This window comes from Salvelinus namaycush, chromosome 10 (assembly GCF_016432855.1).
Source record: "Salvelinus namaycush isolate Seneca chromosome 10, SaNama_1.0, whole genome shotgun sequence".
In the NCBI taxonomy this organism is placed as follows: Eukaryota; Metazoa; Chordata; class Actinopteri; order Salmoniformes; family Salmonidae; genus Salvelinus; species Salvelinus namaycush.
Window position 1 is genome coordinate 26,673,533 of NC_052316.1, and position 71,697 is coordinate 26,745,229.

General features: G+C 43.4%; 3 protein-coding genes and 1 long non-coding RNA gene across 4 annotated transcripts; 2 read left to right on the top strand and 2 right to left on the bottom strand.

Annotated features, from left to right (window-relative positions):
* Window positions 1-524: 524 nt before the first annotated feature.
* On the bottom strand, window positions 525-1,981 carry LOC120054272 (proteasome subunit beta type-11-like). Its single transcript, XM_039001693.1, has 3 exons — window positions 1,651-1,981; window positions 1,176-1,446; window positions 525-639 (listed from the first exon to the last, which is right to left on the bottom strand). The coding sequence occupies exons 1-3, from the start codon at window positions 1,979-1,981 to the stop codon at window positions 525-527; spliced, it is 717 nt and encodes a 238-aa protein (XP_038857621.1).
* Window positions 1,982-11,098: 9,117 nt separating this feature from the next.
* LOC120054273 (protein sel-1 homolog 3-like) lies at window positions 11,099-19,756 on the top strand. The gene is made up of 18 exons (XM_039001694.1): window positions 11,099-11,393; window positions 11,613-11,739; window positions 12,379-12,500; window positions 12,722-12,837; window positions 13,862-13,869; window positions 14,130-14,253; window positions 14,409-14,541; window positions 14,990-15,213; window positions 15,324-15,503; window positions 15,592-15,714; window positions 15,850-15,990; window positions 16,100-16,162; window positions 16,250-16,426; window positions 16,537-16,664; window positions 18,691-18,774; window positions 19,029-19,110; window positions 19,311-19,386; window positions 19,608-19,756. The coding sequence occupies exons 1-18, from the start codon at window positions 11,114-11,116 to the stop codon at window positions 19,754-19,756; spliced, it is 2,337 nt and encodes a 778-aa protein (XP_038857622.1). The 5' UTR covers window positions 11,099-11,113.
* A 358-nt stretch (window positions 19,757-20,114) lies between these two features.
* On the top strand, window positions 20,115-22,255 carry LOC120054511. The gene is made up of 3 exons (XR_005477613.1): window positions 20,115-20,220; window positions 20,628-20,691; window positions 21,227-22,255. It is a non-coding gene; the product is annotated as an uncharacterized LOC120054511 (long non-coding RNA).
* Window positions 22,256-25,544: 3,289 nt separating this feature from the next.
* LOC120054274 (sodium-dependent phosphate transport protein 2B-like) lies at window positions 25,545-37,085 on the bottom strand. Its single transcript, XM_039001695.1, has 11 exons — window positions 37,004-37,085; window positions 35,047-35,175; window positions 34,568-34,711; window positions 34,094-34,205; window positions 33,736-33,931; window positions 30,997-31,092; window positions 28,443-28,563; window positions 27,590-27,757; window positions 26,860-26,976; window positions 26,564-26,688; window positions 25,545-26,445 (listed from the first exon to the last, which is right to left on the bottom strand). Exons 1-11 carry the CDS (start codon window positions 37,083-37,085, stop codon window positions 25,894-25,896), a joined length of 1,842 nt encoding a protein of 613 aa, XP_038857623.1. The 3' UTR covers window positions 25,545-25,893.
* Window positions 37,086-71,697: the final 34,612 nt, after the last annotated feature.

Genomic DNA, 71,697 nt, shown 5'->3' on the forward strand with positions numbered 1-71,697 from the left:
ATTCTCCCCTCCTCCCGTCAACATACCTAAACAATGAATGACATCACAGTTCTTATAATGTCATAAAAGCTGTATTGTGTTCTGTTTCCATGGCAATTTTTTTAGGTATTTTTCTTAAAACTGCATTGTTGCTTAAGGTCTTGTAAGTAAGCATTTCACTGAACATGTTGTATTCGGCGCATGTGACAAAAACAATTTGATTTGATTTTGATTTAGATTTGAATTATGCTTCTAAATTCTTTTTTTCTTTTATAAAGACAAGAAACTTTCCAAGAGCTTAATTTTGAAAATTGAAAATTGAAAATGAAGAGGAAAGGCATGAGTACATGTTTCTTATGGATAGTTTCAGAGATTACCTGTCTGCTGGTGACTGTTAAGTCTTGGAAGTCTCAACCATACTACCCCAAGGAACCATGCATATCCTTTGATAAGATGCAGGCGCACCCAACAGTGACCTCTTGGCCTTACTTCTTTCTACTGGCAGATCGTGCCCCTTTTATCTCCCGAGAGGCACAGAGCCTCCATCATGTGGACAGGGCCCGCACATCCTCATCCAGCCCTGCAGCCTGGGCCGACCCCAGAGGAGAGGAGCCTCCTTCACAACCTCTATGAGCCTTACCGTAGACTCCCCGTGGTTGTCTCATTCACAGGAAACAAGGTAGATGCAGGTTGAGGACCAGGTTGTGGCCCACCTTCCTTCTGCAGTCCAGGGACATCTTGCATTAATGCCTCCAGAGACGTCTTGGCAATTCTCCGAAATTATTTTTCTGATGAATTCTCCGAAATAAATATGTTTTTAATTCAACGTCATTGTGGTTCAAGACTAAATTCTAAATCAAGCACTACATTTCTATCAAGAATAAATGTGAATAATGTAAATAATCTAGTCCATAATCTGGTTTTGAACATAAATTAACACATGACCTCTGATGTTTACAAAAAGGATCAATATTCATTGGTCTACAAACAATCTCAGTAAAACCCTGTAGGGTACAGTTTTTGGTCGCTTACAAGTTTCTTGTTTTCTTTCTTATTCTAAGCCTTTATTTCCAACTCTCTTTATCCTTCTTTAGTTTCACTTCTTTCTACCACTGCTCTGCCCATCTTCCACTCCTTCCTGTTTCTCCCTCCTTTCCTTCACCTTCACTCTTTCTCTCTCCTTCTCTCTGTAATACTCCTCTCTCAGTTCCTCTCTGTCCCTGCGAGTCCACCCATGTGAGGTGATATGGTACACATCGACACAGTTCCCAGAGTATGCATCCCTGTGTGTGGCCCTGTACACAGCCTCTCTGGCCAGTGAGATGGCCTCCTCCACCGTCAGCCCCCACCGTACCCCTCCGTCCAGCACAGAGTAGGCATAGGGCGAGCCAGAGCCCACAGAGAACAGCGCTCCCTGCAGGCGAGTCCCGTCACTGCAGACGTAGTACAAGCTGGGGCCAGAGAGCACTAGCTGTTTACCTCCAGCAGAACAGTGCTGCCGACTCATGGCTGGTGAGAGGCACGGATTCCTTCCCCGTGCCTCTGCTTGAGAGATTGAGTCACTTTCTGATGTCTTTGCCAGATCGTCTGTTTCATTCCCCATCTTTGATCTGTTCTCTTGCTGATCCGCCCCTTTGCTGCCATGCTCAAGAGGACATGTTTCCACCTCACCTCCGTCCCAACCACACAAGGTGGCTGCCACACACAGCTCAGTGCCCTTAAACGGGTGCAGCATGTGGGCTAGTAGCTTGGCAGCGCCAGCTGTGGACAGCCTTCTGCCATGGCGGAGCTGGTAAAGCCGGAGCTCCCGAGCCAGGATCCTCTTCCATAGGGCACAGTCGGCGGATGTGCCCGAGGTGGTGCCCACCAAGTGGGAGTGGACAGGCAGGATCTTCTGGGAGGCTGGGCAGGCCACAAGCCCATTGCAGCTGGACCGTGTGTCTGCTGCAGCTATCACTCCCCCCTGGAACATGAAGGCCAGGGTTGTGGTACCATGAGACATGGGGAAAGGCAGAGGGACAGAGGGAGAGGAGGAGGGAGGAAAGCCAGGAGGAAAAGAGAGGAAAGGTAGGGTTGAATCCTGGTGAAGGGGGGTGATATGGTTTGTTGCAGTGTTGGGGTTGATTTGGCCAAACTGTATTGGGCTTTCACTGAGGTATTCCGCAGCTGGTATATAAAGATGCAGTGGGCTCTCACTGTTGCTCCACGACAATCCCCTGCTTGATATATCTCTGGTTCTCTTCCCAAAAAGCATGCAGGTGTCTTCCTGGGCCATGCGATGTGAAGCTGGAAAATTCCATCTAGAGTTGAGAAAAGAGTCCTTGAAACCGCACAGATCCTGTAATGCCATTGAGAAATGTGTCCCTCAATATGTAAAGTAACCTATTTATCCATATTTAATTCCCCTCCACTGTTAATCATTGATTCTTATGTTTTTTCTTTGAGAGTCCAGGTCGGGGTCTGTTTGTCTCTGTGATTGGGGATGCACTGACCTAAATGTAGTAAATTGCATCCTTTTTATATAGTAAATGATCCCTCAGTTGTATTGTCCAAACAAGTAGCATGACATCAATAGCATTACATTACCTCATTACTGGGACGCATAAAAAGTGTGGAGTAAGCCACGCCAGTCATCAAAAACTGTGCTTTTGAACACGATACCTGTCTCATAAATCATATTGATATGCTGATTGTACTGGCGTTGATTTAGATTGATGAAATGAGATTATGTGTCTGTAGTTCAGTCTATCCCCTATTGGTGAGTATCACGCCCTGACCTGTCCGGAGTCGCCCTCCTGTCCGGAGCTGCCAGAGTCGCCCTCCTGTCAGGAGCTGCCAGAGTCACCCTCCTGTCCGGGGCCCGCTGCGAGGGTTCCACGTCCGGTGTCGGCGGCGAGGGTCCCCGCTCCAGAGGCGCCACCTAAGTGGGCCACGCCTAAGGTGGAGCGGGGTCCACGTCCCGCACCAGAGCCGCCACCGCGGATAGATGCCCACCCAGACCCTCCCCTATATGTTTAGGTTTTGCGGTTGGAGTCCGAACCTTTGGGGGTGGTACTGTCACGCCCTGACCTTAGTTCCTTTTTTATGTCTCTATTTTGGTTTGGTCAGGGCGTGAGTTGGGGTGGGCATTCTATGTTTTGTGTTCTATGTTTTCTATTTCTGTGTGTTTGGCCGGGTGTGGTTCTCAATCAGAGGCAGCTGTCTATCGTTGTCTCTGATTGAGAACCATACTTAGGTAGCCTTTTCCCACCTGTGTTTTGTGGGTAGTTGTTTTCTGTCTTTGTGTCTGTACCAGACAGGACTGTTTCGTTTCATTCTCTTTGTTATTTTGTTTAGTGTTCTGTTTTAATAAATTAACATGAACACTTACCACGCTGCGCTTTGGTCCGACTACTCTTCATCCGACGACGAAAAACGTTACAGAACTACCCACCACCAACGGACCAAGTAGCGTGGTAACGAGGAGCAGAGGGTTCAGGACTCCTGGACTTGGGAGGAGATATTGGACGGTAAGGGACCCTGGAGACAGGCTGGGGAATATCGCCGCCCGAAAAAAGAGCTGGAGGCAGCTATAGCTGAGAGGCAGCGATATGAGGCAAGGCAGCGCAGCAGGCACGAGAGGCAGCCCCAAAACATTTTTTGGGGGGGGCACACGGGGAGATTGGCGGAGTCAGGCGATAGACCTGAGCCAACTCCCCGTGCTTACCGGAAGCAGCGTGGTAGTGGTCAGGCACTGTGTTATGCGGTGAAGCGCACGGTGTCGCCAGTGCGCGCTCATAGCCCGGAGCGCTATAGGCCAGCCCCCCGCAAGTGCCATGCGAGAGTGGGCATCCAGCCAGGGTGGATTGTACCAGCGCAGCGTGTTTGGTCTCCGGTGCGCCGTTTCGGCCCAGGGTATCCTGCGCCGGCTCTGCGTACTGTGTCTCCGGGGCGCTGGGAGGGTGCTGTTCATCCTATGCCTGCGCTCCGCCCGTGCCGGGATAAAGTGGGCATTGAGCCTAATGGAGAGGTGCGAGCGGTAAGCACCAGATCTCCAGTGCTCCCCCACAGCACGGTTCGACCTGTGCCTGCACTCTGGAGGGGCCGGGCTAAAGTGGGCATTCAGCCTGGAGGAGTGGTGCCAAGGCTGCGCACCAGAGCTCCAGTGCTCCCCCACAGCCCGGTTTATCCGGTGCCTCCTCTACGCACCAGGCCTCCTGTTGGTCTCCCCAGCCTAGTGGGCCCTGTGGCAGCACCACGCACCAGGCTGTCTCTGCGTCTCCTCCCTCCAGAGTCGCCCTCCAGCCCGGAGCTGCCAGAGTCGCCCTCCAGCCCGGAGCTGCCAGAGTCGCCCTCCAGCCCGGAGCTGCCAGAGTCGCCCTCCAGCCCGGAGCTGCCAGAGTCGCCCTCCAGCCCGGAGCTGCCAGAGTCGCCCTCCTGTCCGGAGCTGCCAGAGTCGCCCTCCAGCCCGGAGCTGCCAGAGTCGCCCTCCTGTCCGGAGCTGCCAGAGTCGCCCTCCTGTCCGGAGCTGCCAGAGTCGCCCTCCTGTCAGGAGCTGCCAGAGTCGCCCTCCTGTCAGGAGCTGCCAGAGTCGCCCTCCTGTCCGGGGCCCGCTGCGAGGGTTCCCCGTCCGGTGTCGGCGGCGAGGGTCCCCGCTCCAAAGGCGCCACCTAAGTGGGCCACGCCTAAGGTGGAGCGGGGTCCACGTCCCGCACCAGAGCCGCCACCGCGGATAGATGCCCACCCAGACCCTCCCCTATATGTTTAGGTTTTGCGGTCGGAGTCCGAACCTTTGGGGGTGGTACTGTCACGCCCTGACCTTAGTTCCTTTTTTATGTCTCTATTTTGGTTTGGTCAGGGTGTGAGTTGGGGTGGGCATTCTATGTTTTGTGTTCTATGTTTTCTATTTCTGTGTGTTTGGCCGGGTGTGGTTCTCAATCAGAGGCAGCTGTCTATCGTTGTCTCTGATTGAGAACCATACTTAGGTACCCTTTTCCCACCTGTGTTTTGTGGGTAGTTTTCTGTTTTTGTGTCTGTACCAGACAGGACTGTTTCGTTTCATTCTCTTTGTTATTTTGTTTAGTGTTCTGTTTTAATAAATTAACATGAACACTTACCACGCTGCGCTTTGGTCCGCTGATTCCTCATCTTCAGACGACGAACGTTACAGTGAGCCAAAAACTTGCACACCTGTGTTAAAAAATGGTAGGCTACACTGGTCAGGAATCGTGAATTTGCCCAAGGTGTGGAAACTCTGTATACAAGGATAAGGCGAACAAATTCTATAAAGGTTTATTAGACAAACAATAGACAGACATATCCGTATGGGGAGACAAACACGTTCGTCCTCCAAGTGTTCAGGGCCCCTGGTCAAAACATTAAATCAGAGCTGAGACCATTCTGGTCAAAGTAGGCTACACAGGCTCAAAGTAGGCTATACATTTGAACATTTTAATTGCTTGAGAATAACCCTGACTGGATTACAGCTAAGGGCCCGTATACCAAGCAGGTTCTGCTTTATGGTGACCTCTGACCCTAGAGAGGTTACGCAGAGGCTAAATTCCAATTGGGAATAAGCATACATTTTTTTTATTCTTAACGTTACACACTTTTTCTTTGGAGGAAAGTGACTCTCTTTTCCTCCTCTCTATCAGGACATTTCAAACAGTGGGAGAATGAAAGCAGCTTCCATGAACCCAAAAATCCTTCCAGAAAATGAAGAATGATATAAGGAAGGTAAATAGACTTCATGGAACTAACCTACTCTATTGAATAATTGTACTGGATAGGAAGAAAAGCCATTGACCCTGAAGCGATGTTGTGCAGAGGGGCAAAAATCAACATCACATCAATTATACTTTATTAAACATCTCATGCATCATGGTACTCATGGTCTATCAGTTGAAGTCAAGTGAAATGAGTGTTAACTGTATGCTTCATAGTAATATGTTATTAGTAGCTTTCGGCAAACACTTTAATAATGCAATATCTTAGTAAGATCAAGTGTTGACAGCATTCCATTGTTTGATTTTATTACGCTCCTAATCGAACAGAGGGATCGAGGTTGCCATTCCTCTCCCTCCCCAGCACATCTGGTGTTTGGGTGAAAGATAAGATGTGCTCCTGGCGTTGTGAACTCAAACAGGCTGTAAGAGACGGTGGAAAATGTTTAACATACGTAGGGTATATAAATAATTGAATAGGATGCGTTTTTGTTACAGTTTCTGTTTTATTTTGAGTGTGTTTCCTTAGGTTACTGCTGGATGGCCTTGTTTCTAGTTTCCAGTTTACCCTAATGGTTTCTTATTGGTTTCACCTGTGTGTGATTGCCCTCTCTGGTTGCCTGGCTATTTCGGTTCCTCTGTTGGCCTGGATCCTTGCTTAGGTCTTATGTTTTGTTTAGTGCACTCTTGTGCTATTGCCTATTACTATTTGCTATTGTGCTATTACTACAGCTCAGCATTTAACACCATAGTACCCTCCAAACTCGTCATCAAGCTCGAGACCCTGGGTCTCGACCCCGCCCTGTGCAACTGGGTCCTGGACTTCCTGACGGGCCGCCCCCAGGTGGTGAGGGTAGGTAACAACATCTCCACCCCGCTGATCCTCAACACTGGGGCCCCACAAGGGTGCGTTCTGAGCCCTCTCCTGTACGCCTCCAACTCAATCATCAAGTTTGCGGATGACACCAGTGGTAGGCTTGATTACCAACAACGACGAGACGGCCTACAGGGAGGAGGTGAGGGCCCTCGGAGTGTGGTGTCAGGAAAATAACCTCACACTCAACGTCAACAAAACAAAGGAGATGATTGTGGACTTCAGGAAACAGCAGAGGGAGCACCCCCCTATCCACATCGACGGGTCAGTAGTGGAGAAGGTGGAAAGTTTTAAGTTCCTCGGTGTACACATCACGGACAAACTGAATTGGTCCACCCACACAGACAGCGTTGTGAAGAAGGCGCAGCAGCGCCTCTTCAACCTCAGGAGGCTGAAGAAATTCGGCTTGTCACCAAAAGCACTCACAAACTTCTACAGATGCACAATCGAGAGCATCCTGTCGGGCTGTATCACCGCCTGGTACGGCAACTGCTCCGCCCACAACCGTAAGGCTCTCCAGAGGGTAGTGAGGTCTGCACAACGCATCACCGAGGGCAAACTACCTGCCCTCCAGGACACCTACACCACCCGATGTCACAGGAAGGCCATAAAGATCATCAAGGACAACAACCACCCAAGCCACTTCCTGTTCACCCCGCTATCATCCAGAAGGCGAGGTCAGTACAGGTGCATCAAAGCAGGGACCGAGAGACTGAAAAACAGCTTCTATCTCAAGGCCATCAGACTGTTAAACAGCCACCACTAACATTTAGCGGCCGCTGCCAACATACTGACTCAACTCCAGCCACTTTAATAATGGGAATTGATGGAAATTATGTAAAAATGTACCACTAGCCACTTTAAACAATGCCACTTAATATAATGTTTACATACCCTACATCATACTCATCTCATATGTATATGTATATACTGTACTCTATATCATCTACTGCATCTTGCCATCTTTATGTAATACATGTATCACTAGCCACTTTAAACTATGCCACTTTATGTTTACATACCCTACATTACTCATCTCATATGTATATACTGTACTCTATACCATCTACTGCATCTTGCCTATGCCGTTCTGTACCATCACTCATTCATATATCTTTATGTACATATTCTTTATCCCTTTACACTTGTGTGTATAAGGTAGTAGTTGTGGAATTGTTAGGTTAGATTACTTGTTGGTTATTACTGCATTGTCGGAACTAGAAGCACAAGCATTTCGCTACACTCGCATTAACATCTGCTAACCATGTGTATGTGACAAATAAAATGTGATTATTATTATTATTATTTTTTTGTTTTTTGTTTCTGTCAAGACTTTAAGTAAAGATCTGGATTTACCCTTACCTCTGCTTGCTGTGTTTCTCTGCGACTGGGATCGAGTTCGTACAAGCATCACTGTAACAGTTTTTGTTAATCTGACATGATTTCAAATGATTATTTCTCAATTCGATAGAGTTTGAATAACTCCAGTGAATTAAGTGAGACGGTAATTTCAAATAAAACATTTATTTTCCATTGCGTGGAACACTATCCAAAATGTCTTTATGTTTTCTTTTTCTTTTTTGGTTTTGTATGTATTGCTTTTAATGATGTATTACTGCCACTTTGGAGCTAGAAACATAAGCATTTCGTCCCACTTGCGATAACATCTGCAAAATATGCGTACATGACCAATAAGATTTGATTTGAAAATGTAATTAAATAGATCCAAAGAAATGTTTTTAGTACAAGGGTTGTGAAACAAAAAGAGCTGATAAGCTGGCACCAACTTTTTCAGGCCTTAGCAGAATTGTTAAACAACATATTTTGACTATTTGATCTCCCAGGGACAGAAAGTACAGAACTCAAGCCATACGTCAATGCAACAGGTCTAGACGATAAGATTACAAGTGGAAAGAGGTCTGGGATTGTTTTACTTTAGTAGGTTCCTATTTGCTTAATGGGACCATGTGTTGTCTGATGTGTCTCCAGTATGAGTATATGTATGGTTTTATCTAGGTTTCCTGACAAAATGCAGTAAGATTGATTAGAAAAGAGAGGGAGGTACAGTAATAGGCCTAGTAATAGTGAATATTGACTTTTTTTGGACTGATTTAAGATTTAGCATACTGAAAACAAATTAAAATATATATATATTCCAGGAGAGGATGTGGGGTCCCCTACCCAGTATTCTGATGAGTTTAACAATTATTCTGTATCACTCCCTTTGAAATGCTTCCTGAGGCCTGCTGCCTTGAGAGAGCAGTTAGTGAAATTCTGCAGCTCTATAAAGGTACCCAAAACTGGCCATTAAGGGAGCTCCCAATTAATTAAGGCCTGGCCATTTGTTTGTTTTTGCCCCTACATTTTCTGAAGTATCGATTGTCTGAATTTTGGTTTCACGCATGCAAGTTCTCCTGATGAAAAATATACTGGAAAACAATGTGTGACCTTGGAAAGTGTTCTATATTTGTTATTTGACTTAGAAAATGTGGAGTAAATTGTGTAGTCCAGTAGGGGAAAAAATCTAATTTATTCTCTTTGAGGTTTAATTTTAAGGCAGCAAAATATTTAGACTATGCAAGGGGTGTGTAGACTTTCACTAGGGACTGTATTTCTACCTTTCTGTAAGTGTATGTTCTGCTAGTGTCTGTTTTGTGCTAAATTGGGTCTTAAATTCGAATGGTAGACTCATAGTTCATATCTGCTGATAATTTTGACGCCAGGCTATTGAAGGTAAGGACAGTTTCTAAACCCAGAGGCGCAACATCGCGAGACTTCCGGGAACGATTGCGAAACAGACCAGGCATGTGTTTGAGAAGTAAATGAGAGAGGTGAACAATTCTTCCTTAGTTGTACATTTTTTCAAAATCTAAAGGCACAACCTAGATTCCAGCAAATGTTTTACATAGTTGAGCATGTTATTACTCCAACCTCGTGAAAGTGACAAACTGACACATTTTCATTTGCGTCAAAAACAACTTTATATCGAACGAGTGCCTAGGATTGTAAGACTTGCACATGCGCAGTTGATGTGATTCTGCACAGCCAACACATCGCCTACAAGTGTGATCGGGGATTTCTGTTGGAGAAGCACTTTCTGCTTATCTTCACACTGTACTGTCTTTGGCTTTATCGTGTGACAAACTGATTTCCTCGTGTTTATAGAACATTGGTGCTGTGAGATTATGATGTATGAGGAGAAACGTGTTGCTGAAATACTGCCTAGAAATATATCCGATGATGTTTATGAGATGTTTAATAAATAATATGTTTTGCCACTCTGCACAACCTCGCCAAAGGATCACTGGCTCTGTCGGGGGCGAACGACAGAGTAGCGGAAGGATTTAATGTGTCGTCAGGCTAATTTTGCACGGCGTAATAGGCTCCACCTGCAGAACAGGTGCTACCACATAGCTCCACCTGTATCACGGAAGTGAGGAATAACGAGGCAACGCAACAGAAAACTGTATTTGGATTAATAACATTGAATTGATCACATTAATACAATTATAACCACGATTTGAACATTAAATAACATTCGATATAGTCCTAAAAAAATCGGGAAGACAGAATTCAAGGATTGTATGAAATGCACACTTGAAAATGAAAGTTTTTGAAAGTTTTAACCTTTGTGGACATGCTGTCACCGTTGTAATTGTTTTGTCGCTGGTAAGAAATATACATAATTGAGTATCTAATACAAGGATAATGAATATGGCTATGTAAACGGTAGTCTATTTGAATAAATTGCAAACTTGTGTAAATATTTGTGTGTAGTTTACAGACTACCACCACACATCACAACTCACAACTAATATCCACAAATGTCACATTTAGTGCCTGGTCATTAGCTGACCTCGTTTCAAATGTGATGTTTAATATGTACATACCAGGCTAGGCCCACGATGCTTTTGGCCATTTTCAGCAATTTAAATCTGTATGAATATGCATTTTACCAGTCTTAAATTCCAACAAAAGTGATTATATTTCAGCCATAACACACTGATAGTCACCAGTGCTGCCTGGAGGCATCTCCGAATGAATCTTACAAACAAGTTAGAGTGAGGAAAATTCCCACAGGCTTTACTCATTATTTCAGTTTTCTTGGTTTTATAAAGGGATAATACACTAGATACATTACCCATTTATTATAGTAAACCATTCAAGGAGAGGTCTTCTGAACACCAAGCAAGCATGCTATGCAATGGACATAACGTTACTGTTGAATCCAGCTAATTTCCACCTATATTTAATTAATCTCGACCAGGCACTATGTGAGTCTTCATCCCACATCATGGCTACCTCCTCATCCCCAGCTGGAGAGAGCTCAGTGCTGCATGGCGATTCCATACAGTTTGACTTGGTCCCAGACATAGTGATGCATGGCTCAGTGGTCCAAGTTAGTTACCAGTGCTCCAGGGCCTGTGAGGTGGGAGTGGAGGTGGTGGTCTCCACACAGACCAAGACAGGAGTGGCTGTCTTCAGGAGGAGATGGACCAACCACAGACGCCTCCATGTCCCCAGGACTCATCCAGTGAAGCTTTGGTTCCCTCCAGGCATGGCCTACAGAAAGGACCTCTTCATGAGGCGCACATTGGACGTCCATAATGTGATGGTTCGAGCCTGGTTGGACCACCTTGAGCAAGGCATAGGAGACAAAGGCCATGTGAATAGGACCAGCACATACAATGGGTCCCTGGTGAGAACGTTCAAAGTGCTTCAGGCAGTACTTCCCTCTGACCGTCCAGCTAGACATTATCCTGGGTGCCCCTCCTGGATGGCTGATCTTATGTGGCAGCTGACCAGAGACAGAATCCGCCAGTGCCCACATGAGTCAGGTCTGGTCTCAATCAACCAATCATGTTTTGTACTATATGTGTGTGTTACAATTAGACTCACATTGCTGTCAAGTACACTTTATGATAAACAGTTTGGTGCCAGTGAATTGAGACATAGAAAGAAAAATACTGACATATTATTTATTTTGTTAAAGAAGGTATTCTCAGTCCTTATTATAGTTGTAGTGTATACTAATATTTTCTTGAATTGATTTGTAGACACTGTGGATATGTTGACATTTCCAATGGTTAGCACTGGAAAGAGTTTTGGAGTGATTCGCAAGATCCACCCTTTCATCAACAGAGATCTTGAGAGAGATCGTGTCCTCACTGTGGAGCAGCCCAGGTTTGGATTTAACTTCCCTCTAAATAGTATTTATTTGCATTCATGACACATTTCCCTACGTTATCATGAGAGCTGATCCTTTGGGTAGTCTTGTGGAAAACAACTCTGCAAGTGCACTGACAATGTCACCTGGAATGACTCACATAAACATGAATAGTTATAACCAGTATAATGCCAAATTAATTATACAATATATTGTGACCTCTCTTACAAAGTTAGTTATTTTAAAGTTCAACTAAAAGGGTCCATGATTTAGCATTTTGAAAATGATAGTTTCAGTCATCTGATGTTTCTGACTCCATGCACCTCCTTAGGTCAGTTACAGAAAGATCTCTGTCTTTTCAATGCTGACAGCTCATTTCACTTCCATTTTTAATTCACTTAGCATATACATTTCCATATGCTACAGTTCTTTATTGTTTACATGCTTTAAACAATGCATTGAACGATCAGCGAACGAACCTATGTAGAAGATGATACCAGTGGGCATGCTTTATGGATGCATAATATTTTTTATTATTAAGATATAATCACAGATTACAACTACACAAATTCATTAAATCTCCTCCCTGTGGCAGCTATGGAACAGTGACACAGAAAATTGAATGAGAAAGATCTCATTAATCTCCCTTTCCCCAGTATCACAGTGTCTATATGGGTCTTTCTGGTGCAGTGGTGTGACAAGAAACTGTGTGGAATCATCCATCATGTTGATCAGAACAGCAAATACGACACTCCTCTGATACAGCTCACTGACACAGGTGAGGCATAGCATGGAAGCTTGTTGTGGATTCACCTGATAGGATGTTAGTGTGTATTTGTTCCGTTTCGGTCTCACTTGATACTTATGATGTAATGTTGGGCTGTGAATGTGATCAAGCTGCTGTGTCTTTGAGCGGTAGGTAGTGTTATGATTAGATATCAGCATGCATTATGGTAGATGTCTGTCTTATGATTTAATAAAGTACTGTCTAATGTTTAGGAGATATCATAATTCAGGTTCGTGTGGTGTCTGGGGGAGATCAGGCATTCAGAGCCCACACAGCTCTGCCTCTCTGGACCTGGATCAGACTAGACTGCTTCATACAAGGCTCTAAGGTACCATACAATTGAATTTAATAAACTATTATTCCAATGATGGGAAATTGGATTTGTCACCAGCAAGATATACTGAAAAGAAATCTAAATGCAACATGCATCAATTGAAAATATTTTACAATGTTGCATTTCATATAAAGAAATCAGGCAATTTAAATGAATTCATTAGGCCTTAATCTATGGATTTCACATGACTGGGCAGTGGTACTAGGGAGCCAGGCCCAGCCATTCAGAATTTGTTTTTCCCCACAAACGGCCTTTATTACAGACATAAATAATCCTCATCACCCACCGCCCCTCAAACGATCCCACAGGTGAAGAAGCCGGATGTGGAGGTCCTGGGCTGGCGTGGTTACATGTGGTCTGCGGCCGGTTAGACGTACTGTCAAATTCTCTAAAACGACATTGGAGGCAGCTTATAGTAGAGAAATGAACATGAAATTATCTGGCAACAGCTCTGGTGGACATTCCTGCAGACAGAATGCCAATTGCATGCTCCCTCAAAACTTGTGACATCTGTGGCATTGTGTTGTGTGACAAAACTACACATTTTAAAGTGGCCTTTTATTGTCCCCAGCACAAGGTGCACCTGTGTAATGGTCATGCTGTTTAATCAGCTTCTTGATATGCCACACTTGTCAGGTGGATGGATAAACTTGGTAAAGGATACATGCTTACTAACAGGGATGTAAACACATTTGCACACAACCTTTGAGATAAATAAGCTTTTTGTGTGTATAGAAAATGTCTGTGATTTTTAATTCAGATCATGAAACATGGGACCAATACTTTACATGTTTTGTTTACATTTTTGTTCAGTGTACATACAGCAACAACATATGCATACAGTACATCAGAGACACACTTGGTAGCTTAGGGTGCTACAGTTAGGAATGGGGTATATCATTAAAGTCCCATTTCAGAATCTACATACCATCTTTTCACATCATGATATTTATACATACTTTATATATTGGAGTTTGTAGTTGTGAATTTATGAATTTATGTCTTGTGTGTCTTTCAGGTGACACTGCAAGTTAAACCTGAAATGACATCGGGAGGAATGGTGGGGCACACGCACATATTTGAGTAAGCCATCAAAGCTTTTTGGATAATTACAAACTTTTTTTAGCCATAAATATTTTGATATGTAAACACAGAAAAGGGATTGGAGTGAACTTAGGTGTTTTTAAGACTAGCACACTTCAAACTGCACCAAAAGCCTTGAGCAGGACTTTGCATAACTTAGTGTCAATATTTCTTTCAAATGTTGAGTGTTGAATATTTTGCAGCTTTCAGAGTGACATCCATTACAATGACACTGGTGGATACTTTGTGATTGGAGGGGGCAGGTTCATGCCAGGTTTCCATGGCTATTTTGGACCAATCAAATACTATCGTTTGGGCACAGAAAAGGTGTGTCCAAATGCCTTGAAACTTAAAAAAAAACAATTGTTCAATATGAGAAATGAAAATGTACAGAAATGTATTATACAGGTCTTACTGTACTACTGTATTAAGAGGTATATGTTCATGTTGTTACAGTATCATGACAGTTAAATATATTACAGGTGATCAACTTCCTTTCCCCTGCCAAGACATTAGAGGGCCTGGAAAAGACTCACAGAGAGTGTGATGTTATCAGAGAAGTCACTGCAGCCTTTCTTCAGGCTGTGACACACAACCAGGAAGTCTTTATGACAGGTGAGCTCTATACTGTGTAGATTCATGTTTAGTCATCTGTGTGAGTGGTGTGCCAACACCAAATGGATCTGTGTCTTGAAGGCAAACCCTAGCACTGTGAATATGGAGTCTGGGGGAGTTTTATGCCACATTATTATGGATAAACCAGATCTGACTGAGTTAGATTTTTCAGGTTTGTGTCACTCTCACTACATCAGTTTATGGAGAAGGTTTGGACAGAATACATGTAGGCAGACATGGACCTGGGAAGCACAGAAGAAGCACCGTGCACTTTTCACCTTCTTAGAGACCCAGCAAAAGGACTTCCCCACAGGTATATTACCTATAGGCTACCCATCTCATACAGGTGCCTTATGTACTTAAACCTACATCACCTGCAGGTAGTGTTTGACTGCACCTCACATATTCTTGGTTACTTTTACAGTATCTACTCCATTGATACCTGTAGGAACTAAGAACAGGAGAACACCCCTTCACCTTGGAAGCAGATTGTTTGAGCATGTAGTGAATAGACTGTCCAATAGAGGAAGCAACCAGATGGACTCCACCACCACCTCCTCCTCCCTGATAGCCCTGCTGCAGATGTCCTCCTGCTATGGCTACCACCACGCCTCCTTGCTGCTCTCCACCATCCATCTGGCTGGCCTGGGGGCCCCTGTGGACCAACAGCAGGTAGCGACCAGTCATCTGACCTCATCACTAGTAATGCCACCTTTGTCATGAGCTGTATGTGACCCCGGACCCATGATGAGTGACCTTGTTATGACCTCTGTGTATTCCAGGGTCATGTCTACAGTCTGATTGGTGCACTGGGAGACAACCGTTTAGCCCTCATGCATTTGGGCTACAAACACACACAAGGAATTGACGGGTTCCCCAAAGACTTTGACATGGCGTACAGTTACTACTCCAATGTTGGGGCACAGACCAGTATTGACCAAGGGCGGGTACTGGGGAATCAGGTGAATTTATAAAAAAAGGACTTGAGGAACTTTAGTTGTACTGTTACGTTAATATAACTGTTAACCATACATTTCCTCTCACCCCAAGCAATATATCACTGAGCACATTCTTATAAGCAACGAGAACCACCTGAACAGCCTAACCCATGAGACAGGTGACACCTTTCAGTATATCAAACTTCAAGCTGACAGAGGAGACGTTGAATCACAGGTACAGTATATATCAAAATACTTAGAAATCATTGCGCTTTTAGTCTATACTAAAGTACTTAGAAGTGTCTTCTACGTCAAGTTAGGAATGATTCAAGGGAATTAATCTGAAAATGACACAACTTCATTTATGCAGAAACTTCTAGCAAAGCTTCTATTCTGGGGTCAAAATGGTGTCTCTAAGGATGTTGGGAGTGCAGTTAAGTGGTACGCTAAGAGTGCCATGGAGCTGGAGGATCCTGCAGCCATGTATGAGTACTCTATCTTATTATTTAAGGTAAGCATCATGTCTTGTGTAAGTAGGGGATATAGGACTTCAATATTGCCAGATATGAGTTGTGTATGTGTAGACTGATTAGAGGACTGATTGATAATGGTCTCTCCAGGGACAGGGGGTGAAGAGGAACATGACTCTGGGTCTTCAGATATTGGAGAAAGCTGCAGCCAAGGTATGTGTGCTGTAATACTCTACCTTGTGGTGTGTGTTTATGTGTGTCTATGTGTGCTTGCCTTTAATGTGCATCTCTGACCCCTAGGGTTCAGTCCAAGCCTTGAATGGGCTGGGATGGTATTACAGCACCATACTGAGAGACTACAAGACTGCCTACAAGTACTTTGAACAGGCTGCCCACAATGGCAGTCATGACGGCATGTTTAACCTGGGTGTGTATCACTTAAATGGGAAGAACCCACACAACCCAGAAAAGAATGAGGTAGGACCAACCTCACCCATCCTTTTTAAAATCAACTTGAGTTTTAAGTTGGAAGCCTTTTACAGATTTATGAAGGGTCTAATACTCATTGTGTTTTCTGTACTCCCCAGACTGCTGCGTTTCATCTCTTCCTAAACTCCTCCCTCTATGGTCACGTGGACGGGGCGGTGGAGGCGGCCTGGTACCTGTCCACAGGAAACATGGAGGGGGTCTCCCGGGACACAGAGAGGGCTGTGATGTAAGTCTCTTATCCGCTCAGCTCAGGGAGTGAAGAAAACTCCTGTATGATCCACTGCACCAGAGGGTAGCCTGCAGAAAAGTGTCATCTGACTAAATGCTGGACTAATTCAAGGACCTGTGTATTTGCATTTATAAAAAATAAGTGCCACTGTCACAGCGTGGCTTAGAGCGAGAGACCCTGCGTAGTGCTGAGTTACTCATGTCTTATGAATCCCCAGATGAAGCTGTTAGTGTCACAAAAATATCTTAGATCAGGGCTGATGTGTCAGAGTAAGAGTAAACCTTTAGTCACTGAGCTTATTGTAGTCCTTAGTATTCTGTACCAAATGTGTACAGTCGTGGCCAGAAGTTTTGAGAATGACGCAAATATTAATTTTCACAAAGTCTGCTGCCTCAGTTTGTATGATGGCAATTTGCATATACTCCAGAATGTTATGAAGAGTGATCAGATTAATTGCAATTAATTGCAAAGTCCCTCTTTGCCATGCAAATGAACTGAATCCCCCAAAAACATTTCCACTGCATTTCAGCCCTGCCACAAATGGACCAGCTGACATCATGTCAGTGATTCTCTCGTTAACACAGGTGTGAGTGTTGACGAGGACAAGGCTGGAGATCACTCTGTCATGCTGATTGAGTTCGAATAACAGACTGGAAGCTTCAAAAGGAGGGTGGTGCTTGGAATCATTGTTTTTCCTCTGTCAGCTATTGTTACCTGCAAGGAAACACGTGCCGTCATCATTGCTTTGCACAAAAAGGGCTTCACAGGCAAGGATATTGCTGCCAGTAAGATTGCACCTAAATCAACCATTTATCGGATCATCAAGAACTTCAAGGAGAGCGGTTCAATTGTTGTGAAGAAGGCTTCAGGGTGCTCAAGAAAGTCCAGCAAGCGCCAGGACCGTCTCCTAAAGTTGATTCAGCTGCGGGATCGGGGCACCACCAGTACAGAGCTTGCTCAGGAATGGCAGCAGGCAAGTGTGAGTGCATTTGCACGCACAGTGAGGCGAAGACTTTTGGAGGATGGCCTGGTGTCAAGAAGGGCAGAAAAGAAGCCACTTCCCTCCAGGAAAAACATCAGGGACAGACTGATTTTCTGCTAAAGGTACAGGGATTGGACTGCTGAGGACTGGGGTGAAGTCCTTTTCTCTGATGAATCCCCTTTCCGATTGTTTGGGGCATCTGGAAAAAAGCTTGTCCGGAGAAGACAAGGTGAGCGCTTCCATCAGTCCTGTGTCATGCCAACAGTAAAGCATCCTGAGACCATTCATGTGTGGGGTTGCTTCTCAGCCAAGGGAGTGGGCTCACTCACAATTTTGCCTAAGAACACAGCCATGAATAAAGAATGGTACCAACACATCCTCCGAGAGCAACTTCTCCCATCCATCCAGGAACAGTTTGGTGACGAACAATGCATTTTCCAGCATGATGGAGCACCTTGCCATAAGGCAAAAGTGATAACTAAGTGGCTCAGGGAACAAAACATCGATATTTTGGGTCCATGGCCAGGAAACTCCCCAGACCTTAATCCCGTTGAGAACTTGTGGTCAATCCTCAAGAGGCGGGTGGACAAACAAAAACCCACAAATTCTGACAAACTCCAAGCATTGATTATGCAAGAATGGGCTGCCATCAGTCAGGATGTGGCCCAGAAGTTAATTGACAGCATGCCAGGGCCGATTGCAGAGGTCTTGAAAAAGAAGGGTTAACACTGCAAATATTGACTCTTTGCATCAACTTCATGTAATTGTCAATAAAAGCCTTTGACACTTATGAAACGCTTGTAATTATACTTCAGTATTCCATAGTAACATCTGACAAAAATATCTAAAGACACTGAAGCAGCAAACTTTGTGGAAATTAATATTTGTGTCATTCTCAAAACTTTTGGCCACGACTGTACTTTCTGTTGATTTACGGTAATAATGATGTCATGATAATAACAATACTTTGTTGTTGTCGTTATGTGATGAACCTCTCTGATTCAATACTTGTTTTATGTATTATGTTGTCCTGCCCTCTAGCATTCTGAAACAGATCTGTGAGCAGAATGGTTACCTGGGATACATCGTAAGAGAGGCTCTCCAAGCCTACCTCCAGGGCTCCTGGTGAGAGAAGCAAAATAGACTCTAGTTCATCAGTCCAATTTCCCTCATTCATTTGATTTGTCAAATCGAGTTACTGATGTTACAGTGTTTGTGTGTGTGTGTGTGTGTGTGTGTGTGTGTGTGTGTGTGTGTGTGTGTGTGTGTGTGTGTGTGTGTGCACGTGTGTGCACGTGTGTGCACGTGTGTGTACATGGGTATGGGTTAAACTTAGTTTGTTGTACTGTTGTAGCATTTTTTCTGTATTGTTCCTAAAGGGGCGAGGCTCTGGTCAGGTATGCCCTTGCCGCTGAAACAGGTTTGGGAGTGGCCCAGAATAATGTTGCCTACCTATGTGAGGTAAGGAGTCTGGCATTTGAATTCTTATTTTCTCATGGAAAGATACTGCATCTCTCATATTCTTCTAAAGCCAATTAGTTCAGAATTAGTGACACATTCATTTGAGAGACACACAAAGACACCCCAGGGCCTTGACAGAGAGACATTCATTACCATAAGCCATATCATACACTTGAGTTACCACTCTTTTTTGATTCCAGGAGTTGAAGCAGAGCTATGATTGTCAATGGAGGTATTATAACCATTCCACAATGAACTATGCCCCACATGATTCTGGTGAGTTCCTGTCCTACAGTGTCATCACAGCCTCTAGTCAGTAGTGGAAAAGCTAGTTTACATAAAGCACCTGTTTCTCTGTTAGCCTGGTCCCAGATCTGTTTGTGCTCTTGCCAACTCCATTGCTTTCATTGTCAAGCCAAACATTTGGCATTACAAAGAGTGACAATGAGTTGGCATGATGGCACAGACTGACACTCAGGCTATCGCTCTGGTTCCAGGTTTGCTGAAGATGGGCGACTACTACTACTCAAGCAGCAGGCTAGGAGCTGTTGATCAGGCTATATCACTGTACAGCAGAGCAGCCCTGGCAGGCAGTTCTCAGGTGTCTTACCATGTATTATCACTGTCATTTACATGCTACAATTAAGCCTCCAGAATCTTTGATCCTTCTGTAACAGTAACAGTAATCAGAATTACAATGCATTCAGACATGTCAGTTTGCATGCTTTTGATTACTGTTCTCATAATGATTTTTCCCTTATGAACCCTCAGGGAATATATACATTGGTGGTTTTGGCAGAAGAGGGACATGATGTCCCATTGATCATCAGAGACAGATTAAACATATCAATTCATGATGGGCTGGACATTGTGGTGGAGAGACTCTTACAAAGGTACTTCCCCTTCTACTTAGCAGAATCATATCAGACTCACTAATGAATAATAGACTGTATGCCAATGCTTTGTTTTTGTTTTGTTCTGTTTTCCCCCCATAGATGTGTAGAGTTGGATGAAGATGAGGATCTGACACCATGTACTTTAGCTCTACTCAGAGTCCGCATGGGAAAATCCTGGAGAAAAATGACTCAAGACCCTATACAGCTGTCACTGGTAGGCCTTTATCTTTAAGTATGACAAGGATCGCCATTTCTCCTGCTCATCATGTGATCTGACCATGGCTAGTCAGAACCATATGACAATGCCTTTATCAATCACATCCCACTGGCCACAGACGTCAGTTCAAATTTCGTCATGTCATTGGATTTGGGTTCAAATTTGGGTGAAAAAAAGACGAAATGGCCTCACGTTGATGACTTTTTGCAAATCCAATCAGTTTTCCACATTGATTCAACCTCTTCACATTGATTATTTTGGTTGAAATGACGTGGGAACAACGTTGATTCAACCTGTTTTTTGCCAAACGGGATAGCTCATGGTTTTTAACAAAATAAAATGCAAGACAATTTCAAAGTTGTCTAATGGAATGCAAATGTGATCCTGTAAATCCTGTCTTCCAGGTTTATATATCTGTCGCTACTCTCATCATTGCTCTGATTACTGTGCTAATCCAAAGTGCTCTGGGTAAGTCAGTTTCCTGAATACCTCCTTGCTAAAATACTGTTACATTTCAGTGTAATAATGAATAGTCTTGATGTCCACCTAACATAATCACATTTCCATGTCTTATCACCACCTCTGTATAGGCATCTACATATGTATGCCACACGGTGGTACTGTTGCCTCAGTTGGTTATCTGTTACAGCTACAGCCTAATGTTAAATACATCAGAGGAGGCTGGTGAAGGGAGGACCGCTCATAATAATGGCTGGATTGGAATCAATGGAATGGTATCAAAAACTTGGAAACCATGTGTTTGATAATGTCCCATTTATTTCATTCCAGCCATTACAATGAGCACGTCATTCGATTTAAAGGGTCACCAGCCACCATTGGAATACTGTGCCGTTCTGCATGTGTCATATTTATTTTTGTCCCCTCCATTGTAAATATAGAAAGCCTATGTTAAATTGTAAAACCAGCCCATTGTTTTTTCAAGACAAACTCTTGTGATTTATTACATCAATGCTTGACTGGTAAACAGTTTCTTTGCCCCCAGAGTGTGTCCAAGTGCACATCCCAGCTAGACAACGTAGGCATACCACTGACTGTGCAGTAGATGACAGGACAGGGACATACCCTGTCAATCAAGCAGAAGTCAATGGGAATGGACAGCAGGATCAGAATGACCCCATCAGGAGAGAAGACAGAATGTCCAGAACTGTTAGAATGGCCCAGGGTCTATGGTCCATTCTACTGAGGGATGGACAGACAGTTGACCTGGCTGTTACTGTGTCTGGGGTGTGTCTCTGTGTCCTCTGCACATTGATCCTCCATCATCTGCTCTGATAGTTGTCTTACACGGCACAGGAAATTACAACACAGGAAATGCCTGAGACAGGAGATAACATATAAAGGAATGTATATGCTTTATGTTGGGAAGCAAGCCTGTAAATATTATAAAACTGAATTTTTTGAGATATCTGACTAATTTTAACTTGACAGGTGGGAGTGAACAGACTCATATGACTGATACAGATGTAGGATCTTAATATGATCACTCTTTTGTTGCTGAGAATTTTTCTGTACAGCAGGAAATGCAGATGAACTATGTGATTTGCATAAATTCACTGAAAACTCACATTTACAAACGGTTACATTAACAGTATTGCACATTTCATGTAGCCTACTTTTGGCCAGCTAATAGCCTAACCGCCGAGCAACATTGTGGACTAAATGTTCAAAACCTGTTGCTGCAGGATTATTTTGCTGTGACAATATAGGGCAAATTAAGATCCTACATCTCTAGGTGTATGAGTCTGCTATCTGGTTGTTTTGTTTCAGCCGCATGGTGCTGAATCACACGTTTTTTCTGGGGCTCCTAAACGTCTGTCTGTTTGGGGCCGTTACGTTAGGTTAGTCCAAGGCCGATCAGAAGGACTAGTTTCTGCTGGTTAACTTATTACAGTTTTTGTCTGAGCAGTTGTCCAGAATCTTCTTGATTTATTGGTAAGGGTTATGAATCATACGTACAGTTGAAGTCGGAAGTTTACATACACCTTAGCCAAATACATTTAAACTCAGTTTTTCACAATTCCTGTCATTTAATCATAGTAAAAATTTCCTGTCTTAGGTCAGTTAGGATCACCACTTTATTTTTAGAATGTGAAATGTCAGAATAATAGTAGAGATAATGATTTATTTCAGCTTTTATTTCTTTCATCACATTCCCAGTGGGTCAGAAGTTTGCATACACTCAATTAGTATTTGGTAGCATTACCTTTAAATTGTTTAACTTGGGTCAAACATTTCTTGTAGCCTTCCACAAGCTTCCCACAAAAAGTTGGGTGAATTTTGGCCCATTCCTCTTGACAGAGCTGGTGTAACTGAGTCAGGTTTGTAGGCCTCCTTGCGCGCATACGCTTTTTCAGTTCTGCCCACAATTTTTCTATGGGATTGAGGTCAGGGTTTTGTGATGGCCACTCCAATACCTTGACTTTGTTGTCCTTAATCCATTTTGCCACAAATTTGCAAGTATGCTTGGGGTCATTGTCCATTTGGAAGACCCATTTGCGACCAAGCTTTAACTTCCTGACTGATGTCTTGAGATGTTGCTTCAATATATCCACATAATTGTCCTTACTCATGATGCCATCTATTTTGTGAAGTGCACCAGTCCCTCCTGCAGCTAAGCACCCCCACAACATGATGCTGCCACCCCCGGGCTTCACAGTTGGGATGGTGTTCTTCGGCTTACAAGCCTCCCCATTTTTCCTCCAAACATAACGATGGTCATTATGGCCAAACAGTTCTATTTTTGTTTCATCAGACCAGAGGACATTTCTCCAAAAAGTACGATCTTTGTCCCCATGTGCAGTTGCAAACCGTAGTCTGGCTTTTTTATGGCGGTTTTGGAGCAGTGGCTTCTTCCTTGCTGAGCTGCATTTCAGGTTATGTCGATATAGGACTCGTTTTACTGTGGATATAGATACTTTTGTACCTGTTCCCTCCAGCATCTTCACAAGGTCCTTTGCTGTTGTTCTGGGATTGATTTGCACTTTTCTCACCAAAGTACGTTCATCTTTAGGAGACAGAACGCGTCTCCTTCCTGAGCGGTATGACGGCTGCGTGGTCCCATGGTATTTATACTTGCGTACTATTGTACAGATGAACGTGGTACCTTCAGGCATTTGTAAATTGCTCCCAAGGATGAACCAGACTTGTGGAGGTCAACAATTTTTTTCTGAGGTCTTGGCTGATTTCTTTTGATTTTCCCATGATGTCAAGCAAAGAGGCACTGAGTTTGAAGGTAGGCCTTGAAATACATCCACAGGTACACCTCCAATTGACTCAAATGATGTCAAGTTAGCCTATCAGAATCTTTTAAAGCCATGAGATAATTTTCTGGAATTTTCCAAGCTGTTTAAAGGCACAGTCAACTTAGTGTATGTAACTTCTGACCCACTGGAATTGTGATACAGTGAACTATAAGTGAAATAATCTGTCTGTTAACAATTGTTGGAAAAATTACTTGTGTCATGCACAACCGAACTGACTTGCCAAAACTATAGTTTGTTAACAAGAAATGTGTGGAGTGGTTGAAAAACGAGTTTTAATGACTCCAACCTAAGTGTATGTAAACTTCCGACTTCAACCGTAACTATGATGGGTTACCCAGAGTAAATATGGTGGGTCCGCAAGAGTATGTGCAGTGTGTGCAGCATTCCTAGACCCTTGCCCAGGGTTTAAGTCTGATTTTTTTTCATGCAATGAACTGTCTGTTCTCCGTATGTGGGTCAATGAGTGAGATATGATTGTATTCTGTGAAACACACTAAGCCCCATCATGTAGATACAGTACTTCAGATAAGGATTTCATATTATGGGGATGGTAGAACTGCTACTCTGTTTCTGAGTTATGGATTTCATAATAGGTTGGGGAACTTCTAGGAGCTAAACAGCAGCATCCTTTCTAGTATTTGCTTGATCAGCTCTTATTTACAGCATAAACTGCAACTGTTGGAGGGCTTTCTCTTTCTCTCTCATTAATATGCAGTTATTTAATCATTATATGACGACTGATATTACCTTGAATCTCGACAACAACAAACACTGATGAACAAGATTAATTGCCAACTAACACTGTTGCCAAATGTAATAAATGTGACAGTTTAACTGCTATCACGTTGTGCTTTGTAATACTATTCTGTTTAGTCAAACTCATTTAATAGAAATGTTTCCCACGGCCAACCTTTATAATCATTTATGGGGGGTTTTTTTCATGGAGACTTTTCGACTTTGTCAACATCCAGGACATACAGAGATTGAGTTGATGTGTGGTCTAAGCCACGCATTAAACCATAGTTTATAAACTGTCCTTTCAGAAAATAAAGACCAACATGTATTTGAAACAGCTGAGTATTCAACTATTTATCCAAGGTTATCACCAGTTCCGGAACTTTCTCTACCTGCATATTTTCTTTCATTACTATAACATTACTCAGTCTGAAAGAATAGATCGAATTGGTAGTATATGAATCAATATTTGAGAAATCATAGCAATGATAACCTTGTGTTTGGTTTTCTGATCTGCTGCCATTTGTGCCAATTGATTTAGACACTGTAGTTAACTATAAAGTACTATCACCGTATTCAGAGTTCTACTCATGAAGTGCACCTTGGCTTGAGCAGGGGTGGTCTCCCAGGTGAACTATAGGGCAAGACAGGCATGTGCGTGGCAGGAGGTGATGCAGCGTGTGTACAGTGTACCTGCTGGTCTCTATGGGCCAGCAGGATGTTGGCCTTCACTCCTGACCAGGGAAAAGTTCTGCCCAGATGGCTACTGTCCAAAGGCACATCTGATGCATTTCACTTACTACTATCAGTAGTACACACTGATACAACCTCCCAAAAACCAGCTACAGCATTGGAGCACAACTCACTTGGGGTAACCAGTCTACTGTACCCATTAGCTTACAGTTATGCATTATCAATCACATGACCAGGCATTTTGAAATCTAAAATATATATTCTACAACACAAAATATATCATAATACCAACTCAACCATGCAAATAACCTTTCAGTTTTTTACCTATAAGCATGACACAAACTGATGCATTGGTTTCTAATATTTATTGATGAGAGACAATACTGTGAAACTCCATATAAAACAAATACCAACATGTATTCAGTCCGACAGAATGTAAAATTACAGTCAGTCATGATACAATACACAATGCAATACAGTAAATTATCAATGAGGAACATTACACTAATTGGAAATATATCACAACATTCTGTTTACAACTAATAATTTGTATTATTTACAAATATCAAAAGGTAAAACATTTTTAAATAGTCAGTGATACATCAATTCAATAAAAAGTGCATGTTTATCCCATTCTATTTCATCATGAAAATTGAAATGATACATTCAATAAACATTATCAAAAATATATCTGTTGTATGATTCCATGGAGTGGTTTTAGCAATATATGTATTACGCCCCAATAAATATATACAGTGGATACTCAACACTTTTTGGTGATGTTCTCCTACAAGAAGTACAGTTGCCGTGTTCGGGCCTTCACCACTTCATGATACAGTATCACCGAAACAGAGACTGGTTCAGTCCATAAAGCCTGAGCAAATGTGGAGGATTACATATATGTTACAAATAGGTTATATATGTCTTACAGATATGTTACAGTGAATTCATAACTGTGTCAGAGCTGTGTAACTTTCACACTTTCCTTGGGAGCTTCTAGTGGCTCATCGTCTCTGGTTAGGGCTGGGTTATCATACATCTCTTGACTCTTCTTCCTCTCCTTACCACCCTTCTCTTCATCCTCAGTCTTCTGGCAGCACTTACAACAGCAGCAGCAGCGGGTGCCGCAGAAGGCCATGCCAGACATTACCACTCGATCCCAGGGGGCCATGGAGTGCAGGGGGCGGGGCAAGAAGTCCCAGTTCCGGAGCCTGCTGGGCAGGTACCGAGGACAACGTGTCTGCATCAGGTTGACGATGATGATGAAGATGGCCAGGACAACGATGGGCACGGCCACCCCCACCAGGACCTGCCAGCCGGCCAGGGAGAGCCCCAGGATGGTCAGGGGCATGAGGAAGAAGCAGAGCAGGAGGTAGATCGCTGCGAACCAGCGGTAGTTGGCTGTGCGGTTCCCCAGGGCTCTGGCCAAGCGGATGGGGATCCGAGTGAAGGGGATAGGATACCACAGCAGGATCCCCGCTATGTTGAAGAAGAAATGGCACAGTGCAATCTGCAGAGGAGATGCAAACAGGGTGAGTGAGACTTCAATAACACTGATGTATAGAGAGACAGAGTGGACAGAGAGCAATATGACACCGCCATAAAAATAAATGATAACTACAACAAACCTGCAGTGAGTTGGCCAGGGTTTCCCCGGGAGCAGCCATAGCAGCAAGAATAGCAGTGGTAGTTGTGCCGATATTAGAGCCCAATGTCAGGGGATAGGCTCTCTCAAGGCTAATAACACCAATACCTGTTGGACGATAGAGAGAAGGAACAAGACATGGGCCAGAGAAAAATAATACATGCAGGGTTACATGATACTGAAAGAATACTTGAGTGTACCAGTAGGTTTGGATGCAATAGGAGACAGCTAAAGGTAAATGGATAGATAGACGCTAAACAAATATGCCTAACTACTCACCAACAAGGGGCGTGATTGCAGAGGTGAAGACAGAGCTGCTCTGAACGATGAAGGTCATTCCTGCTCCAACCAGGATGGCAATGTAACCAGTGACCCAGCCGAAGGGGAAGGGGAAGTCTGAACAGACAAGACAGAGCAGGTTAAGCATGGGCTCCCGAGTGGCGCAGCGGTCTAAGGCACTGCATCTCAGTGCATCTCACTACAGACCCTGGTTTGATTCCAGGCTGTATCACAACCGGCCGTGATTGGGTGTCCCATAGGGCGACGCACAATTGGCACAGCGTCATCCGGGTTAGGGTTTGGCCGGGGTAGGCCGTCATTGTAAATAAGAATTTGTTCTTAACTGACTTGCCTAGTTAAATAAAATGTTAAAAGCTTGGAGACCTTAACCTTAAGATCACTTTGACTGTATTATGACCCCTTCAACATCAAAGTGAATTTTAGGATTACTTTCAACATAAACATCAAAGTGAATTTTAGGATTACTTTCGACATAAACATCAAAGTGAATTTTAGGATTACTTTCAACATAAACATCAAAGTGAATTTTAGGATTACTTTCAACATGAACATCTAGGTGACCATAACAATCACAGGATAGTCATGTAACAGGACCAGAGCACCTGATGTGACCTTCAATCTGCAGAGTGGCTAATCCTGTGTTATCAAACAGGGCGTATGTTCTACCAGCGTTCTGAGTAGATTGGGAAGATAGCCAATGTCTTCTCACCTGTGTTGAGCACCTTTTTGATGACCACGGCCACCTGTCCCTTGAGCATGGAGTTGAGCAGCTTGACGATGAGGATGAGGCAGGTACAGAGGATGAGCAGGGACAGGGCCAACAGGATGAGGCCCACAGCCAGGTCAGGCAGGTTAGCATAGGCAAAGATATGGTTGCCTGCATGGGAAGATGCCAAATGTTATTAAAGATATACCTGGGACAAGGGTGGGATAAAATTGAAAGATTAGAGAGAAGGTAATTAGTTTGGTGAGATTAGTGATAAGGTAATTTTTCTGTCCTGACAGGACTTCCACCGATTTGATGGAAAGGATAGGAAGAATGTTACTTCAACAGTCAACATGTTTTTTTCCCCATAGCTTCTACACTTAGCCCTGACATGTCTGGTGACCCAAAGTAATGGGTTACATTACAACAGGATCTGATCCAAGCCAAAATGAGAGTGATGACCCTTTCCCTTGTTTTGATTGGCTGATTTTCCAAGCATACAGGTATTCATTTTTTTGGCTGTGTTAGACTTGGGAGTGCTGGCCCGTCGTTCGGCCTTGGGCCACTCAGGTGCTTCTGCTGGCCAGAATGAATGGGACTTTTAAGCGGGTAGAGGGGGTGAGGGGAGGGTATTTGAGCAGGTAGAAGAGGTGAGGGGAGGGGAGGGTATGCGATGAGTCACTAAATAGACTGAATGGAAGTCATTGTCCTTGTGTCAGGTGGTGGTGGTGGGGAGGGGGGGGGGGGGGGTTGTTCTCTGGTTTCACAGATGTTTGACTGAGCGTATCAGGTAATCCAAATTGCTCTGTATAGGCCTTTTATGTGATCATGGGCACAGTGATTGTGCTGTACTTACATCTCTGTAGATTGATCGTCTCAGTCACATTTATCTGCGTCCATGTCTTGTTGCCTTCCACCCAACAGGGGACGCCGATCGTGCAGTTGGCAGCTGAGGGAACTGTTATATTTAAAAGAGTCTAAAAAACAATAATAAAAGTTTTTTCGCCAATACAGATAAATGCACAGTGCGTAATCATTGTAATCAAAACCTATGGAAACAATAACATCCACATTGACTAGTAAAGAAAGGGCATTTTATTAAAGGTCCAACACAGCCATTTTTATCTCAATATCAAATCCTTTCTGGGTAACAGTTAAGTACTTTACTGTAATTGATTACAATTACAATGGTCAAAAAGAAACAAAAATAGCTTCTTAGCAAAGAGCAATTTTTCAAGCTGGTATTTTGATAGGACTGTCTGGGAGTGATCTGAGTTGGGAGGGGAAAACTGAAAATGTGCTGTTATTAGCAGAGAGGTTTGGAACTCTCTTATTGGTCTATTAACTGATTTACCACCTGGTGATGTCACAAGGCATGCCAAAACAGGCTGACACCAAAACAGGTTGACATTTCAGGCGGTCTTTTCAAACAGCGCCTACACTAAAAGGGCATTATAATAATTTTCACAATTTCACAGTATTATTCCAAACTCATAGTGGAAAATATACACTGCTCCAAAAAATAAAGGGAACACTTAAACAACACAATGTAACTCCAAGTCAATCACACTTCTGTGAAATCAAACTGTCCACTTAGGAAGCAACACTGATTGACAATAAATTTCACATGCTGTTGTGCAAATGGAATAGACAAAAGGTAGAAATTATAGGCAATTAGCAAGACACCCCCAATAAAGGAGTGGTTCTGCAGGTGGTGACCACAGACCACTTCTCAGTTCCTATGCTTCCTGGCTGATGTTTTGGTCACTTTTGAATGCTGGCGGTGCTTTCACTCTAGTGGTAGCATGAGACGGAGTCTACAACCCACACAAGTGGCTCAGGTAGTGCAGCTCATCCAGGATGGCACATCAATGCGAGCTGTGGCAAGAAGGTTTGCTGTGTCTGTTAGCGTAGTGTCCAGAGCATGGAGGCGCTACCAGGAGACAGGCCAGTACATCAGGAGATGTGGAGGAGGCCGTAGGAGGGCAACAACCCAGCAGCAGGACCGCTACCTCCGCCTTTGTGCAAGGAGGAGCAGGTGGAGCACTGCCAGAGCCCTGCAAAATGACCTCCAGCAGGCCACAAATGTGCATGTGTCTGCTCAAACGGTCAGAAACAGACTCCATGAGGGTGGTATGAGGGCCCGACGTCCACAGGTGGGGGTTGTGCTTACAGCCCAACACCGTGCAGGACGTTTGGCATTTGCCAGAGAACACCAAGATTGGCAAATTCGCCACTGGCGCCCTGTGCTCATCACAGATGAAAGCAGGTTCACACTGAGCACATGAGCACATGTGACAGACGTGACAGAGTCTGGAGACGCCGTGGAGAACGTTCTGCTGCCTGCAACATCCTCCAGCATGACCGGTTTGGCGGTGGGTCAGTCATGGTGTGGGGTGGCATTTCTTTGGGGGGCCGCACAGCCCTCCATGTGCTCGCCAGAGGTAGCCTGATTGCCATTAGGTACCGAGATGAGATCCTCAGACCCCTTGTGAGAACATATGCTGGTGCGGTTGGCCCTGGGTTCCTCCTAATGCAAGACAATGCTAGACCTCATGTGGCTGGAGTGTGTCAGCAGTTCCTGCAAGAGGAAGGCATTGATGCTATGGAATGGCCCGCCCGTTCCCCAGACCTGAATCCAATTGAGCACATCTGGGACATCATGTCTCGCTCCATCCACCAACACCACGTTGCACCACAGACTGTCCAGGAGTTGGCGGATGCTTTAGTCCAGGTCTGGGAGGAGATCCCTCAGGAGACCATCCGCCACCTCATCAGGAGCATGCCCAGGCGTTGTAGGGAGGTCATACCGGAACGTGGAGGCTACACACACTACTGAGCCTCATTTTGACTTGTTTTAAGGACATTACATCAAAGTTGGATCAGCCTGTAGTGTGGTTTTCCACTTTAATTTTGAGTGTGACTCCAAATCCAGACCTCCATGGGTTGATAAATTTGATTTACATTGATCATTTTTGTGTGATTTTGTTGTCAGCCCATTCAACTATGTAAAGAAAAAAGTATTTAATAAGAATATTTCATTCATTCAGATCTAGGATGTGTTATTTTAGTGTTCCCTTTATTTTTTTGAGCAGTGTATATAAAAACACAGGAAATCACGTTTTGACTGCACTGCCGAAAATCCCACCTTCATTATGGTATTGTGGCAATAAAGCACTGGTCCTTATAAGTAGAATCACTCTGGCCAAGCTAAAAGCTGTCAAACATTAACCCTGCGACCGAGGGCTTAAGAGATAGCACTCCCAGCTGTACTACAGTGTTATCTTGTTTTTTTACTGTCGGAAAAGTCTTCATCATCAATCATCACAAACTTGGTCAACAATAACCCATTGTTTGACTATCTGATGAATAATTCCTGGTGTGACACGGCTATTATGACAGGGTCTTACCGTGATTTTCTCTGTTTTGCACCAGATTTTGATCAGACTCTTGTTTCTGGCCGCTGGGTCACCCGTGGCAATGTCACTGATGACCGTTTTATCCAGCTAGAGGGAAAGAAAGGTTTCTGTTCAGTTGTATATCATTTTATTATAGCCTACTAAAGTTCTCTATCAACTCAAATGTAATATTAAGCTGATGTTTCAAATATGTTTCAGGGTTGTAAAGGTGTCTTGCTAGCCTTTGGAAAGTATTCAGACCCCTTGACTTTTTACACATTTTGTTAGTCTTATTCTAAAATGTATTTAAAAAAAATATTTCCTCATCAATCTACACACAAAAAAAAACAGGATTTTTTGACATTATTGCTAATTTATAAAAAATTCAAAAAAACTGAAATATAACATCTACCTACATAAGTATTCAGACCCTTTACTCAGTACTTTGTTGAAGCACCTTTGGCAGCGATTACAGCCTTGAGTCTTCTTGGGTATGACGCTACAAGCTTGGCACAACTATATTTGGGGAGTTTCTCCCATTCTTCTCTGCAGATCCTCTCAAGCTCTGTCAGGTTGGGTGGGGAGCGTTGCTGCACAGCTATTTTCAGGTCTCTCCAGAGATGTTCGATTGGGTTCAAGTCCTGGCTCTGACTGGGCCACTCAAGGATATTCAGAGACTTGTCCCGAAGCCACTTCTGCGATGTCTTGGCTGTGTGCTTAGGGTCGTTGTCCTGTTGGATGGTAAACCTTCGCTCCAGTCTGAGGTCCTCAGTGCTTTGGAGCAGGTTTTCATCAAGGATCTCTCTGTACTTTGCTCCTTTCATATTTCCCTCAATCCTGACTAGTATCACAGTCCCTGCCGCTGAAAAACATCCCCACAGCATTATACTGCCACCACCGTAGGGATGGTGCCAGGTTTCCTCTAGAAGTGACAGTTGGCATTCAGGCCAAAGAGTTCAATCATGGTTTCATCACACCAGAAAATCTTGATTCTCATGGTCTGAGAGTCTTTAGGTGCCTTTTGGCAAACTCCAAGTGGACTGTCATGTGCCTTTTACTGAGGAGTGGCTTCCGTCTGGCCACTCTACCATAAAGGCCTGATTGGTGGAGAGCTGCAGAGATGGTTGTCCTTCTGGAAGTTTCTCCCATCTCCACAGAGGAACTCTGGAGCTCTGTCAGAGTGACCATCGGGTTCTTCAACTCCCTGACCACCGTAGGGATGGTGCCAGGTTTCCTCTAGAAGTGACGGTTGGCATTCAGGCCAAAGAGTTCAATCATGGTTTCATCACACCAGAAAATCTTGATTCTCATGGTCTGACAGTCTTTAGGTGCCTTTTGGCAAACTCCAAGTGGACTTGGAGCTGCAGAGATGGTTGTCCTTCTGGAAGTTTCTCCCATCTCCACAGAGGAACTCTGGAGCTCTGTCAGAGTGACCATCGGGTTCTTGGTCAAGTCCCTGACCACCGTAGGGATGGTGCCAGGTTTCCTCTAGAAGTGACGGTTGGCATTCAGGCCAAAGAGTTCAATCATGGTTTCATCACACCAGAAAATCTTGATTCTCATGGTCTGACAGTCTTTAGGAGCCTTTTGGCAAACTCCAAGTGGACTGTCATTTCTCCCATCTCCACAGAGGAACTCTGGAGCTCTGTCAGAGTGACCATCGGGTTCTTGGTCAACTCCCTGACCAAGGCCCTTCTCCCCCGATTTCTCAGTTTGGCCAGGCGGCCAGCTCTAGGAAGAGTCTTGGTGGTTCCAAACTTCTTACATTTAAGAATGATGGAGGCCACTGTGTTCTTGGGGACCTTCAATGCTGCAGAAATGTTTTGGTACCCTTCCCCAGATCTGTGCCTCGACACATTCCTGTCTCGGAGCTTTACGGACAATTCCTTCTAACTCATGGCTTGGTTTTTGCTCTGACATGCACTGTCAACTGTGGGACCTTATATAGACAGGTGTGTGCCTTTCCAAATCATGTACAATCAATTGAATTTACCACAGGTGGACTCCAATCAAGTTGTAGAAACATCTCAAGGATGATCAATGGAAACAGGATGCACCTGAGCTCAATTTCGAGTCTCATAGCAAAGGGTCTGAATACTTATGTAAATAAAAAAAATATATTTCTGTTTTATATTGTTTATAAATTTGCAAAAATTTATAAAAACCTGTTTTCATTTTGTCATTATGGCGTATTGTGTGTAGATTGTTGAGGAATTATTTTTATTTAATCTATTTTAGTATAAGGCGGTAACGTACAGAATGTGGAAAATGTCATGGCGTCTGAATACTTTTCGAATGCACTGTAAATACATTGTAATACGTTTCACTTCTCATATTGTAGTTAATGCTTTATCAGGTGCATTGGGGAAACTCATGTGATAATAATAAATGCCATTTAGCAGACACTTTTATCCATAGCAACTTACAATCATGCATGCATTCATTTTACATATGGGTGGCCCCAGCGGGAATCGAACCGACAGTATTTGCTGTTGTAAGCGCCATGCTCTACCGAATGAGTCACACAGGACCACCTATGTTATAGCAATCTGTCAGTCGATGACACAGTCGATGACGAAGCACGCAACCATTGGTTGATGTCTGCAATGTCTGGGCAGGAGCAAAAGTACTATCCTTTGCTTGCTCATAGTTAGTTAAAATCCCATGATGTACACCAGATGACATCATCCAGAATAGCATTTTATATAGTGATTAACAAGATGCTTCATGATGGTGAAATGCTGCTCCTACCTCTATGATGGCACTGGTGAGGGGGTCAGTGATGACGTTTAGCAGGTCAGGGGCATTGTCACCCCCCTGGATGTTAAAGGAGTCGATGACAATCTTGGTGAGTTTATACAGGACACCAGTGGCTGCCTCCAGTGGCAGCAGGATCAGCACAGACAGCCAGTTAAAGAAGTCATGCACGGTGGCACCAGCAAATGCCCTGGAAGAAATAACACCAGGATCTACATCTCACTATTTATCCAGCACGATACAATTCTGCTTGTTACCAAGCAACAAATTATAATGTTTTTTCATAGTCCAAAATGGTGAAGTAAACTTCTATCAATTTAGGCTGCTTAGAAAGTTATCCAGTCAGATGTACCTGCGGAACTCATTTCTGTCTCCTGCCTGCATCATCGCCACGATAGTGTTGGTGACTGAGGTTCCAATGTTGGCTCCCATAATGACAGGCACTGCAGACTGGACCTCCAGCACTTCAATGAAGATACAATCACTTTAGGATTATATGAGACAATAATCACTTGGCTTTGATCATGTAGTTATGTATACAGATGTGTATGAGTGAGTGAAAATGTGTTTGTTTATATTTTAGCAGACGCTTTTATCCAGAGCAACTTATAGGAGCAATTTGTGTTAAGTGCCTTGCTCAAGGACACATCTTTCTCACCTAGTTGGCTTGGGGATTCAAACTAGCAACCTTTTGGTTACTGGCCTAACACTCTTAACCGCTATGCTATCTGTTTGTGTGTGTATGTGCATCCTGTACATGCGTGAATGTCTATGTGTGCATGTGTGTATGTGTCCCATGTGTACTTGTATGTGTGTGTATACTCACATCCAGAAGACACCATGCTGACCACAATAGAGGAGGACGTGCTAGAACTCTGGACTAACACTGTGACCAGCACTCCAATCACCAGGCCAGCCACAGGGTTGGACAGCACCGCATTGTCCTGGAAGATGTCCCCGGCTGCCTTACCTATGGATACACAGTGACACACAGCCAAATTCATAATGAAAACATCCCATAAATGCTTTGATATCCATAAACAGCCCATTTTATGATATTTAGAAACAGAATAAGAGGACAGTTGTAATTGTGAATAATATTGTGTAATGTCATCAACATGAACGTATGTTAAATGAGCAGAGCTAAAACATAAGTATGGACAATAGGTCCCTTATCAGGACCTGGTTGACAACAAAGATTCACTTTTAATTACTTTAATTTGATTATGACTGTATTATATGATTGGGTTGGGTTGAATTCATTTTCTCTACTCTGACAGAGAGAGAGAGCGGGTTTAATGTTACCTCCAACTAGCTGGAAAGCAGAGCTCAGGACGTCCAGAGAGCAGACGAACATGTAGAGAAATCCAACCAGCAGAATAAACTTGACGATGGAAGTCAGAACCCGCATAACCTTCCCTTTGGTATCCAACTCTGTTTCCAAAGAGAGACTGAATTCTTGTTGGTGTAGTCACACAGGTTCTCACTTCAACATTAATTTTCATCCCAGTGATAGGTAAAGAAGGTGAGCTAGGCTGTGTCTGAAATGGCACCCTATTCCCTACATACAGTGGTATGCCAAAGTATTCACCACCCTTGGCATTTTTACGATTTTGTTGCCTTACAACCTGGAATTAAAATTCATTTTTGGGGGGGGTTGTATCATTTGATTTACACAACATGCTTACCACTTTGAAGATGCAAAATATTTTTTATTGTGAAACAAACAAGAAATAAGACAAAAAAAATAGAAAACTTGAGCGTGCATAACTATTCCCCCCCCCCCCCCCCCCCAAAGTCAACACTTTGTAGAGCCAACTTTTGCAGCAATTGTAGCTGCAGGTTTCTTGGGGTATGTCTCTATAAGCTTGGCACATCTAGCCACTGGGATTTTTGCCCATTCTTCAAGGCAAAACTGCTCCAGCTCCTTCAGGTTGGATGGGTTCCGCTGGTGTACAGAAATGCCACAGATTCTCAATTGGATTGAGGTCTGGGCTTTGACTAGGCGATTCCAAGACACTTAAATGTTTCCCCTTAAACCACTCAAGTGTTGCTTTAGCAGTATGCTTAGTGTCATTGGGACAGAGGTTCACCCTCCTGCTGGAAGGTGAACCTTCGTCCCAGTCTCAAATCTCCGGAAGACTGAAACAGGTTCCATGTATTTAGCGCCATCCATCATTCCTTCAATTCTGACCAGTTTCCCAGTCCCTGCCGATGAAAAACATCCCCGCAGCATGATTCTGCCACCACCATGCTTCACTGTGGGGATGCTGTTCTCGGGGTGATGAGAGGTGTTGGGTTTGTGCCAGACATAGCGTTTTCCATGATGGCCATCTGACCAGAGTACCTTCTTCCATATGTTTGGGGAGTCTCCCACATGCCTTTCTTTAAGCAATGGCTTTTTTTCTGGCTACACTTTCGTAAAGCCCAGCTCTGTGGAGTGTACGGCTTAAAGTGGTCCTATGGACAGATTCTCCAATCTCAGCTGTGGAACTTTGCAGCTCCTTCAGGGTTATCTTTGGTCTCTTTGTTGCCTCTCTGATTGATGCCCTCCTTGCCTGTTCCAGGAGTTTTAGTGGGCGACCCTCTCTTGGCAGGTTTGTTGTGGTGCCATATTCTTTCAATTTTTTTATAATGGATTTAATGGTGCTTCGTGGGATGTTCAAAGTTTCTGATTTTTTTATAACCCAACCCTGATCTGTACTTCTCCACAACTTTGTCCCTGATCTGTTTGGAGAGCTCCTTGGTTTTCATTGTGTCACTTGGTTGGTGGTGCCGCTTGATTAGTGGTGTGGCAGACTCTGGGGCCTTTCAGAACCGGTGTATATATACTGAGATCATGTGACAGATCATGTGACACTTAGATTGCACACAGGTGGACTTTAACTAATTATGTGACTTCTGAAGGTAATTGGTTGCACCAGATCTTATTTAGGGGCTTCATAACAAAGGGGTGAATACATGTGCATAGACCACTTTTCTGTTTTGTATTTTTTAGATTTTTTTTAAACAAGTTAATTTCTCTTCACCAATTTCGACGATTTTGTGTATGTCCATTTCATGAAATCCAAATAAAAATAAATTTAAATGACAGGTTGTAACGCAACAAAATAGGAAAAACGCCAATGGGGGATGAATACTTTTGCAAGGCACTATATTGCACAACGTTTGACGAGCGCCCAGTGGTCAAAAGCTGTGCACTTTGTTGGGAATGAGGTACAATTTCCGACACAATTTCCGATGCAACCACACTCTATCTCACCTGACCACTTGAGTCCAGTGTCCTGCAGTTCAGGGAGGTTCCAGGGGTCATCCTCATCCGGGTCCTTGTCCACCAGGTCCATGGTAGAATATGCCGACAGGACGACTGAGTCTTTAGGTGCCTTACCAGCATCATCTGTGAGATTAGGATAATTGTGAGTGGAGGTTGCCTCTGTGTATGGTGATGCTGCCTGGTGGTGAGGTATGGACTTCATAGATAGTAAAGCGTAGCCTACTGTACATACCAAGAGTGGGAGACGGAGTATCTCTGAATTCTGGATGAAGAGGCATTGCCCTATAGGAAAAAATAACTTACTTTGCAGTAAACCATGAAGATCATGTAGCAAACCTCAAGGTATATTGGAGTAAGGCTAAACAGTTTTGACTTGAATAAATCAATTAGGAAAGAAAAAAATGTAAATGTGAAAAGCCAGTACCTGTTCACTTTTTAAATCTTTTTCTCTCCCAGAGGAAACAAATACACAGTCCTTTTATATTGAGACACCTCTATTTGATAGTTTCTAAAAAATATAATATTTTTGTATCCTCCAACGCAAAGCCAAGCAACCTTGTGCCTGTCACAAGATGTTACCAAATATGACAATTTCTACTTTAAATTCTGGAAACTTATTCCATGGGAATAACTCATGGTGATGTTGCTTTTTCACATCCACGTTGACAAAGTCCACAGAGAAATACAAATATGACTGTGTGCTAGGGGCCTACAATCCTCAAGAAACCATACAAAAAGTTGAATCAGTACAGCTCTCTAAGCTCAAATTTTCCAAGGATCAAAATGAGTTATCTCAAACAAAAATAGTGTACATCAGAGGCATACTATGTCTATTACTAGGCTAGAACTAATACAATGAATTCCTATTATTCTAATAATAACAATAATAGTTATTTCATCGTTATCTTTACAACATTTGACAAAAAGAGAGCGAGGTAAAACAGCAGAAGGTATCACTCCTGAAAACAAGCTCCACCAGTCATTGGCTCCACATTGTGTGTAGCTGCGTGCCAACAATAATAATAATCATCATTTAGAGGTTATAAGCGCATACAGCTATAGGTAACAATTCCTAACATATCCTTGTTTGTTTGTTGTAGTTTTATTTTGTTGTGATATTACCTGAATGAGTCTTGTTTCTAATGTGTGGTGTATTGCAGTATGAAGAGTGGTAATACGCACCTGTAGTGGAGGCTTTGCCAGAAGTCCTTCACCTGAGCTACCTGGATACCGCATGCTGCTTATAAAGCGCAAAACACGCTGGACCCTGACTGTTCAAAGTCCGTGGCAAAAGGGGCGCTCTGACAGTGAGTGAGCTTACCTGAGCATCTGCAGTGAATGTAGGTCAGGCAACGTCAAATTATTAGTGTATGATGGAATATTCCTACTCTGGCATGAGTTTTTACAACTATGTTGGCACTAGGTAAAAAGTAGGCTAATGCCTGTCATAAGCTTTTTAATTTTTTTGCGGGATGATAGTAGCAGTCAATCTCAGAAAAGTAGCAAATGAACTAGGCTTAACCAAATAACCTTGATGATTTCAACATGGATTTACTGTATTGCCACATTTTCAAATATCTAAAAGGCCAGTCTGTTAATATTTATCACACTTTGATTGAGAATAGGGTATTCAAATAACGGATTTATAGAAGTTTTCACTAATATGCCTAATTGAATTAAGACTTTAAACAGGTTTAGACCATCTAGATTATTGCTATACCCTAGCCCTTTTCCTGACCTTAACCTAATTATCCTGAACTGCTACATTAATTAACTTAACCTGCTGCGTAAATTCCCCTAGAACCTGCTATGAAAAAGTCACTTTCGATTTGAGCTGTATCATAGTGGCATGTTTTTAGGTTGTCCTGGCCGGCTCAGTTTGCATTTGTATGTAATGCATTTCTCTTCTGAGTGTAGAAAACATGCTCTCTGGTGGTGGCTTGTGGTGGCCTTTGTAGGTTAAGCCAAATTCTTTGGCAAATATTGTAGAGAACAAAAACAACAGTAAAGTATGTTGTGGGTAAAAAAAAAGGTAAGATCTATATAGGCCTACTTTATTATGTAAACAACCAAAGGACCATAGGCAATACACTTTAGTATATCAGAGATAAGACTATTATCTGATTAATGTTTGATATGGCTTGGCTTGATCAGGACAATATTATCATGTTGACACTCTTATAATGGCTCTGGCTGTATGTGGGAATTTAAAATAACAGTTTCATACTGCATCATAAAGGGTTGAAGAGCTCAACTGTGAGTATCACATTATTATAACAGTCTAAGCAACTGTGAGGAAAGAAAAGTCTAAAACATGATAGCCCTACAGTAAGTAACTTCACGTTAAAATGTAATACAGTATGGCAAAGATAGACTATGAATCCAAGTTGGCAAATGTAATTACATTTAGTATCTCTCTCCCTCTCCCTCTCCCTCTCCCTCTCTCTCTCTCTCTCTCTCTCTCTCTCTCTCTCTCTCTCTCTCTCATGCGCACCCATGCTCACACACACACACACACACACACACACACACACACACACACACACACACACACACACACACACACACACACACACACACACACACACACACACACACACACACACACACACACACACACACACACACACACACACACCCTCTTATCAATCTGCTGTATCATACATTTGAAAGTACTTTAAGTTTTCCCACATGTTGTCCAGCAAAAACAAACCAAGCAACCAACCAAACAAACATGGACTCTACAAAATGTTGATTCCACAGGGATGCTGGCCCATGTTGACTCCAATGCTTCTGTCAAGTTGGCTGGTGGGGGACCATTCTTGATACACACGGGAAACTGTTGAGCGTAAAAAACCCAGCCCATGATATCCCATCACTACAACTCCCCTATGGACTCGGGAGAGGCGAAGGTCGAGAGCCATGCGTCCTCTGAAACACGACCCTGCCAAGCCGCACTGCTTCTTGACATACTGCTCGCTTAACCCGGAAGCCAGCTGCACCAATGTGTCGGAGGAAACACAATCTTGCAGGTTGCAGCTTGCAGGCACCTGGCCCACCACAATGAGTTGCTACAACACAATGGGACAAGGAAATCCCGGCCAGCCAAACCACCCGGACAATGCTGGGCCAATTGTGCGCTGCCTCATGGGTCTCCCAGTCACCGCCGGCTGTGACACAGCCTGGGATTGAACCCGGGCTGTAGTGACGCCTCAAGCACTGCGATGCAGTGCTTTAGACCGCTGCGCCACCCTGGCAGTTAAAACTTTTGTCTTGGCCATTCACCTTCTGAATGGCACACACACAATCCATGTCTTAATTGTGTCAAGGCCTAAAAATCCTTCTTTAATCGGTCTCCTCCCCTTCATCTACACTGATTGAAGTGGGTTTAACTGGTGACATCAATAAAGGATCATAGCTTTACCCTGGATTCACCTGGTCAGTCTATGTCATGGAAAGACCAGGTGCTCCTAATGTTATGTACACTCAGTGTATATCAGATCAACATTCAGTTTTGGTTGAATTCATATAAATCAACCTCTGAAACCATTGGGTGACATGGTCACTTGCATCAGTAGCTAATTTTTGTAGCTGATTTTTGCTTGAAATCTACCTTTAAATAAAACAAATGTTGAGTATTACAGCATGTTGCAGAGAGGTATCATTTATTTAGAATCAGGTTTAGGACCTTGTTTGTGCCATCATAAATCCAAGTGTACTTCAGTTCAAGCCTATATGCCACACACATTATTGGTGACTGATTTGTCATGAATGACATTTGAAGTTCATAACCATGCAACCAACCAACGTCCAATCAATGGAAAATGCTTCATCAAGGATATTCCCCTACAGTTTTGTGCTTACATGTTTTTCTACTAAAGATACATTTTTTCAAGATATAGTGATAAATAGTAAAGACAAAATGTATTTGCAAAACACAACTCATCTGTTGAGGCTCTGTTGAGGCTCTCTCAGGAAAATGACATCTCCCTCAACAAAATGAAGGAGCTAAGCAGCGGAGAGGGTCAAAACCTGAAATAGTCCCTTTACACAGACAGTGTGGTGAAGAAGGCGCAAAAGCGCCTCATCAACCTCAGGAGGCTGAATAAATTCAGCTTGACCCCTAAGACCTTCACAAACTTCTAAACTTCTTCCTGTCGGGCTGTATCTCCGCCTAGTACGGCAATTGCACCATTCGCAACCGCAGTGCTCTCCAGAGGGGGGTGCGGTCAGCCCAACACATCACCGGGGGCACACTGCCTGCCCTCCAGAACCTACAGTATCTGGTGTCACAGGAAGGCCAAGAAGATCATCAAGGACCTCAGCCACCCAAGCCACGGGCTGTTCACCCCACTACCATCTAAGGAGGAGACAGTACAGGTGCATCAAAGCTGGGACTGAGAGACTGATGAACAGCTTCTATCTCCAGGCCATCAGACTGTTAAACAGTAACCACTAGCCGGCCTCCGCCCAGTACCCTGCCCTGAACCTTAGCCACTGTTACTAGCCAGCTACCACCCTGTACGCTACCCTGCACCTTAGAGACTGCTTTGCCCTATGCACATAAAGTCATTGAACAGTGGTCACTTTAATCATGTTTACTTTACATACTGTTTTATATGTATATACTGTATTCTAGTCAAGGCTCATCCTATATAAATGCTGCTGTAAACACCTTTTCTATTCATATACTGCCCATACAGTCTATACACACCATTATATACCGCGCATTCAGAAAGTATTCAGACTTTTCCCACATTGTTACATTATAGCCTTATTCCCTCATCAATCTACACACAATACCCCATAATGGCAAAGCAAAAACAGATTTTTAGAAATGTTAGCAAATTTATACCAAAATAAAAAAGCTGAAATATCACATTTACATAAGTATTCAGACCCTTTACTAGTACTTTGTTGAAGCACCTTTAACAGCGATTACAGCCTTAAATATTCTTGGGTATGACGCTACAAGCCTGGAACACCTGAATTTGGGGAGTTTCTCCCATTCTTCTCAGCAGAACCTCTCAAACTGTCAGGTTGGATGCGGAGCATCGCAAAGCTTTTTTCAGGTCTTTCCAGAGATGTTCGATCGGGCTCAAGTCTGGGCTCTGGCTGGGCCACTCAAGGGCATTCAGAGATTCCTGTGTTGTCTTGGCTGTGTGCTTAGGGTCGTTGTCCTGTTGGAAGGTGAACCTTCACCCCAGTCTGAGGTCCTGAGCGCTCTGGAGCAGGTTTTCATCAAGGATCTCTCTGTACTTTGCTCCTTTCATCTTTCCCTGGATCCTGACTAGTCTCACAGTCCCTTCCACTTAAAAACATCCCCACAATATAATGCTGCCACCACCATGCTTCACCGTAGGGATGGTGCCAGGTTTCCTCCAGACTTGATGCGTGGCATTCAAGCCAAAGAGTTCAATATTGGTTTCATCAGACCAGGGAATCTTGTTTCTCATGGTCTGAGAGTCCTTTAGGTGCCTTTTGGCAAACTCCAAGCAGGCTGTCATGTGCCTTTTACTGAGGAGTGGCTTCCGTCTGGCCACTCTACCATAAAGGCCTGATTGGTGGAGTACTGCAGAGATGGTTGTCCTTCTGGAAGTTTCTCCCATCTCCATAGAAGAACTCTGGAGCTCTGTCAGAGTGACCATCGGGTTCTTGGTCAACTCCCTGACCAAGGCCCTTCTCCCCCGATTGCTCAGTTTGGCCAGGCAGCCAGCTCTAGAAAGAGTCTTGGTGGTTCCAAACTTCTTCCATTTAAGAATGATGGAGGCCACTGTGTTCTTGGGGACCTTCAATGCTGCAGAAATGTTTTGGTACCCTTCCCCAGATCTGTGCCTCGACACAATCCTGTCTCGGAGCTCTATGGACAATTCCTTCTACCTCATGGCTTGGTTTTTGCTCTGACATGCTCTATAGGACCTTATATAGACAGGTGTGTGCCTTTCCAAATCATGTCCAGTCAATTGAATTTACCACAGGTGGACTCCAATCAAGTTGTAGAAACATCTCAATGATGATCAATGGAAACAGGACGCACCTTAGCTCAATTTCGAGTCTCATAGCAAAGGGTCTGAATACTTATATAAATAAGGTATTTCTGTTTTTCATTTTTTATATATTTGCAAACAATTCCAAAAACCTGTTTTCGCTTTGTCATTATGGGGTATTGTGTGTAGATTAATGTGGAAAACAAATAATACATTTTAGAATAAGGCTGTAATGTAATAAAATGTGGAAAAAGGGAAGGGGTCTGAATACTTTCCGAATGCACTGTTTAGCTACAGTATATACTGTATATATATATATAATCCGTATTCTGACATTGCTCGTTCTGATATTTCTTAATTTCTTTCTTTTTACTTTTTGAATTATGTGCGTATTGTTTTGTATTGCTAGGTATTATTACGGGACTGTTGGAGCTAGAAACACAAGCATTTCGCTGCACCTGCAATCACATCTGCAATCTGTGTACATTAACAATTCACTTTGACTTGATGTAGGCCTCCATGCATGCCCTGGCTTCAAAAGTAACTACAATATTTAATGCTTGGCCATATCAATTGCAATATTTACCTCAAAATCTTAACATTTTTTGACAGGGATCATGTACAACAAACATTGCATCAAATTTGTCTCATCTGCAGTCCCATGACATCATACAGTGGCTATGACAGTAACTAAAGTTCACATCATGATGGCATAGAGAGATGCCCATTGCCCACTGATGAGAACGGCATTAATAAGCTTATCACAAGAGCGTAATCACTGACTCACAAATTACTATTACTACTGCAATACAATAATAAAAACAGATAAGGGTGTGATTTATTATTGCCCCTGGTAGGCTATATAGTTCATCTTCTATTAAAGGTGATTAGTGTTATGGGTGTTACGCGGAGCAGAGCAGCTGAACCCAAGAGAACTCAGACGAGGAGACTGGGATAAGGTAACCAAGGTATTTATTGAAAAACAGTGGGAAGATGGTGTGCAGGCCAGGAAAAGCTTGGGCGGGTTGCAGGGAGCCAGATGCTGAGGCTAAGGCTGGAGTGATGGGAGTTGGGGCTAGGTAAGCAGGTCCGGAGAGGAATCCAAGGAAGCAGTAAAGTGGGGGGTCCGCGACAGGGTAGCAGGACTGACAAGACGTGGGACTGGAGACAGGGACCAGAGTTAGAGCGGACAGAACTGTAGCTGAGAGGAAAACAGCATCAGGCAAGGGACAACAGGCACAACACGAAAACAGGATCTATGCAGGAACAAACAGCTTAAAACGCAGACTGAGCAGATTTTACAATCCGGCAGTGTGGAAGTGGCAGGGCTGAGTATTTGTAGAGGTCTTGATTATGGAACAGGTTGCAGCTGGTGGGGATCTGCTCTGCCTCCAGCACACCTGTCTCTGCCCCCCCCCCCCCCCCCCCCCCCCCACACACACACACACACACACACACACACACACACACACACACACACACACACACACACACACACACACACACACACACACAGGGAGAGAGCACTGGGGGAGGGGTGGCAGGTTAGGGAGACACAGGATGAGCAGTAGAGGGTGTGGCAGGTGCAGATGTAACAATGGGTAGGGCTAGGCGTTTTGGTAATTTTTTCTGACAGAACATTTAGGTCATCCGACCTCAAGAGCCCTATATAGCACCTCCTCACAGCAAGTGTGAATGAATTGTCACGTGTGCATACCATCATCATCTAACATAATTATCCATTTAGTCCAAAATAAATTGGCAACAATGTGGATTGACTTCAAATTCAATTATTCTCATCAGCAGCCTAACTTAATTAAGGCCATTATCAAAATAAATATTTAACTTATTAATTAGCTGTTGTATTGTAAACACATCGTTCATGGCCGGTGTGTGCTTGTTTGCCTATAATCTGTTTTCGAGAAATGTAATCATCGAATATTATAAGAGCTTTCATTGTCTGTTTATATGTAAGAACGACCAATGTTCTGAATTCTGTCGCTGTACATTTCAAAAGTGCTGAACAAATAGTTATATTGACTACGTCCGTCGTCTCTCGCTCATTAATGTCTTTATCGAAATTACGGATTGCCTCTTATCCGCTTGTCCCTTTATACCATAGTTTGTATATCTCAATTGTCAGTAGAAACCACATTTGTTTAAGCAAGTCAGCCATATCAGCTGTGTTTCTTTTAAAGGCAGTAAATGAGGCTGAATAAACTGTAGCAGCGGTAAGGTGTTGGGACTGCTGTTGGGACTCTGCTGTTGGGACAGCTTTATGTAGGCCTAACAGTTTGTGGGCACCGTTTGTCACCGTTATAGTGCAATTAATGTCATGTTTAGTGTTGTGTAGGGGCTTTGCTGGCATGCATCCTACATGTTTTTGTTTGCCCCACCAAGATGTACATGCTAAAATCACCACTGTCTGAAAATAGTCTACATTTCCCCCTCTACATTTTCTGATATAAAAATGCCAATCATACCTATATTTTAAGGACAGACAAAGAATATGTTGTAAAATATATTGTTCATTGATGTTGTCTTGTTATGTAAAGATGAGACTATTTCGCTATATCCTCCACGGCATGACCTGTCAGCTATCTAAACTGTCTTAGGTAGAAGCATTCTTCCTCGACACCATAATGTGTTTCTTTTATTTCAGATGGCTCTGTATCAGAGGAGGCTGGTGGGAGGAGCTATAGGAGGACAAGCTAATTGTAATGGCTGGAATGGAATTCATGGAATGGAGTCAAAGATGTGGTTTCCATATGTTTGATACCGTTCCATTGATTCCATTCCAGCCATTACAATGAGCCTGTCCTCCTATATCTCCACTCACCAGCCTCATTTGCTGTGTAGTCTGTTTTTCCATGTATAATCTAATGCTAAATTATACATTTTACACAATATATTGTTGTCATCTGCAAATAACACCCCAGCGGGGTATTGACACACTCTTTTTTCAAGTGATAAACTGATTCTGGCTGGATTCATAGTCTCTCCCCTTTAACTGTCCTAATGAGGCTGTTTTTATAACCTCCGATGATCAGGGATTGTGTCTGTTGGAGAGGATCAGCTTGAGCAAAGTGAGGTGTAGAAACATTGAGCTACAAATAGTATTCCCTGCCAAATAATAGGCTTTGTGCGATTACATTTCATAGAGCTATGCCTCCCCTGGCTTAGGCGATCCCCCCCACCAAACACTCAAGCACAACCAAATATTGAATGATTGATTGGTGACAGCTTGTGTGAATTAAAGTGCATTTCTTAGGATTTTCTGCCTGCAGCAAACCCAGTGGATAATAAGGTTTGCTCCAGTGTGTGGAATAATAACCAGATAGGCCTAATAAGTGTCAGTTATTTTTGAACTTTCAAATGTCTCAATCAGTAAGACTAACTTTGTCAGTATCTTTTTTAAACATACATTTTATTTTCAGGACTGGTACCGTCAGATTTATCCAATGCCAGATTATGTTGTCTCAAAAGCTAGTGTTTAAATGTTAATGTATGCAAATGTCTGGAATATTTTTGTGCCCTTTAATTTTCATTCCTCCAGACAATGTATACAAATGTCTGTATACTGTCTCAGGATAGATGTCCTTGACCTATTCTGAGTGCACACATTATTTTAATTTCAAATACACCCACAATGGAGATAAGTGTGTGAAAGGTGAAGGGAGGGGAGGTTGAGCGTCTGCTACCCTATAATACACGTCACTTTACACAGGGTTCATGACTAACATGTAACCTCAAATACTTCAGAAACTTTTATATGTGACTTTGTTTTACAATTCATCCAGTCATTTATTAACCATGGATACTGATACAATTCGTTTTTTCCATATGACTTAAGGAATCCCACATTCTGTGGCACAACCTTTACCCTGCTTGGATTGGTCCTCCACCCACACTCTAATCAAATATACATTTCAATGGATGAAAACTGAGTTTACAGCATGATCATATACAATGTAACATGCTGAAACATGACCGTGCTTAAAATCTTTGGCATGGAATGAACTATTTTTTTCAAGAGGTCTTATCGAATTATATTTTCAAAATGGCATTGCATCTGATATCGTCTTATTTTATTTATTCTGTTATGCGCAATTATGGCATAGTGGTTAATGATTGCCCAGAGCGCCTTTGAGTTGATGCTGCGTAGCTATCTGCCGCGCTGGCTCTGTAGTCCACGCGGGGTCAGAGTTTATTCTCTTGTCTCCTTACTGCTAGGGTCCACCCAGCACTATAGTACTCTGTTAGGAGTCTATAAAGCCATAAACACTCTCAACTTCTTGAACTCGTCTCATCTAGTTCATCCTGGGAGGCTTTAGAGAGAGAGGCTGTATCTGCAGTCAAGGTCACCACATGGGCCTACCACCCTGCATTGGGATGATGGAAAACTACTTAGCAGCATCAGCACACACAGTCACTATGGACTGGACAGAGTTCCTTGCTTCTCATTTACCTTTTCAGGTTCGGGATAAAGTTTTCTGAAAGCCCTCAGTACTGTAATATAAAACCTTATTCACATACTGAATGTCAAGTTGAGCTTTCATTCATGTTCTAGTATGTTCTAAATTAGATGTGCTGTGACCATCTCAAACTGTGGACTGGCAGAGCGGTCTATAATTGTAACGGTTTTCTTCCTGGGATGAAGGAGAGGACCAAAACGCAGCGCGGCTAGTGTTAAACATAATTTAATACAGAATGTCTTAACACTACAAACAACAAAACAATAAATGTGAAAACCAAAAACAGTCCTATCTGGTGCAGAACACAAAGACAGAAGACAACCACCCACAATCCCCAACACAAAACAAGCCACCTATATATGATTCTCAATCAGGGACAACGATTGACAGCTGCCTCTGATTGAGAACCATATTAGGCTGAACACAGAAACAGACAAACTAGACACACAACATAGAATGCCCACCCAGCTCACGTCCTGACCAACACTAAAACAAGCAACACACATAAGAACTATGGTCAGGACGTGACAATAATGCCCGTGGTAGGCCGTCATTGTAAAATAAGAATTTGTTCTTAACTGGCTTGCCTAGTTAAATAAAGGTTAAATAAATAAAAAATATAAAGAGTTGGAACTCTCCACGAGGTGTGTCCTTTATTTTATTTAACTAGGCAAGTCAGTTAAGAAAAAAACATTATTTACAATGATGGCCTAGGAACAGTGCCTTGTTCAGGGGCAGAATGACAGATGTTTACCTTGTAAGCTCAGGGATTTGATCTAGCAACTTTTCAGTTACTGGCTCAAAACTCTAATCACTAGGCTACCTGCCGCCCCACTTTACTAGGTTAACTATTAACACCTCTATCTATCCCTGTGCCTGCCGGTCTCATATAGATGACAGTCCTTTGGACTTTTCTATCAAAATAGTCTTAGACAGTAGACTTGACTTAGGGAGCTCATTTGCTCTCCACTGAGTGGTGTTACTCTGCCACCCTCATGGCCCTGTAGCCTCTCCCTATAGGAGTCTATCCTCAAGGTGGTCCAGCTCCTGAGATTCCCCTGATCACCAGCAGAGGGTAATGAATGACTGGTGATAACACAAATTATACTGCAACACTTGAACATACTGTATACTCATTTTACCTAGCTGTGGTAGATCTGATAGATAAGACCTGACTTTACTTTCTACCAAAACAAGAACATTATGTTAGGACTAACATTTCTGCTTGTTTTTCCAGTTAATTCACAGTTCTGAGAACAGAAGTTTCTGCTGTGTTGAGGATTAACTGGGGAACACATATGGAACACCCTCCACACCCCCACAGCCACTGCATTGTGTAGCCTAGCTCCTTCCGTCCCAGCAGCAGCAGGCCGCATCCCCACAAGGTACAGTATGTGGCCCCCCGGAGACCTAACTCATCCAGACATCTGCATACACACACATTACGTAAGCATGGCCGAGGTGAGGGCCATGGGAAACTCCAGCAGAAATTCACCCCAGATCAGATCAGTCTCGTTGTGTGTAGAACTTTATCCCAACCAGCTGTCACATGATACCTCAGGGTATGTCTCAATGTTCTATCCAATTTTACAATGTTTTCCAAGTGGATGTGGGCATAGCCTACTTTAGTGCATACGGTACTGATACCTATAATGTGTATCTTCAGGGAAGGAAAACTAGAGGGTAATCAGGCTACCACAGAAAAAAGAATAGGTACTGGGCCTATAGATTACTTTAATAGGGCCATTGTCATCCCAAATACAATCCTGCATGGCGCTATAGGATCAGGCTATGTAGCATAATAGTGCTGGGAGCACTGCAGGTTACACAAGGGAAAGAGGTTTATTTAAAGTGACATCACCACACTGCGGTGAACGCTCGGTCCTGATCACAGAGTTCTGCCTGAGCAGAAAACTGCTGACTGGAAACCAGAAGGTCTTTTGACGGTAATCGTTTCACACTTTTAATATAGGCCTGCACAGCAACGTTTTAGAAAAATCTAATATAATGGCAGAGAAAAAAATGAACAGGAGGGGAGGGGCCTGGGGGGGTCTATATTTTCCATATCTTCCCTTGTTTGATCCAACCAGTGGAGAGTGGTAGCAATTTAAAGTCAAGGTTAGCCATCACCACCAATTTATCCACTGCCCCCCTCCCATACTCCTGACTCTGCTCTCTTCCCGCCCGTTCCACGGCAGGCTCGCCAACACTGACACTTCTCAGGCCTCAGCGGTGATTGATCAGCAACGCTCCCTCCAAGGTGCTCCGTATGGACGGCCGCTCGTTTATCTCAAATCACACAGGAGATGAGGAATGAAGCCGTGACCCCGGAGCTCTTTTTCTCCAGGACCAAGAAAAATGCTGACAGGACTCATTCAGACAAAGGTAGCGCTGACAGGACTCACTCAGACAAAGGTAACGCTGACAGAACTCACGCAGACATAGGTAACGCGGACAGGACTCACTCAGACAAAGGTAACGCTGACAGGACTCACGCAGACATAGGTAACGCTGACAGAACTCACGCAGACATAGGTAACGCGGACAGGACTCACTCAGACAAAGGTAGCGCTGACAGGACTCACTCAGACAAAGGTAACGCTGACAGAACTCACGCAGACATAGGTAACGCGGACAGGACTCACTCAGACAAAGGTAACGCTGACAGGAATCACTCAGACAAAGGTAACGCTGACAAGACTCACTCAGACAAAGGTAACGCTGACAGGAATCACTCAGACAAAGGTAACGCTGACAGAACTCACTCAGACAAAGGTAACGCTGACAGAACTCACTCAGACAAAGGTAATGCTGACAGAACTCACTCAGACAAATGTAATGCTGACAGAACTCACTCAGACAAAGGTAATGCTGACAGGTATGGTTTCTTTATACATTCACATTAAAAGTGTGTGACTGTAAATGTTCATGGAATGTGAATATGCACTTATCTCCAATAAACCTACTGATGAATGATTTATATCATAAGGTTTCCTGATACGCTACACTAAACAATTTATACTAGGTCTAATTGATATCTGAAAGCCTAATGCAACAATATCCCCATCATGTGACCACCAGGTTCACATGACCTTTTCCCCCTCCACAATGCTCCTCACCACAGATGTAGACACTAAAGTTTGCTATTCCTCCTGAGATGAGGGTGAAGACAATTGATTTCTTCACCTCGTTACAGATACAAGAGGACACGAAGCTGGTCACACCCTGGACATACCACTTACCATCAGTACCCTTACAGTACCCTGCCTGCCTGCCTGCCTGCCTGCCTGCCTGCCTGCCTGCCTGCCTGCCTGCCTGCCTGTCTGCCTGTCTGCCTGTCTGCCTGTCTGTCTGTCTGTCTGTCTGTCTGTCTGTCTGTCTGTCTGTCTGTCTGTCTGTCTGTCTGTCTGTCTGTCTGTCTGTCTGTCTGTCTTTCTTTCTTTCTTTCTTTCTTTCTTTCTTTCTTTCTTTCTTTCTTTCTTTCTTTCTTTCTTTCTTTCTTTCTTTCTTTCTTTCTTTCTTTCTTTCTTTGTCATGTCCAGCCCCAGACACTGTGCTCTAATAGTCCCGTATACCGATATTAGCTGGGAATTACCTCCCGTTCCCTTAATGCTCACCTTACACTAACCTGTACTGTACTTTACTGGAGGTATTATGTCCCTCTGGAAATGTTGACAAGGAAAAGGGACGTGTGTGTGTGGGACGGGGGTGGGGGGACAGTTTCCACCATTTACCAAAGACGTTGGTAACCTGCATACTGTAACCGGCATATACTGTAGCTTTTGAGTACTCTACAGTACTTGACCCTATCCATACCAGTAGCCTGAACAGTACAAACTGTTCCCAACATTGACGGAAAAAGAGAGAGAGGGAGCAGTTGAAAGCCCTTGTAAAAGAGAGACAGAGTGTGTGTGAGGGACAGAGAACAGGAGAGAAAAGTAGAGAGAGAGACGTAAAGAGACAGAGGGGGAGGGAGAAAGAAAGAGTGATTGAGAGGGGGACTTAGTGTTGTCAGCTGTGTTAGTATGCAGTGGACTGAGAAATACATTTTCTTCCTGTGACCGCAGAACTGGATACGCTTGGGCTGCGTTCAAGAGAAACAGTCCTGTAACAACTTTTCTTTCTTTAATAAATAAAGTGGAGTACGTCTAAGCCGGGGCTGTGCTCCCAGTGAATCTGGAGCCAATTCTTTACGCCTCTCCAAGACAGTATCTTTTCCTCTTTAGGGGAATTAGCAGCGTTCTCTAGAGGAAACAGCACACATCCATAAATTTCCCCTTTAAAGAAGCACAGCGAATCCATATACAGTGGGGCAAAAAAGTATTTAGTCAGCCACCAATTGTGCAAGTTCTACCACTTAAAAACATGAGAGAGGCCTGTAATTTTCATCATAGGTACACTTCAACTATGACAGACAAAATTAGAAAAAAAATCCAGAAAATCACATTGTAGGATTTTTTATGAATTTATTTGCAAATTATGGTGGAAAATAAGTATTTGGTCAATAACAAAAGTTTCTCAATACTTTGTTATATACCCTTTGTTGGCAATGACAGAGGTCAAATGTTTTCTGTAAGTCTTCACAAGGTTTTCACACACTGTTGCTGGTATTTTGGCCCATTCCTCCATGCAGATCTCCTTTAGAGCAGTGATGTTTTGGGGCTGTTGCTGAGCAACACGGACTTTCAACTCCCTCCAAAGACTTTCTATGGGGTTGAGATCTGGAGACTGGCTAGGCCACCCTGGGACCTTGAAATGCTTCTTACGAAGCAACTCCTTCGTTGCCCGGGCGGTGTGTTTGGGATCATTGTCATGCTGAAAGACCCAGCCACGTTTCATCTTCAATGCCCTTGCTGATGGAAGGAGGTTTTCACTCAAAATCTCACGATACATGGCCCCATTCATTCTGTCCTTTACACGGATCAGTCGTCCTGGTCACTTTGCAGAAAAACAGCCCCAAAGCATGATGTTTCCACCCCCATGCTTCACAGTAGGTATGGTGTTCTTTGGATGCAACTCAGCATTCTTTGTCCTCCAAACACGACGAGTTGAGTTTTTACCAAAAGGTTCTATTTTGGTTTCATCTGACCATATGACATTCTCCCAATCTTCTTCTGGATCATCCAAATTCTCTCTAGCAAACTTCAGACGGGCCTGGACATGTACTGGCTTAAGCAGGGGGACACGTCTGGCACTGCAGGATTTGAGTCCCTGGCGGCGTAGTGTGTTGCTGATGGTAGGCTTTGTTACTTTGGTCCCAGCTCTCTGCAGGTCACTCACTAGGTCCCCCCGTGTGGTTCTGGGATTTTTGCTCACCGTTCTTGTGATCATTTTGACCCCACGGGGTGAGATCTTGCGTGGAGCCCCAGATCGAGGGAGATTATCAGTGGTCTTGTATGTCTTCCATTTTCTAATAATTGCTCCCACAGTTGATTTCTTCAAACCAAGCTGCTTACCTATTGCAGATGCAGTCTTCCCAGCCTGGTGCAGGTCTACAATTTTGTTTCTGGTGTCCTTTGACAGCTCTTTGGTCTTGGCCATAGTGGAGTTTGGAGTGTGACTGTTTGAGGTTGTGGACAGGTGTCTTTTATACTGATAACAAGTTCAAACAGGTGCCATTAATACAGGTAACGAGTGGAGGACAGAGGAGCCCCTTAAAGAAGAAGTTACAGGTCTGTGAGAGCCAGAAATCTTGCTTGTTTGTAGGTGACCAAATACTTATTTTCCACCATAATTTGCAAATAAATTCATTAAAAATCCTACAATGTGATTTTCTGGATTTTTTTTTCTCATTTTGTCTGTCATGGTTGAAGTGTACCTATGATGAAAATTACAGGCCTCTCTCATCTTTTTAAGTGGGAGAACTTGCACAATTGGTGGCTGACTAAATACTTTTTTGCCCCACTGTATGCCTGGACAGCTAAAAGGCTCTGTATGTTTTCTCTCTGTGTTATAATTCTCCACGGCACATTTTGTGTACTGATTTATGGAGCAGACGTGCAAAATGTTTGCATAGCATGGCAATGATATAAGACATTTTTATTCTATAATGTACATGTATGTTTCAGGTAAAGCATGTGGTTAAAATGTAACAGACTTATGATTTATGTCGTCTGTCTTCTGCTTCTCTCTCTCTCTGTGTGTGTGTGTGTGTGTGTGTGTGTGTGTGTGTGTGTGTGTGTGTGTGTGTGTGTGTGTGTGTGTGTGTGTGTGTGTGTGTGTGTGTGTGTGTGTGTGTGTGTGTGTGTGTGTGTGTGTGTGTGTGTGTGTGTGTGTACTGTACTCTGGGAGTGTGTGACATGCCTGCCCATCTTTATATGCTCAAGGGTTTCATCTGACTTTCATCAGGAAACTAGCAATTCCTGCCTGTCCAGTAAATATGGGTGCTGAAACAACTTGAGCCTATCCATAAACTTCAGTAATAATTGTTTATTTTCTATTAGGGCGACCTTCAGAAATACTTCGTAAATCAAGACTTCCAAGGAGAAAAACAGTCAGCCAGGCAGCCACAGTAGCTTGTCTGCTCTCTGTCCACTCGTAGTTTGAGACAAAGATAAATGATGTTCCTTCAACCTTCACAGTGTAAGGCCAACTGGCTAGGTATATCTGCTAAGGTTTTCAGATATGACAGGAATCTGCAGTAGCAGCCCAGGGACTGCAGGGGAAATAGATTCAAATGGGCAGCTTTGATCCATAAATCATATCTAACTGGTCAGATAAAGTGGTGAATTCCTGTTTCCTGTCATTTAAATTAAGGATATCAATTGTCTTGCTTCATGTAATTTAAATGAAGGTTATCAGTAACCTGTTTCCTGTCATTTAAATGAAAGATATCAGTTGTCCTGTTTCCTGTCATGTAAATGGAGGATATCAGTTGACCTGTTTCCTGACATGTTAATGAAGGATATCAGTTGTTCTGTTTCCTGTCATGTAAATTAAGGATATCAGCAGTCCTGTTTCCTGTCATTGAAATGGAGGATATCAGTTATCCTGTTTCCTGTCATTGAAATGAAGGATATCAGTTGTTCTGTTTCCTGTCATGTAAATTAAGGATATCAGCAGTCCTGTTTCCTGTCATTGAAATGGAGGATATCAGTTATCCTGTTTCCTGTCATTGAAATGAAGGATATCAGTTGACCTGTTTCCTGACATGTAATGAAGGATATCAGTTGTTCTGTTTCCTGTCATGTAAATTAAGGATATCAGCAGTCCTGTTTCCTGTCATTTAAATGAAGGATATCAGTTGTCCTGTTTCCTGTCATGTTAATGGAGGATATCAGTTATCCTGTTTCCTGTCATTGAAATTAAGGATATCAGTTGTTCTGTTTCCTGTCATGTAAATTAAGGATATCAGCAGTCCTGTTTCCTGTCATTGAAATGAAGGATATCAGTTGACCTGTTTCCTGACATGTTAATGAAGGATATCAGTTGTTCTGTTTCCTGTCATGTAAATTAAGGATATCAGTTGTCCTGATTCCTGTCATGTAAATGGAGGATATCAGTTATCCTGTTTCCTGACATGTTAATGGAGGATATCAGTTATCCTGTTTCCTGTCATTGAAATTAAGGATATCAGTTTACCTGTTTCCTGACATGTTAATGAAGGATATCAGTTGTTCTGTTTCCTGTCATGTAAATTAAGGATATCAGCAGTCCTGTTTCCTGTCATTTAAATGAAGGATATCAGTTGTCCTGTTTCCTGTCATGTTAATGAAGGATATCAGTTGTTCTGTTTCCTGTCATGTAAATTAAGGATATCAGCAGTCCTGTTTCCTGTCATTTAAATGAAGGATATCAGTTGTCCTGTTTCCTGTCATGTTAATGAAGGATATCAGTTGTTCTGTTTCCTGTCATGTAAATTAAGGATATCAGCAGTCCTGTTTCCTGTCATTTAAATGAAGGATATCAGTTATCCTGTTTCCTGTCATTTACATGAAGGATATCAGCAGTCCTGTTTCCTGTCATTTAAATGAAGGATATCAGTTGTCCTGTTTCCTGTCATTTACATGAAGGATATCAGCAGTCCTGTTTCCTGTCATTTAAATGAAGGATATCAGTTGTCCTGTTTCCTGTCATTTACATGAAGGATATCAGTCATTAATGTGAGGCTAGGAAATGGTATAGGGAATAAACCAGCTACTGATTCATTAGTTCATAAAATAACAGATATTCGCCGCAGAGAGGAAAGGGGTGATACATCAAATGTTTATTTAAGAAGGATTGTGAATTATATTTGGCAACAAGCACTATTACTACCATGGTTATGTGTATAAGGTGAATTCATGTTTTTACCGGATTTGGGCCCATATCTTCTTATCATGAATCATAGACTTTATTAGGCATGAATTCATGTTTTTGACTGAATCCTTGATATTAGCATGTCCTGTTTTAGGTATACTGTAGGCTAATGTACATGGAATTGATTTCAAAATGATGGATGACTCAATTAAGATTAAGATCACTTTATTGGTCAATTGCACAAAGTCCAGACGAAATGTGGCTTCCGCTTTTAACCCAATCCCGCTGAAAGACACACATACATACACAGGTTTTGGTGCGGTGCGGGGAGCTGCTACACTGGGTGCCCAGGGAGCTGTTGTTGTGGGGAGTTAAGTGCCTTGCTCAAGGGCACAATAGCAGGCAATGGCATCTAGGATTTGTTACCAGCAACCCTCCGGTTGCCAGCTCACTTCATGACAGATTTTTCCCGTCGGACCCTGGATTCGAACTGGCAATTCTCTGGCTACTGGCTCGCCTTTCTAACCGTTAGGCTACCTGCTGCCCCATCAGTGTCACGTTCCTGACCTTATTTCCTTTATTTTGTCTTTGTTAAGTATGGTCAGGACGTGAGCTGGGTGGGCATTCTATGTTATGTGTTTCTATGTTTAGGTTCATTGTTAATTAGCCTGATATGGTTCTCAATCAGGGGCAGGTGTTTTACGTTTCCTCTGATTGAGAACCATATTAAGGTAGGCTGTTCACACCGTTTGTTTGTGGGTGATTGTTCCTGTGTCAGTGTTTGTGCCACACGGGACTGTTTCGTTTGTTAGTTTGTTCCTGTTCGTGCGTTCTTCGTTGTCTGTAAGTTCTCATGTTCAGGTCTGTTTACGTCGTTTATTGTTTTGTAGTTTGTTAAGAGTTTTTCCGTCTTCGTCTTTCTTTAATAAATCAAACGTATTCTACCCAAGCTGCGTTTTGGTCCGATCCATGCTCCTCCTCAGATGAGGAGGAGAACGAACGTTACAATCAGGTAATTAAGTGGTAGAATTACACTTTTCCACAAACATCTTCTCCTTACATCCATCCATCATTGCCCATCTTCAGGAATGCCCTAGCTTACTGCAGATATTTCAGATTTAAACATAATCAGCCCCATTTCCCATGCATAGTTTCCATCCTGTCTTTGGTATAGAAAAAAAAATATTAATTTGTAGCTTGTTCGCCTTCATCTGTCCTGTCTGTCCTGTCCTGTCCTGTCCTGTCCTGTCCTGTCCTGTCCTGTCCTGTCCTGTCTGTCTGTCTGTCTGTCTGTCTGTCTGTCTGTCTGTCTGTCTGTCTGTCTGTCTGTCTGTCTGTCTGTCTGTCTGTCTGTCTGTCTGTCTGTCTGTCTGTCTGTCTGTCTGTCTGTCTGTCTGTCTGTCTGTCTGTCTGTCTGTCTGTCTGTCTGTCTGTCTGTCTGTCTGTCTGTCTGTCTGTCTGTCTGTCTGTATCTGTGCATGTCTACAGTAGCTCTGATGAGCACCACCAGGCTGAGGATCTGTGTGGATGGAAAAGCAGGGTAAGGCAGAACCGTCTTGACGGCTTCAGTCAGAGTATGTTATGTCTAGTTGAGGCTCTATGAATCACACCCCTCAGGTTTGCCAACAGTTTAGAATCCCATTTTTTTTTATTTTTTTTATTTTTTTACATGTTATTTTTCTTCCTGCTCTCTTTCTCTCCCCCTCTCTCCCATCTCCTGTTCCTGGCTAATGTTCCTGGCTAAAGTCTGATCCCTCAGGTTGGGTTCTGTGCAACCTGGGCCCACCCCAGTCCCTGCTTCTCTTTCCTTAAAGCCCACTACACTACAGTTGCCAAACATTAGACATATTATTTCTAATTACTAGCACAGATGTTGGCTTGAGTTTATCAATGCGTGGATCTGAAATACTTCAGGAAATCCCAACTAAAGTGTGCTCGACTGACCCTACAAAGGAGCCATTTAAAGTGTGTTAAGGAAGGAATGATCAAGAAATGCCACGCGTTGGAACTGCTTTGGGTGAAATGTTATACTGTCTGTTTGGAAATCTGCTTAGTTTGTCACAGTGAGTAAAATTATGTGATATATTTTCTTATCCTGCTGAGTACACTAGACCAAGGATGCATAATTTTTTACTTAAAAAGGTCATTTCAGAAACGCCTGTAGAGCTATCGGCAGAGCTAAAACAAACAGGATAATTGCGTTATAAGATAGCAATTTTCTCTCTCTCCCCCCCCACCTCCCTCCCTCCCACTCCCCGTGTCTGCAAACATCACCCCCCACCTCACTCCCACTCCCCGTGTCTGCAAACATCACCCCCCCCCCCCCCCCCCCCCCCACCTCCCTCCCATCTCCCTGTGTCTGCAAACATCACCCCTCCACCCTGCCCATTAATGTCCCCCAATGGGCTGGTCTGCAATGGGTGTTTTCACTTATAATTGGCTCCATTTGAGCACCTTGAGGCTCAGTGGCGACACTTTTTCAGCTTGATTCATTGCTATTCCCCTTTCCTCCCTCTTTCCCTCTCCCTCTCTCCCCTTCTCTCTCCCCCACTTCCCTTTGTTCCCCTCTCTCTCCTTCCCCTCCCTCCCTCCTTCCCTCCCCCGGTCCCCAGCCCCCAGCTCCTCAGGTCCCTGCTTTGTGGAGTCTTAACTAAAACCTTGTTGGACAAATTAAAAAGGGTTTGGTCTGTGTCTCTGGCTTGCATCATGAGCCCATAAACACAAAGTGCTTTGGTCATTTAAGACAGAGGCCCTGTGATTATCTCTGCTCTTTTAACTCGCAAATCAAACCCGGGTTCAGCCCCGAGCCCTGACATGTCAGCTCTACCTACTGGGGGAGAGAGAAAGAGAGAGGGAAGGAGTAATGTCCCTCATACACAAACCAATCAGACACAATCTAAACAAGCAGGCGTAAGTTCGAGACAAACTTGGCTTATTGGGGATATTGACAATAAGGGATTTTTGATTCTGCTAAAAGTTGAGTGAGAAGTGTAGTTAACAGCGGGGTTTGTATGTTTCATTAATGCAGCAGGTGACACAGATGTAGGATCTTAATCTGAGCCAGTTTGATACAGCAGGAAAATAATCCTGCAGCAACAGGAAATGTAGGGGTTAATACATTTTTCGGGAAAATCAAGTCTGAAATTTCAAAGTGGAAATGGCACATTTCAGAAGCCTTTTTAAACTTCAAACACACGATAAGTTGTACATTTCCTGCATTTCAGGAAAGTTATCCTGCAACAGGGTGATCAAATTAAGATCCAACATCTGTATCTAAATATACAAGACTGAATCCGTAGGTTGTTTTCAATGTGTTGCCACATTTAATAACATATATGCCCAGTAACAAACACATGTGACTGTATGCTACAACTAGACAGTATGAATTAACCTATTAATCACAGATTACTTTGTGTTGAAGCTATAAAAACTCTGCACTGACTTAAATGGAGATTTATTATGGCTTGAATTAGCAATAGGAGAAAACCTTACATGGTCATGATGAAATGCCCTCTGTTTTTGTCATTAACCTATTCTGGAAGCGCCCAGCCACCTGGTTATCGTGACATTAAATTGGTCCTAGCAGATTTGTGATTCAGGGTCTCATCCTTCAAAGGGAAATCAATGTAATGAGGTCTAAACGGTAGTAACTTTCTGATGGCTAATGATCGTCCAATCAACTGTCAGGTCACATTAAGGAGCTCAATGCTTAAGACTGACCTAGCTGAGATTAATGGAGAGGGGAATGCTGCTGAGATTTCTTTGAAGGGAATACTATAACATACAGACAGAAAAGAGAATAACAGAAGAGAGCGAGAGAGACAGAAGAGAGAGACAGGGGTGGGGAGAAAGAGAGAGAGACAGGAGAGAGAGACAGGGGTGGGGAGAAAGAGAGATAGACAGGAGAGAGAGACAGGGGTGGGGAGAAAGAGAGAGAGACAGGAGAGAGAGACAGGGGTGGGGAGAGAGAGAGAGACAGAAGAGAGAGACGGGGTGGGGGGAGAGAGAGAGACAGAAGAGAGAGACAGGGGTGGGAAGAGAGAGAGAGACAGAAGAGAGAGACAGGGGTGGGGGGAGAGAGAGAGACAGGAGAGAGAGACAGGGGTGGGGAGAGAGAGAAAGAGACAGGAGAGAGAGACAGGGGTGGGGAGAGAGAGAAAGAGACAGGAGAGAGAGACAGGGGTGGGGAGAGAGAGAAGAGAGAGATAGAAGAGAGAGACAGGGGTGGGTAGAGAGAGAGAAGAGCGAGACAGGGGTGGGGAGAGAGAAGAGAGAGATAGAAGAGAGAGACAGGGGTGGGGAGAGAGATAAGTGAGAGACAGGGGTGGGGGGGAGAAGAGAGAGACAGAAGGGAGAGACAGGGGTGGGGAGAGAGAGAAGAGAGAGAGAAGAGAGAGACAGGGGTGGGGAGAGAGAGAGAAGAGAGAGACAGGGGTGGGGAGATAGAAGAGAGAGATAGAAGAGAGAGACAGGGGTGGGGAGAGAGATAAGTGAGAGACAGGGGTGGGGGGGAGAAGAGAGAGACAGAAGGGAGAGACAAGGGGTGGGGAGAGAGAGAAGAGAGAGACAGGGGTGGGGAGAGAGAGAGAGAGAGAGAGAGAAGAGAGACAGGGGTGGGGAGAGAGAGAAGAGAAAGAGAGGAGAGAGACAGGGGGGGGGAGAGAGAGAAGAGAGAGAGAAGAGAGAGACAGGGGTGGGGAGAGAGAGAGGAAGAGAGAGAAGAGAGACAGGGGTGGGGGAGAGAGAGAAGAGAGAGGCAGAGAGAAGAGAGAGACAGGGGTGGGGGGAGAGAGAAGAGAGAGACAGGGGTGGGGAGAGAGAGAAGAGAGAGAGAAGAGAGAGACAGGGGTGGGGAGAGAGAGAGGAAGAGAGAGAAGAGAGACAGGGGTGGGGGAGAGAGAGAAGAGAGAGGCAGAGAGAAAGAGACAGGAGAGAGAGACAGGGGTGGGGAGAGAGAGAAGAGAGAGATAGAAGAGAGAGACAGGGGTGGGGAGAGAGAGAGAAGAGCGAGACAGGGGTGGGGAGAGAGAAGAGAGAGATAGAAGAGAGAGACAGGGGTGGGGAGAGAGATAAGTGAGAGACAGGGGTGGGGGGGAGAAGAGAGAGACAGAAGGGAGAGACAGGGGTGGGGAGAGAGAGAAGAGAGAGAGAAGAGAGAGACAGGGGTGGGGAGAGAGAGAGAAGAGAGAGACAGGGGTGGGGAGAGAGAAGAGAGAGATAGAAGAGAGAGACAGGGGTGGGGAGAGAGATAAGTGAGAGACAGGGGTGGGGGGGAGAAGAGAGAGACAGAAGGGAGAGACAGGGGTGGGGAGAGAGAGAAGAGAGAGAGAAGAGAGAGACAGGGGTGGGGAGAGAGAGAGAAGAGAGAGACAGGGGTGGGGAGAGAGAAGAGAGAGATAGAAGAGAGAGACAGGGGTGGGGAGAGAGATAAGTGAGAGACAGGGGTGGGGGGGAGAAGAGAGAGACAGAAGGGAGAGACAAGGGGTGGGGAGAGAGAGAAGAGAGAGACAGGGGTGGGGAGAGAGAGAGAGAGAGAGAAGAGAGACAGGGGTGGGGAGAGAGAGAAGAGAAAGAGAAGAGAGAGACAGGGGTGGGGAGAGAGAGAAGAGAGAGAGAAGAGAGAGACAGGGGTGGGGAGAGAGAGAGGAAGAGAGAGAAGAGAGACAGGGGTGGGGGAGAGAGAGAAGAGAGAGGCAGAGAGAAGAGAGAGACAGGGGTGGGGGGAGAGAGAAGAGAGACAGGGGTGGGGAGAGAGAGAAGAGAGAGAGAAGAGAGAGACAGGGGTGGGGAGAGAGAGAGGAAGAGAGAGAAGAGAGACAGGGGTGGGGGAGAGAGAGAAGAGAGAGGCAGAGAGAAGAGAGAGACCGGGGTGGGTAGAGAGAGAAAGAAACAGAGAGGAAGGGAGAGAGAGAATGAGACGCCAAGTGCAGGAAATTATAAGGGAAACCAGGCTGAGGAAATGAAGAGAAAGATATGAGATACACAACATGACACATGTGCTCTATGAATATTTCTGCTGCATTTAACTGTCCCCCCACACGTACAAAAATGTCACACTCAGGGGAGAAATATGGGATATTTGATAGTTAATGTTGGGGATGTTAAGCATCGATCTGTCTCTGGGTCACAGTGTGTCAGTGTGTGGCCTACATTGTAACACCAGGGATGGAGAGGTGATGTGTGATCCACCATGGTTGATATGATTCACAGACTCTGTGGTCCAGTGGCTGATGACCCGCTGTTAATAGTTCACCCTCCTCACACAGATTACAGTACAGCAGAGTTGGATGTTTACCACAAGATACCTACTGTAACATGTAGAAGCTGCTTACTGTATAGGTGATGAACAGTCTCAGAGCAGCAAGGTTATCTGCTCCATAGTGGATATAACAATAAAGCAGTCCAAAAGCATGCCTCTCCCTCTCTGTTTCTCTCCTTTTCACTCTTCTGCACTCTGTCTCTGTCTGTCTTTGACTGTATAGACATGTATTGGTCAAGAGGAAGAGAAGACATGTTTATGTAACCTCTGTGTATTCGGTTTTGTTCAGCCAAATCTAGTGTGTCAAGTGTCTTGAAACCTCACTGCGCAACACAGCTCAGCACAGTCCCCTTCAGTGCTTCTGGCCAAAGCTAACTGTAAATATTTTGGGAATACTGTAAAAGCAACATGGAGGTCTGAGACATGTTTACCGAGGTTCTCCTCAAACAAAATGGTTGATTATCGTTCTTTGCTAAATGACAGCTGATTAAACAATATTAACACTCCAGCTGTAACTTTGTTGGTCCATCTGTGTGTGAGTGTGTGCCTGTGTGTGCATATGCCGAACAGTGTGCTTGTGGGAAAGATTCTCTGTATATACAAGTACATAACGTGTCTTGTCCAGAACAGGTGCGTTTGAGTTGTAGAGAGAGAGAGAGAAAGAGAGAGAGATCTTTTTCAGCAGTATATTTGTGCTTCTCTGCACGTGTTAGGTTCATAATGGGGCCATTGAACTGGTCCAGCTCACCTCACACTCTCCCAGTGACACCTGCAACACCCCTGCAAATTGGCAGGCTGCGCCGCTTTAATATACTGTGCTGTGAAGTGTCTGTAAATCAGTCTCAACTGAGCTAATACCACAGCATTAAGACCAGGAAGGGAGAAGCCAGCCAGGTCAGACTGAGGAAAACCGCTGTGCTGGGTGATTAATTTAAACGTTTTAGCACAGTGTCACCACGACGCTTCAGCATCAACCCTCACTGCAGTGAGAGCAGAGCATCCTGGTAAAACAGGTCCTTTAGGTGGGAAAGTTGGAGTGCAAATAATTAGTCATTACAATCCACTGTGGAATGACAGGGGAGAAAAGTGTGTTCAAGGTGAAATGAAAAGAGTTTGTTATCCACTAAGTAAAAGTCTGAAACTCTAGCTGACCTTGCAGACAGTCACATGGCCAATGGCTCCAACGTGTCAACCTGAAACTTGAACCTTAAAAAAAACATACAAATCACTGCTCCGATGTGTTTCACAGAGCCAGCTCTCACAGCATACATGGGAAAAGGCCGTTCTCCTGTCTCAGCAGGTAAATACACCTGTATATTTATAGGTTTATGTAAACGTTATATAAATGTTGTCAGAAATGCGTTGACATAAAGTTGGAGCACGCTGAGTGGTGGTGCCTCTTGAAGTTTACAGGGATACACAAAGAGCCTACTGTGCAGAATAAGGCCATGTACACACATACATACACATGCGCCTACACACTCTAGGTTCCTCAATCAATCACACACACAATATAAATGTAACATTACTGTATAAAGCGTACACACATAGTTCACTCACATGTACTGTACTTGTATGCACACATACATACTGTACATACAGTGCCTTTGGAAAGTATTCAGACCTCTTGACTTTTTCCACATTTTGTTACGCTACAGCCTTATTCTAAAATTGATTAAAATGTTTTTTTCCCTCATCAATCTACACACAATACCCCATAACGACAAAGCAAAAACCAAAGAACTTTGTTAAAGCACCTTTGGCAACGATTACAGCCTCGAGTCTTCTTGGGTATGACGCTACAAGCTTGGCACACCTGTATTTGGGGAGTTTCTACCATTCTTCTCTGCAGATCCTCTCAAGCTCTGTCAAGTTGGATGGGGTGTGTTGCTGCACAGCTATTTTCAGGTCTCTCCAGAGATATTCGATTGGGTTCAAGTCCGGGCTCTGGCTGGGCTACTCAAGGACATTCAGAGACACTTTCCGTAGCCACTCCTGCTTTGTCTAGGCTGTGTGGTTAGGGTCGTTGTTCTGTTGGAAGGTGAACCTTGTTGTTGTCGTTGTCAGGTCCTGAGCGCTCTGGAGCAGGTTTTCATCAAGGATCTCTCTGTACTTTGCTCCGTTCATCTTTGCCTCGATCCCGACTAGTCTTCACAGGCCCTGTCGCTGAAAAACATCCACACAGCATGATGCTGCCACCAGCATCTTGGTGGTTCCAAACTTATTCCATTTAAAAAAGATGGAGGCCACTGTGCTCTTGGGGATCCTTAATGCCTCAGAAATGTTTTGTTACCCTTCCCCAGATCTGTGCTTCGACACAATCCTGTCTTGAAGCTCTAGGGACAATTCCTTCGACTTCATGGCTTGGTGCTCTGACATGCACTATCAACTGTGGGACCTTATATAGACAGGTGTGTGCCTTTCCAAATCATGTCCAATCAATTGAATTTACCACAGGTGGACTCCAGTCAAGTTGTAGAAACATCTCAAGGGTGATCAATGAAAACAGGATGCACCTGAGATCAATTTCAAGTCTCATAGCAAAGGGTCTGAATATTTATTTAAATGTCTTTTTTTTTACATTTGCAAACATTTCGGAAAAACTTTTTTTGCTTTGTCATTATGGGATATTGTGTGTGGATTGCTCAGGACATTTTTTTATTTAATCCATTTTAGAATAAGGCTGTAGCATGAAACGTGGAAAAAGTCAAAGGGTCTGAATACTTTCCGAAGGTACTGTACGTCTATAGGAACACTCTTTATCTTGCTTCTTGTGTTCTTGCCTCTCCTACTACTCCACAAAAAGTCTGGACCTCTCCTGATACCATCTCATGTTTCCCGGTGAATGTATTTATATTCTTGTGGAGCAATCGGCTCTGTGCGTCAGGGGTCAGGAGTGTGGAGCATACCATTTCTCCAAACACAGTAGTGTGTTAGGGCCCATGTGCGAGTGATTTCTCCCCTCACCTCTGTGTGCTGTGCCGGGATGACAGGATCAGATGTTTGGACTGCCCAGTGCCGGCACTGCTCGTGTCAGACAGGGACTCAGAGACGTGATTGGTTGTGATGCAAGAACTGTGTTGATGAAAAGAAGACATGCTGGTCGCCGATTGGCTGCTGTCCCCTGTTAAAGTCTTTACACTAAACAGCCTGGCACATTCTCCTCGGACAGGGAAGGTTATCCAGAGGACAGCCCCGTAAGCCCCCAACCAGGGGAGTAACCATGGCCTGGTGGAGTTGACATGTTTTATTATTATCAGAAAATACAATATGCATTTATACACACAGCCCATCATTCTGATAGTTGATGCAATATTAAGACTCAAAACTGAGCATCTCTTCCTGGATAAACGTAATGGACTCCATGGTTCATTGTTCCAATGGATTATAATCACACATATTTTCCTCTTACTGTTGTATGTTTATTTTATAGGCTACAATTGAGGTAGTCACACTATAAGATGTGGTTGTCAGGCTTGCGACTGGTCAGAGCAGGTGCAGATTCCCAGCAGTGAGGACCCCTGGTTCAGGACGTGTCTGGCCCCTCTCTTCCAGACAGGGATGAAGGTTTCACACAGGACCTTCTGTCCACGGCCATCACTCTTCTAATCTCTATGGAACCAACCTCTCTGGGCAGACAGACATTCCACTGGGGTTTCGTCATGGCAGAGGATTGAAGGAGGAGAGAGAGGCAGTTCCGTTAATCTCTTCAAATCTATGTGGATGTTCCTAGAGGTGTTTAATTAGAGACTGTTATGGTGTAGTTCTGTACTGTTATGGTGATGTTGTGTATTGTGACGGGAATGATATGGCTGAAGTGAATCAATGTTCTCCTGGGGAGACACAGATATTTCGCGTTGAGTTATGAGCTGCATCAATCACAGCTCAATGAGCCTAGGAGAAAAGGTGTGAACAGCGCACTCCACTATAACTATTCATCCTCATACCCTACACACCACTGCCCTCATGGTCAACAGACCACAATCCTAAAGCTTACCGTATGCTTCCCAGTCTAAACAGTTTGCGCATATATATTATGCAAATTTGGGGGGGCTCACTTTGGTCTTCGGCAAGGTTTTATTCAGCTGTTCGTGCACACCCCAAAGAAATATTGAGGCAAGTCGAAGTTCGGTAGCCGAAGTCTACGCCCCTTCGTCTGTGATTGGTCAACAGGGGTGTAATCATTAGTCCAAATGGTACTACTAATTTTCATGCCAAAAAAATTGTACTTGAGAAATACTGCACCAAACATCTTAGCTGGATGTAATTATGCGACTATGACCTCCTTGGCAAAAACTTAATGACAGATTTTTTGATTTATCTTAGATTAATTCTGACTATTTTGTGGAAATGTTTCTGGCTATCTTGTTGCTACAGTGGCTCAAGAGGGACAAACAACAGTAATATTGGCACTTTTTTTCAAACTAAGGTCTTTAGGGAGAATGACGATCGCGTCGACAAGCCAAGTTCTGCTAGGAGCTAACCGAACCTCAGTATGCTAACACCTTTACTCTCCATACTACACCATACACCATTATCCTCATGGTCAACACACCACCATCCTTTCTCTCCAAATTCCTCCATCATCCTCACACCACACTAACCTAGCATACTAAGGTATAGTAACCATCCATGTACTCCATACAGTACATCATCATAGGCAATGTATACCCCTGCCTACTACAAGTCTATGATAGAAGTCAGTGTTAGGTTACTCTACAGTCTACAACTGGTCCATGTTGTCTATGCCGTTCCAGAAGGTGGCACTGTCTCAAAAGGCATTAGGGTTGTTCCATTGTTCCTATAACACTGCTCCACTAACTGCTTTGGTGTGAAAATAATTAGACCCAAAAAGTAATTCAAAAGTTACAGCATTGACATGAATGCCTTGCAACTGGTGATTTTCTATCCATATTTCAACTGTACTCTGATCTATGTTCCCAAAGTTTGCTTGACGGAAGTTTCAACCATTGCCTGGTCTTCGTTGTCCTTTTTACTCAGCACCTGAGAAATAATGTATTTGTACATGTAGTACGGTATTAATTTAAACCCTGTTATTTACTCCATGTTCCAACATTACAATACACCATCCAAATCATAGTAACAGAAGTGGGGGTACAGTGTACCTTGTACGGTTTGCAGACAGAACATACGAAATGGCCTGAAGGTTTTGAATGACAGTTTAGACTGAGGTAAAAACAGTAAGCTGGTGATACTGTATTTCTCTTTATGGGCCTCTGACTGGTCCACAGTATATGGATGAGTGGCTGTAAAACAATCTCTTAGTAAGAGAAGTCCCAGAGCAACAGTCTCATTAAATCTCCTTCAGAAAGAAGTCACTTTGAGAGGGTATTTGTGTTTTAAACCTAGCTTAGGGGTGATTTGTTGGCCAGGACATTTCGATAATTCATCATTCAGATATTATTTATGAGACCAGAGTTTCAGTTTTTTGTTTTATGGCACCTGCAACCGGGGAAGGCCCAACGTGCAGCCGTCTGCCCTGAACTCATTAGAGCTAGTGACTCATGTGGCTGTGTTCCTCTGGGTTGATGTTTTCACTGTGTACTGTTATGGGTTGGGTTTTAAGACCAACAGTACTCTGACACCAGTCTTGTGAGCTTATACAAGAATGTAAATAACCCTTGAACATGTTTTGAATGTAAATGGGTTTGATTTTAACAGCTCCTTGGTAGAACTGTCTATTGTTATCAAGGTCCAAAGCATTGTTTAGAATTATACAGTATTACATGGTCAGAAAGCAGAAGTAACAGTTTGTAGGACCAGGAAAATGTTCCTGTAACCACCTGCAGATGGCAGTAGTAGGTAACTCACCAGGAGGACACAGAGGTAACATGCTGTAATACTAGACTGCGCAGGATATTGGACTTTTCATATTTTTCGAAGGGTTTGCGATAATTACAGATGTGCTGTTCTTACCGAAAGGTTACGACGCGTTTCAAAAGTGTCTGAGAATGTGAGTCAAATTAGCAAAGGTGTGTTGTTCCACAGTATCTTTCTGTGAGAGGTGCTATTAAAAAGTGCATTACTTTTGACCAGGGCCCATAGGGCTCTGACAAAAGTAGTGCACTATATAGGGAATATGGTGCCATTTGGGACTCATATCATGGATGGAGGTCTGCTCCCAAAGGAGTATGTATACAGTGCCTTTCGAAAGTATTCAGACCCCTTGACTTTCTCCACAATTTGTTAGGTTACGGCCTTATTCTAAAACGGATTAAATAGTTTTTTCCCTCATTAATATACACACAATACCCCATAATGACAAAGTAAAAATAGGTTTTTAGAAATGTTTGCTAATTTATATATATATATAAAAGAAAAAAGAAATATCATTCAGAGACTTGTCCCGAAGCCAATCCTGCATTGTCTTGGCTGTGTGCTTAGGGTCGTTGTCCTGTTGGAAGGTGAACCTTCGGCTCAGTCTGGAGCTCTGTCAGAGTGACCATTGGGCCATTCTCCCCAGATTTCTCAGTGCCAGCTCTAGGAAGAGTCTTGGTGGTTCCAAACTTCTTCCATTTAAGAATGATGGAGTCCACTGTGTTCTTGGGGACCTTCAATGCTGCAGACATTTTTTGGTACCCTTCTCCAGATCTGTGCCTCGACACAATCCTGTCTCGGAGATCTACGGACAATTCCTTCGACCTCATGGCTTGGTTTTGAATACTTATGGAAATAATTTGCAAACATTTCTAAACACCTGTTTTTGCTTTGTCATTATGGGGTATTGTGTGTAGATTGCTGAGGATTGTTTGTTCATTGAATCTATTTTAGAATAAGGCTGTAATGTAACAAACTGTGGAAAAGGTCAAGGGGTCTGAATACTTTGCGAAGGCACTGTAAGTGTAACATGCCATAGACATAGGCATGGTAAAATGGGAGAGATCATCATATTCAGACACTAGTAACTGCAGAACAGCTGAGACATAATATTCCAGAACCATCTGAAGGACGTTATATTGTGGAGATGCCTTTCTCTCTCAATAACTCCAGGAAACTAGACAAGTGAAACTGTTAACCACACAGTATGTGTCTGTGGCTGTGACAGGGGATCAACCCTTACCCAAATACTGGACAAGCAGGATGATAGAAAGGAGAATAAGAGGCATTGAAAAAAATATTGTCTAACAGATCCATTCTCACCCAATCTGGTCTCTGTAGTTTAGGCTATAAACACATCACCTGTGTCTGTTTAAATTAAGCAAGTCCACAGGGGAGGGTTTTCATAAGCTTGTTTGTGATTACTCCTGTAAAATTAAGGAAACCACTCGTCTGGGCTTTTAAACCATGTCAGGCTAAAGGAGTCATGTTCAAACTCTCAGAAATCCACAAATAAGATGAAAGGGCTGAGCGTTATGGACTGATGTAATCTCCGATGGTAAAGAAAGCGCCTCAGTGGAGGGATCTGGTAAAAGTTTAACGCAGATAAAGTTTATTGATAGTAGCTGCTGCATGCCAACAGATGTTGATGTAGGGATTTATCAAACACATCTCTAGCTCTTATGATGGGAAACCAGCCTGTAAAATGTCTTTACAATATAGACATACAAAAGTATGGTCGTACTAGTTGAATTACTTTCAGATTTCAACAATCGTTTGTTCAGGGTACTCCTCTTTCTTAAGCTGTCACCCGTTTGCTATGACATCACTAAACAGATCAGTAAATGTATCCATTTGTGTGATATGTCCATCCAAGTAAACATACTCAACTCAAAGTATCAAACTACCAATTTTGATTACATGATAAATATTGAGTACAGAGGATTAGGGTTGCAAAGGGTCGGAAACTTTCCGGTAAATTTCCAGAAATTTGGGATATTTTGCTTAAATTCATCAGAAAAGTTAGCTTATAACAGTGAACCTTTTTTGTGGGATATTTTGGTTAAACTATCCCCAATTCAAAGGAATTGCAACCCTCTGCATGCACAGTGCATTCTTCCATCACATGTGCAGTGCACTCGTCCATCACATTTACAGCTCTCAAGTCTCAAGATCTTGCACACTAATGAGATGCTATTGAGCCCACATTATTACACTGTCTGGGCCAAGGACTACATGCTTTCTGGTAAGTTTTGATTACAATACTGGGTGGGGTGAATATATTTTATATGACATACATGATTTTTTGTTTAACTAGGAAATAGTAGCCTACAGCAAAGTGTTTAAATCATATCTAACTTGTTAACAATTTTTGCTAGTTAGTTTTTGCTACCATGTGGGTTTTAGCGTGTTAATTCACCTGTTTCCATGCATGTTTCATTTTAAAACATTTATCTTACAAAGGAATTGTCTAATCTAACTGCTTAACTTCACTAGGGTAGGGGGCAGCATTTGGAATTTTGGATGAAAAGCGTGCCCAAATTAAACTGCCTGCTACTCATGCCCAGAAGATAGGATATGCATATAATTAGTAGATCTGGATAGAAAAATAAAATAATGTCTGTGAGTATAACAGAACTGATATGGCAGGCGAAAACCCGAGGAAAATCCAACCAGGAAGTACTATTATTTTGAAAGGCTGTTTTTCCATTGTAAGCCTATCCACCATACAAAGACTTAGGACCCAGTTCACGAGCTCTGTGGCTTCCTCAACATGTGACCAGTCTTTAGGCATTGTTTCAGGCTTTTACTCTGAAAAATGAGGGAGATACAGCACTTTCAATCAGTGGCCAGTGGAAATTTCCATTCATCAGTCATGCGTCTGATCGTGAACTCGCCTTTCTTGTTTCTCCTTTCCTATTGACGAAGCTTTTGTCCGATTGAAATATTATTGATTATTTATGACAAAAACAACCGGAGGGTTGATTTTAAACATTGTTTGGCATGTTTCTATTAACTTTTATTGTACTTTTTAAAAACTTTTCTTCTGGAATTAGTGCACGCGCCTTCTGCATTCGGATTACTGGACAAAAGGCGCGAACAAAAAGGAGGTTTTTGGTCATAAAGAGGGACATTATCGAACAAAACAAACATTTATTGTCTAACATGGAGACCTGGGAGTGCCACCAGAGGAAGATAATCAAAGGTAAGTGATTCATTTTAATGCTATTTCTGACTTTTGTGACACCTCTTCTTGTTTAGAAAATGGCTGTATGGGTTTCTGTGGCTAGGAGCTGACCTAACATAATCGCAAAGTGTGCTTTCGCCGTAAAGCATTTTTGAAATCTGACTCAGCGGTTGCATTAACTTCTCTGCGCTACGAATCCCGTTAGCGGGATCACTTTCCTAAACAACCGCTAGAATTGAAGGGCGCCAAATGCAAAAATATGACTAAAAATATTTATAATCATGCAATCACAAGTGAAATATACCAAAACACAGCTTAGCTTGTTGTTAATCCACCTATCATGTCAGATTTTGAAAATATACTTTACAGCGAAAGAAATCCAAGCTTTTGTGAGTGTAGCAATCAATGCTACAACAGCTAGCCCCAAATTAGCATGGTCACGAAAGTCAGAAAAGCAATAAAATTAATCGCTTACCTTAGATAATCTTCGGATGTTTGCACTCACGAGACTCCCAGTTACACAACAAATGTTCTTTTTGTTCGATAAATATTACTTTTATCACAAAAAAACGCCATTTGGGTTGCGCATTATGTTCAGAAAACCAAAGCCTTGTTCCGTTCGACAAATTCCAAAAAGTATCCGTTATGGTCGTAGAAACATGTCAAATGTTTTTTATAATCAATCCTCAGGTTGTTTT

What these genes read in the sequence shown, in the direction of transcription:
- LOC120054273 (XM_039001694.1), top strand. Translation starts at nt 11,114, where the DNA reads ATGGCCTACAGAAAGGACCTCTTCATGAGGCGCACATTGGACGTCCAT. An exon ending in GAGGAGACGTTGAATCACAG is followed by an intron (nt 15,715 to 15,849) that starts GTACAGTATATA and finishes TCATTTATGCAG; the next exon opens with AAACTTCTAGCAAAGCTTCT. An exon ending in ACAACCCAGAAAAGAATGAG is followed by an intron (nt 16,427 to 16,536) that starts GTAGGACCAACC and finishes TGTACTCCCCAG; the next exon opens with ACTGCTGCGTTTCATCTCTT.
- LOC120054272 (XM_039001693.1), bottom strand. Translation starts at nt 1,981, where the DNA reads ATGTCTCATGGTACCACAACCCTGGCCTTCATGTTCCAGGGGGGAGTG. An exon ending in CTTGTGTGGTTGGGACGGAG is followed by an intron (nt 1,447 to 1,650) that starts GTGAGGTGGAAA and finishes GTAAACAGCTAG; the next exon opens with TGCTCTCTGGCCCCAGCTTG. An exon ending in AGAGAGGAACTGAGAGAGGA is followed by an intron (nt 640 to 1,175) that starts GTATTACAGAGA and finishes CCTGTGAATGAG; the next exon opens with ACAACCACGGGGAGTCTACG.
- LOC120054274 (XM_039001695.1), bottom strand. Translation starts at nt 37,085, where the DNA reads ATGGACCTGGTGGACAAGGACCCGGATGAGGATGACCCCTGGAACCTC. An exon ending in GACGATCAATCTACAGAGAT is followed by an intron (nt 27,758 to 28,442) that starts GTAAGTACAGCA and finishes CTTCCCATGCAG; the next exon opens with GCAACCATATCTTTGCCTAT. An exon ending in CAAAAAGGTGCTCAACACAG is followed by an intron (nt 26,977 to 27,589) that starts GTGAGAAGACAT and finishes TTGTCTGTTCAG; the next exon opens with ACTTCCCCTTCCCCTTCGGC.